This window comes from Helianthus annuus, chromosome 6 (genome assembly GCF_002127325.2).
Source record: "Helianthus annuus cultivar XRQ/B chromosome 6, HanXRQr2.0-SUNRISE, whole genome shotgun sequence".
Taxonomy (NCBI): domain Eukaryota; kingdom Viridiplantae; phylum Streptophyta; class Magnoliopsida; order Asterales; family Asteraceae; genus Helianthus; species Helianthus annuus.
In genome coordinates this window covers 61,782,230-61,854,318 of record NC_035438.2, presented here as the reverse complement: position 1 = coordinate 61,854,318, position 72,089 = coordinate 61,782,230, and the positions used below count along the sequence as shown (strand labels likewise).

Here is a 72,089-nt window from a genome sequence, read left to right as displayed (position 1 = left end):
AGAGGGACTTTGAAAGAAATAATGTTGTCCTTGAAGGGACTGAAAAATAAATATGTCCTTAGAAGGGCTATTAAGGAAACGATCTTCAGCAAAGGAGTTTCTTCTTCATTCAATTCCTGAATGCTTTCTCCTTGGTTGCACGTTTCATCCTAGTCGCGGGTCGAAGCTCAACATTTCGAGGCTCCAGATGTGGAGAATTCTTATTACAGCTTCTTCGCTTGGCGACGTATCCAATATATAAAAATTTTGGAAGCAAAATTTTCCAGATTAGGATTGAGATTATTCCTATGTTAAGTCTAGATTCAGAAGGTCAAGGAATGTGCTAATGTGTCATTGAGATTAAACACAAAAGCTAGTGTTTAATTCCCTCAATGTTGGCTCTGATACCAACCTGTCACACCCCGAATTCCACGTGTCACCGGTGGGCCCGGTAGGGGAGTACCGTGACGTGGTTGGCAACATCATAGTCAAACAACACAATATATAAATGCACAGCGGAAGCAAAAGATAAATATATTACAATCCGAATATAAAGTAATATCAAGTATTACAACGGAAAGTAATGGATCCACAGGCGGATCTTAAAATATAAACATTGTTCAACAGACTTTAGGCTCCTAGAACTTGCAAGATTCCTTATTAACGTCCTGAGCAGCTTCCAGCCTATTACGTACTTATACCTGTCACTTAGACTTTTGAAAATACGTCAGTTTTCACTGGTAAATACACTCAACTGACTCATTTAAAAATGTCGATGAAAATTGGTTTAGGTGTGCCAGGCACGAAAATATGTTGACACTTTGACTAAAATGCACAGAGGCAAAATTAATCTTTTATACTTGGGACAAACTATATTTCATGTTATCAGTTTTACATAACTTGCTCTACATACGGGGCCCGGTTCTATGCCGGTTCATGATTAACCGACACATCACTATTCCCTTATTGGGAATCCCTTATTGGGTGATCGGAGTGTCGCGCTCCGGTCAAAGATAATATTTATAAGCCCAAATTACCCTTAACAATGTGTTAGTTGTAGTAAGGGGTCGATCCACGAAGAGTATGTGGTTTGTGTGTGGATTCGAATGAATTAAAACAATTGTCACGATTATGAAGCTTACTAGAATAATTTTTGAGTTTTCGTTTAATTGAGAAATATGATTTTTAACTAAATGAATTGATGAGAATGATTAACACTCCTAATTAACGATTGCAATAAAAAATGGTTACTAGAACAATAATAATAATAAGGAATCACGCCCGGTTTCGGTAATTATTAACCTAGGATTTCTACAAGTTTTAGTTTCAACTCAATTGCATTCGATTAACGGATTTAGTGTACCGTGACTTAGGTGCTACTAGCTATCGACGTCCCGAAGAACGGACAAAAAGACACTTTGTAATCAACACAAGTAAATCCTAATAACGACAACGTACAATTACATATCACCGTTTTGCAAAGTCATAACTTTTAACATCGTTCGACAATTTACGAATTCGTAACAAATGTAATACTATTGTCAAAAGTTTCAAAAACCAAATACAAATTGTCACTAAGATGAAACAAGAACAAATTGAAACCCTAAAATTAACAACTACCTACACCGGGGTGAAACCGAGATGATTAGCCGCTCATGGTTGATGCAACTTGATCACCGAATGTTTGGAATGCGGATGGAGTCATCTTGAAGCTTGTAGGATGAAGGAATGGTGGAGAATTAGGGTTTATGGAATGATTGATGATGGTGAAGTGGTGAATGGATGAAGAACTAGGGTTATGGAGGTGAATTGGGGATGATGAAGAACGAAGATGGTGATTCGGATGTTGTGATGATTCTTGATGATAGAGATGGAATGGTAGGTGATTGGTAGATGATAGATGATGAGTAATGGCTCCAAGATGTGTTTCTAGCTTCAAAATAGAGTATAACCCCCGTTTCTTGGTCAAAATTGATGTTATAACTCGTCCCCAACTCAAAAATCAAGTTTTTCGCGATATGAGAATGCAGGTGGCGTCGCCGACGGCCATTTAGGGCGTCCCCGACGGCCCTTGGAAGTCTTAGTTTCGCCTGACGGCTTAATTAGCTGTTTACGGAGGTTTCTAGCCGACGGAACAATCCAGAGGGCGTCGCCGACGGCCCTTTTGGGCGTCCCCGACGCTGCCTGGTTTTGTCGGTTTGGTCCAAAAGTGTTTTCTTCATAACTTCTTCGTTATAGCTCCGTTTACTCACCGTTTTCGCCCACGTTCTCGTAATTCAGCCCTCTATCATGCCATCTTCCAATATATTCATTTTAAATCCATCAACATTCCCCAAAATACATCCAATCTTAGTGATTAACCCGGTTTTCTTCATTTCACATCCCCGGTTGATCTGTTTCGCGTCCCGGTGCTCCGTTTAGCTCCCGATTAGCTCCTTAAACTCTTTTAGACCTGTAAAATACAAATCCCATTAAAAGTAGGCTATTCAAGATTAAAAGCTACGTAAAAACATCAACTTAAGCATAAACGATCACCGGTTTTCAACCACGTATCAAATCCCCACACTTGTCGTTTGCTTGCCCTCAAGCAAATCTGTTTTTCACTTTCACGTGGGTCGAACAAATAATACACTCCCCATTCCCGAGACGAAGGTTAAGGTCAATTGTCATACTAAAGTTCAGACTCTTTACAATTTTCAACATATTTAACGGTAAAGTGAATTCACATATAAAAATGGTTATCCAAGATTAATTCGCCCGTGAAACCAACAAATCATGCATATCCCTCACAATGTTCTCTCCACTCGGCTTATAAATTAGCTAATGTTTACAATGTATTAGCACTTCACTAATTAATCGTTCAAAACCGATTAGAACACGTACCCGCATAGGCTTGCAACTCAATCATTCTCCACCATTGATCACGAATACGAAGCACAAGTCAAAAGGTCTTTGTAAGGGTTGTAATGGGGCTAGGCTACGGGTAGGAAATCGGATATTATAAAATGGCTAAGGTGATGAAAATTCGATTTTTATTACAAATGACTACTCTAAACAAAACTAAACTATAAACATCACTATGAGGCAACAACTTTAGCCTTTTATTCAACAACCACTAACTTCGTATTTTTTTTTGTTCTTTTCTCAATGATTTTCAATTCTTTTTCATAATATTTTCTGATTTTGCTCTTTTTTTATGCAAACAATCAAATACAACTATACAAACTCGACTCCTATAATCGAATTTCCATCACACGGGTTTAAAAGAAAAAGGTTTAAGGTTATGGGCTATAAGGTGGTCAAACGAAAGGATTAGGCTCAAAATTGGCTACTAAGGGATAACTTTTGGGTAAGGATATAAAAATGGTGTAAAAGGAAAAGGTTTACCTAATGCCTTAATCATTCTCGTGCTTGTATTTGGTCTATGGTCTCGAACGTATCAAAAGTTGCAAGTTCTACAATACGCGACTACTGGTCCACTCAAACAAAGAAACATGTATATGTAAATCTATAATATAAAAGTGGCTCAAAACCTCACGTATAAGGGTATGGTATGTGATATGCATAAAACGCTAGTTTCTTAAGCGGATTATTCCCAAATAACCACCCGCTAAATACCCGTAATGCTATTAATTTGAACTTGACCATGACAAAAGACCAAATGGGTTGTGACATCCCTCGTTGACTTAGTTACTTGTGCTTTAAGATCGCTTTCGAAACAAGACATTTTTGAAAAATTTTTGAAATTTTCCCCCATCCCCACACTTGAGGTAAACTTTGTCCTCAATGTGTAGTGTTTAAATGAACGGGTCAAAATCGAAAACTTTTACTACTCCCCCATCCCCACACTTGAGGTAAACATTGTCCTCAATGTGTAAGAACTAGAGTTTTAAAATGCACAAGGGATGTGACACGGCTAACTTCCCAAAAATTCCACCCCGAAAAATAATATACAATTACAATCCACTTATTACTAATCTAAAAAATCAAGGTAAAAAGGAAACGCATGCACCTGATTTTTTTTTCGCTAGATGCTCCTGTCTTCTTCTTCTCTTCACAAAAAAGGTCGTCCCTCGAACATGATATACCTACAAATTTTAACCCTTGTGTAGAAACATGCTTCTCACAACCATTGAAATTTGTTAGCTACTTAGTTCTACCATTTTTATGAAAGTGTTACCAAATCATGCGTTAAATTACCTTGATTTTTGTGGAAAAATAATGTACAACAATAACAAATCCTAACTCACTTTCGTAGGAATCACGGTTGCATTTAGCGTATGCAACAAGCCCTTTTAAACCCCCCAATAGCTTGGGAGGACGAGTAGGTCTCGTGAGGGTTATATAGGGAACACACCCACAACGTTCATTTAACTACTAAAATGAAATAACAACGTCATACAACAACAAAAGTACAAAGAAAAACTAAAACTAATTGCGAAAGAAAATATACAACAACAATTGACTTACCACCTCATGGTGGTCGAATGGCGTGCTTACCACCTACGAACTCCTCGAAATCATCCACCGGTGATTCATACCATTTGTTGCCAAACGGTCCAAACTTCCTCACCTCCTCTTCCTTCTTCTTTTCTAGAGGTGACTTCTTCGCCTTCTTTTTCTTGACCGTCTTCTTCTTTGTTTCTCCAAACCTACCAACCATAGCACACACCTTTTTGTTTGGATTCATGTCCTTTTTAGGACACTTATCCTCACCGAGCGGGTTAGTGAAATTTGGAAAAACATTTAAATTTAATTCCCGGGTCCCCAAACTTCATGCTTATCGTTCCCGTTGCACAATTTATTATGGCATTAGCAGTTGCCAAGAACGGTCTACCCAAGATAACTACCGGTTGGGTATCCTCAACACACCCAACATAGTCTACTACCAAAAAGTCAACTGGGTAGTAGCAATCATCCACCTTAACAATCACATCCTCCACCATCCCCCTTGGATGCGTGGGAGTCTGATCGGCCAATACCATGGGAGTATCAAATTTTTTAATGGACCAAAATCGTATTGGTCATACAAACTCTTGGGTAAAATGCTCACACAAGCTCCAAGATCGAGGAGCGCCCTCTCAATTTTGAAGGTTCCAATTTGAATTGGAATAAGAGGATCTCCCGGATCTTGAGCTTTTTGAGGAATGGCACTCGATAGAACGGCACTAACATGTGATATCAAATCAACCGGTCCGGGTAATTTGTTGTGCCGTTTTTCGATGCTTAACTCCTTTAAGCATTCCACATGAGCCGGAACCTTTTTAATGTCATCGAGTAACGGTAAATTAATTTTTGCTTGTTTAAAATTTTCCCACCTCTCATCCTTCGGTGGGTACCGTTCCTCAACTTTTGATGCATTAATCGGTTTAACTTGATTTAAACAATTTTCACAAAAAGAATTTTTATTCATTTTTTCAATTTTAATTTGTGAAATCGTTTCTTGTTCATTTTTACTTTCCAACTCATCTCTTGTATTTCCCACTACACCATCAACGCATTGTGGTGGAATGCTTTCAACACTACTACAAACCTCATCATTTGAAAGAAGACTTACCGCGCTAATGTGCACATTCCTCACATTGCCCGTGCTTGAACTTTGATGCTTAGGGTTCACCGTGGTGTCACTTGGGAGCTTTCCCATGCTCCCCCTCATTTGTGCCATTTCCTCCGCAAGTTTGCCCACTTGTTTTGCTAATGCTTCATGCGATTTGTCCCGAATTTCATTCTCTTTCTTGGACTCTTGCATCATCGAAAACATTGCATCCATCTTTGCATTCAAATCACCACCACCTCCTTGATTATTCGTCAACCTGTGACCATCTTGGTTGTAACCTCTTTGGCGAGTTTGGTGCGAATACCCGCCTTGACTTCCAGATTGGAAATTCGGATTCATTTGGTTAGAGGCATTACCATACCTAAAGTTAGGATGGTTCCTCAACCCGGGGTGGTAAGTGTTAGAGTTCATATCATATTGCCTTCGGTCCCCATACACTTGATTCACCTCCACGGTGGCTTGACAATTCTCGGTCCGGTGACCGATGTCACCACATTCTTCACATACGCTATATTGTACCGCACCCACTTCCTTCTTCTTCATGCGGGCCAATTCCCGCTCCAACATATCAATCCGATCCTTAGAACTTGCATCACGATCGGGCCATGACCTTGAGGTAGGGTGCTTTTTGGCTCGGTCGCCCGATTCCTTTTCCTTTGACCGTTTGCTCATCCGCTCCAAAAACTCCCAATCATCATCTTCATGGTTGCTTAGAAGGGTCCCATTGCTCGTTGATTCAAGTCGGTTCCATGTGTTGTCGTCCAAACCCCGTACAAAGAATTTGACCAATTCCCACTTTTCTATTTGATGATGTGGGCACTTTCGCATCAACTCCCTAAATCTTGTGAAGGCTTCATGCAACGGTTCGCCCGAAAATTGGCGAAAAGACCTAATTTCATCATGAGCATCGTCGGTCTTTGCCATTGAATAATACTCATCCAGAAAAGCTTGTTGCATTTCTCCCCATGTGCGAATGCTATTGGCCGGAAGTGTAAGGAACCATTGCTTCGCTTTGTCTTTCAATGAAAATTGGAACAAGCGAAGTTTGACCTCCTCTAGTGCGAAGTTATACCCCCCAATAGTGTTGCAAATGGAAGAAAACTCCGCCAAATGTGTGTACGGTTCGTCGTTAGACCTTCCATTAAAATGAGGAAGTATGTTGATGTAATGTGGTTTATAATCAAACATCCTCCTCTCACAAACGATTGGTGAATCATTTTCGGTGACCACCGGCCTAAAACGATCATTCACTCCCCGTGGAGGTTGTTGACGACGATAGGGACCGTTAACTTCTTGATCACCCACTCTTCGGTTATCCCTTCTATCATCTCTTCTTTCATTCCTTCTATCATCCCTTCTCTCATCCCTTCCTTGATTCCTACCTTGGTTACCTCTTTGATTGCCACCCCCCACAAAACGAGGGATCCGGTTATGGTGAGCATTGTTGTTATTGTTGCGACCCCCACCATTCCGGTTTCGTTGATAATCATTTCGTGGTTGACGGTTGTTCTCGTAACCATCATTTCTTCCGTCCCCATAACCATAATCGTCATCCCCAACGTAGTTGGCATTTTAATAGCCAAATTCTTCATCTTCATATCTTCTTGCATTATGGCCATTACCCCGATTTATGTATCCCCAGTCTTCATCATCGTCCACTCGATCATCATAGTAACCCCCATCATCCGAGTTTTCTGTATGAATGCTTACATATTCCGGCGATTGATAACCGGGAACACTATAAGGTTCGTCATCGGGGATTGCATTCCTCAAGTCATCAATATTGAAAAATGGGTCTTCATCCGCGGGATTGCCGCGATCACGATTACCTCTACGATCGGAATTGACATACCCATCATCAAGGTTGATGGCTAAAGAAGCTTGTCGATGAAGGTTTTGTTGTTGGGGTGTTCGTTGGTTGTTATTGGGATTTTGGTTTCTGAAAGGTGGTGTGGGTGGTCTAGAGTTGACGTTACCACCCAGTTGCTCTTGAGGTATAGGTTGGGCGTTTTGAGCGGGAATGAAGTTACTTCGGTATTGATATTGGTTCTGGTTTTGGTTGGAGTTTTGGTTTGCCATTGAATCGGTTTCAATGGTTGGTGTGAGTTGTGGTGTTTGGTTGGTTTGATTAGAAGCAAGGGTTGCTTCTAACCGGCTTGTTCGGTTTCTTCTTGCTACTCTTTCGATTTCCGGTTCGTAGACTAAAGGTGAAGTCCTCCTGGAGTTTCGCGTATGCATGCACTACCTGTAACCTGCACAAGTAACACACCCCGCGTAACAAAGAAAAAGACAAGTACAAAAAGAAAGCTAAACAAATTAAACAGTTAATCACAAAAAAATCAAACAATATCCAAACACAAAGCGCACGCACTCCCCGGCAACGGCGCCAAAATTTGATCGGAGTGTCGCGCTCCGGTCAAAGATAATATTTATAAGCCCAAATTACCCTTAACAATGTGTTAGTTGTAGTAAGGGGTCGATCCACGAAGAGTATGTGGTTTGTGTGTGGATTCGAACGAATTAAAACAATTGTCACGATTATGAAGCTTACTAGAATAATTTTTGTGTTTTCGTTTAATTGAGAAATATGATTTTTAATTAAATGAATTGATGAGAATGATTAACACTACTAATTAACGATTGCAATAAAAAATGGTTACTAGAACAATAATAATAAAAAAGGAATCACGCCCGGTTTCGGTAATTATTAACCTAGGATTTCTACAAGTTTTAGTTTCAACTCAATTGCATTCGATTAACGGATTTAGTGTACCATGACTTAGGTGCTACTAGCTATCGACGTCCCGAAAAACGGACAAAAAGACACTTTGTAATCAACACAAGTAAATCCTAACAACGACAACGTACAATTACATATCACCGTTTCGCAAAGTCATAACTTTTAACATCGTTCGACAATTTACGAATTCGTAACAAATGTAATACTATTGTCAAAAGTTTCAAAAACCAAATACAAATTGTCACTAAGATGAAACAAGAACAAATTGAAACCCTAAAATTAACAACTACCTACACCGGGGTTAAACCGAGATGATTAGCCGCTCATGGTTGATGCAACTTGATCACCGAATGTTTGGAATGCGGATGGTGTCATCTTGAAGCTTGTAGGATGAAGGAATGGTGGAGAATTAGGGTTTATGGAATGATTGATGATGGTGAAGTGGTGAATGGATGAAGAACTAGGGTTATGGAGGTGAATTGGGGATGATGAAGAATGAAGATGGTGATTCGGATGTTGTGATGATTCTTGATGATAGAGATGGAATGGTAGGTGATTGGTAGATGATAGATGATGAGTAATGGCTCCAAGATGTGTTTCTAACTTCAAAATAGAGTGTAACCCCCGTTTCTTGGTCAAAATTGATGTTATAACTCGTCCCCAACTCAAAAATCAAGTTTTTCGCGATATGAGAATGCAGGTGGCGTCGCCGACGGCCATTTAGGGCGTCCCCGACGACCCTTGGAAGTCTCAGTTTCGCCCGACGGCTTAATTAGCTGTTTACGGAGGTTTCTGGCCGACGGAACAATCCAGAGGGCGTCGCCAACGGCCCTTTTGGGCGTCCCCGACGCTGCCTGGTTTTGTCGGTTTGGTCCAAAACTGTTTTCTTCATAACTTCTTCGTTATAGCTCCGTTTTACTCACCGTTTTCGCCCACGTTCTCGTAATTCAGCCCTCTATCATGCCATCTTCCAATATATTCATTTTAAATCCATCAACATTCCCCAAAATACATCCAATCTTAGTGATTAACCCGGTTTTCTTCATTTCACATCCCCGGTTGATCCGTTTCGCGTCCCGGTGCTCCGTTTAGCTCCCGATTAGCTCCTTAAACTTCTTTAGACCTGTAAAATACAAATCCCATTAAAAGTAGGCTATTCAAGATTAAAAGCTACGTAAAAACATCAACTTAAGCATAAACGATCACCGGTTTTCAACCACGTATCATTGGGTATAATTAACTATTAAACATATGGCATCTGTCAGGGGTATGCCTACACCCCGTGCTTAGATCGTGGCCATTGCATTTAATGAGTCAAGGATATCCAGGACATGGTCACATTAACCCCCAATGTTTCAGTCAAGCAATACGAATTAACAGGTTTTTTGGATTTCCCGACTCCTTGGTCTTTGAATCCCATACCTGACCATGCGGTATTTATATTACCGTATCCCAAGCCCGTAATAGGGAAAATAAGTTAAGAGTATTTACCTGAGTTGGCTTCTGTCTTAAATTGCAAGAATTATAATAACTCAGTCGTATTCACTTAAGTAAGCGTAGGTACAATTTACCGGAAGGCTCTAGTCTGGAATGATGGTATAAATAACCAATTAGAATGTTAACGAGTCTTTAATTAAGCCCAAGCTTAGACTGGTTAATTATATGGTTCAAACGCACGATTAGGCGAAGACCGGAATAGAATGTGATTTAGACCCAACAAGTTCGGAGACTTGCTTAATATGGGTATTTCATACACATTCTGGATTTTGAGATAAAACCGATAAGGTTTGACCCGTTTCGGCTAATTTATGCAAACTAGTTACATAAACCGAGCCGAACGCGTAATAAGCGTAATGGGTGGACGTAAGAGCCATATACAGGTTTCCTAAGTTAATATGCTTCAAATATGTTGTGACATCAGTAAGATATCATTTATTATGCCCGAAATGAATTTAAACACAAACTATGCCCCGTAGGGGTAGTTTGGTCATTTATAAGGTTATAAAAGGGTTTAAGTATTAACCTGAGTTACAGGTCTGATATAATCAGCAAAAATACTCAATTTACTAAGTTATAACAGTAGAGTAAAGTATATATGTGAAAACTTATCAATTATAACCAATTTATGCACCGTAGGGGCATTTTGGTAATTTCACATAAGTCGTAAAGCTCAAAACGGAGGTCTGAGTTTAACAACCTTGCTTACTGTTAAAATATTATAATTGGCCTCAAATATCAGTAGGTATCAACCCTTGTATGTTTAAAATACTTATAGTACATACTATGCGTTAAAAACGCTTAAAAAGGCGATTAAAGCCATTTACGGGTTTGATACTTAAATCTGATATTTTTATATTTCCAGAAGGCTTAAAATAATTTATTTAACATGTGTGATCAGTGGCAAAAGGTTTGGAGTCGTTTTGATATGTAAAACTCATTTTATGGCCCGTGAGGGCAAAACCGACAAGTACCGGATTAAGCCTACGACTATGAGTTATGCTCATCCTAAAATTAAATAAAATCTTTAAAATTCACAAAATAATATATTACATCAGTGGGTAAGAGATTTGATATTAAAAAGTATGTTTAAGTAGGCTATACGCTAATTACGCCATTTTATTAACATAAAGCATTCATTTTGCGATAATGAGCATAACTCTTATTCTATAATTCAAACTGATGTCAAACTTTGCGTACACGTTTATATATTAGTAATTAAAGTTTCTACTCTTTTACATTTCCAAAAATCACGTTTTAAGGCAATAAGGGCATAATGGTCAACATATGAGCATTTAACGGAAACACGTAAACGAATGGGTCAATCAATGAACCAACCACAGAGGGTTATGCTAACCTGTAGCCTGGTCCTAAGGAAGCTCTAAGGCATTTCCAAATCATACTAAAGCGGGTCAGAACTGAAGTCAAAGCAAAGTCAAAGCTTTGCGACTTTCGGTTCCGAATCGGTTCAAGACAGAAAGTTGTCGAATCAAACAAGCTTAGACAAGTTCTTATGCTTGTTATCAAGTTATATGAATGATAAAATAGGTTACACGCCTTTTACATCGTTAGTTATGCATTTAAACGAAAGATTACATTTCTGTTGACTTTTTCTAATCATCTTTGACTCGACAAATGATCTAGTAAGGATGGGAATCAGTGGATGCCCTTTTAAGGGTTTAAAGCCCACATAATTACCAACTTATAACTACCTTTGATTTGGCTAAACACTGAATCAATAGTGATTTATCTTAGAGTCAACCGTTAATTACGACGGTTTGACTTTTAAGCTAAAACTAAGCTAAAACTTAATTAAAGAAGGATTAGCAAGCTTACCAAGGTCCTATGCACGAAATGTGATCACTTGAGAGGAGGTTTGAGCTCCAGAAATGATCAGATGAGAAGTTGTGAATGAATGATCAAAATGTGCAAACATTGGTGCTTTTTATAGTGTTCTTGATCCATTAAGATCATGACAAATCATGCTATACATGATCATGGATTAGTAACAAGTGTTCCTAAGGCCTAAGAATTAATTTAGGCAGCTCTTGGAAGTGTTAAAGGGCGCACATGACGTTTACATGGGTTGAAAAGCCAACAAAACGAGTTTCTGCATCTGGGCATGGCTTACGGACCCTAAGGGTCCAGCCATACGGTCCGTAAGGACCTGGTCTGCGCATGGGAACTTTCATTAGTTGACAGCTTTGGCCCCTGCACCTCCAAATACCATTTCCGACACATCCAAGGCCCGTTAAACCATTTTTAAGGCTCTAAAATGAGGCCTAAGCATAGGGAACATGAAACATGCTCAAAAATATGCCGGATGTTGGTTCGTTTGGTCGTACGGTTGCGTCGTTCGGTTAATTACGACGAAACACGGACGGACGCGAAAAACGAACTGATCTGCCACTGACCTGAATGTAGTAGGTCTCGATGCTTTCACACTTGCCTTTATTTCTGGGGCTAGACCCCCAATAAAGCGAGCTATTCGCTTTGGTTCTGGTGTGATCAAATAAGGAACCAATCCAGACTTGGTATTGAAACTCGTAAGGTATGCTTGACAATCTAAGTTCTCCATGACTAGTGACAGGAATTCAGTCTCGATTTTCTCAACTTCATGTTGAGGACAGTAATTTTCTTTGATAAGAGCAACGAACTGATCCCAAGTCATGTTGTACAAAGGAATCTTCCCGGTGGCTTGAATCAACGATCTCCACCAAGCTAAGGCCTCACCCTTAAATGATTGCGACACAAACTTGACCACATTCTTCTCAGCGCATCCGCTGATATCAACAACTGTATCCATCTCATCTAACCATGTCATACAATCTACAGCTCCTTCCTCCCCAGTGAAATCCCGGGGTTTACACGAAACAAAGTACTTGTAGGAGCAACCCTTATCACGAGTTCCTTGATTCAGTATGATCTGTTGAGACGGATCACTGTGATGATTAGAAGAGTGACGCTCGTCATCTTCCTTCTTGGGTTCATCCTTCTTGGAAGGAGGCTTCGAATGTGGTATAGATAGGGTCCTACTACGAGTCCCACTATACTCTTCGTACTGCCGCTCTAAGGCCTTCGTAACTGCGGCGTCTACTAACGCTTTTAGTTCAGCACCCGTTAAATTAATTCGGGCGTTATCATTGTTCTCCACTGGGTGGCTATTAATTTCATCTGAGCCAGCCATTTAATTGAACTGTTACATAAAACAAGGACAATAGTTTACTTGGGAGTTTATTATGGAATTGTCTTTTATGGCAATTCATTAACCATGGTAACGGAGACCATATTTGTTTAATTTATTAATCGCATTTATTTAGGATTTATATTACAACTTATCCTAATTATAAAAACAATAATAGTTTTACTAGTGGCACGAAAGGCCTAGTCACAAGGACAAGTTTAATTTATAAGCCATGATTTCAGAGAATCGAGGCATTTAGGTGTGAATCAAAGTTCATACCTTTTTCTTGACAGGGAGTTGTAGGCTACCACTGTCTTTAGTCCCTTAGGGCAATAAGTATGGCCCGTAGGCATATCAATTGACATTACAGAACGATGTTTTAAGGAGAAAATAATAATCATCGCAGTGATGATAGTAGTCATGATAGTATTGATCATATTGACTATGAGGCTTGGGCATAGCCCATCACCTTAGACAGGGAACCATAATGGTTACCACTGTCATTGTCGTATTGACAATATAATAAAGTATAGCCCGTAGGCACTTCATCCCTAAGGATGTTAATAGTATGATCATCGTATTAGATGATATTAGTCATGATCACATTGATCATATAGACTATTAGGCTTGAGCATAGCTCACCACCATAGACAAGGAATCATAAGGATTACAATGTCAATGTCTCAAATGGACAATACATTATAGCTCTTAGGCAAAACATCACTAAAGGATGATTATTTCAATTAAGGGAATTTAGATTAACCCCCTTTTTAAAGTTGGCCTGTGTGACTTTAACGATTCACAGTTGACCAAAATCGTTAACATACTTACAGATGTTAACAGGGATTGGAATCTTTTGGATAGGTTTTACCTTTAAGATTCCTTTAATATTTAACGTAGAACAATCCTAAATTGAAATGTTAACAAGGATCTGAATCTAATTGTGGAACTACCGTCTTGGCCCTGTATTTAAAATGACACATGAGCTAGGTCTTGTCCTTTTTAGATTTTGCCATTTTATAATAATGGTAGATCTTATAAAAGGAATGTTATTATTATTATTATTATTATTATTATTATTATTTTTTATTTCATATTTCCTATCTAGGATGAAAATTCAGTCATTCCACTATAAAACAAAATTTCAGGTTTGCCCTAAGAGGGACTTTGAAAGAAATAATGTTGTCCTTGAAGGGACTGAAAAATAAATATGTCCTTAGAAGGGCTATTAAGGAAACGATCTTCAGCAAAGGAGTTTCTTCTTCATTCAATTCCTGAATGCTTTCTCCTTGGTTGCACGTTTCATCCTAGTCGCAGGTCGAAGCTCAACATTTCGAGGCTCCAGATGTGGAGAATTCTTATTACAGCTTCTTCGCTTGGCGACGTATCCAATATATAAAAATTTTGGAAGCAAAATTTTCCAGATTAGGATTGAGATTATTCCTATGTTAAGTCTAGACTCAGAAGGTCAAGGAATGTGCTAATGTGTCATTGAGATTAAACACAAAAGCTAGTGTTTAATTCCCTCAATGTTGGCTCTGATACCAACCTGTCACACCCCGAATTCCACGTGTCACCGGTGGGCCCGGTAGGGGAGTACCGTGACGTGGTTGGCAACATCATAGTCAAACAACACAATATATAAATGCACAGCGGAAGCAAAAGATAAATATATTACAATCCGAATATAAAGTAATATCAAGTATTACAACGGAAAGTAATGGATCCACAGGCGGATCTTAAAATATAAACATTGTTCAACAGACTTTAGGCGCCTAGAACTTGCAAGATTCCTTATTAACGTCCTGAGCAGCTTCCAGCCTATTACGTACTTATACCTGTCACTTAGATTTTTGAAAATACGTCAGTTTTCACTGGTAAATACACTCAACTGACTCATTTAAAAATGTCGATGAAAATTGGTTTAGGTGTGCAAGGCACGAAAATATGTTGACACTTTGACTAAAATGCACAGAGGCAAAATTAATCTTTTATACTTGGGACAAACTATATTTCATGTTATCAGTTTTACATAACTTGCTCTACATACGGGGCCCGGTTCTATGCCGGTTCATGATTAACCGACACACCACTATTCCCTTATTGGGAATCCCTTATTGGGTATAATTAATTATTAAACATATGGCATCTGTCAGGTGTATGCCTACACCCCGTGCTTAGATCGTGGCCATTGCATTTAATGAGTCAAGGATATCCAGGACACGATCACATTAACCCCCAATGTTTCAGTCAAGCAATACGAATTAAAACAGGTTATTTGGATTTCCCGACTCCTTGGTCTTTGAATCCCATACCTGACCATGCGGTATTTATATTACCGTATCCCAAGCCCGTAATAGGGAAAATAAGTTAAGAGTATTTACCTGAGCTGGCTTCTGTCTTAAATAGCAAGAATTATAATAACTTAGCCGTATTCACTTAAGTAAGCGTAGGTACAATTTACCGGAAGGCTCTAGTCTGGAATGATGGTATAAATAACCAATTAGAATGTTAACGAGTCTTTAATTAAGCCCAAGCTTAGACTGGTTAATTATATGGTTCAAACGCACGATTAGGCGAAGACCGGAATAGAATGTGATTTAGACCCAACAAGTTCGGAGACTTACTTAATATGGGTATTTCATACACATTCTGGATTTTGAGATAAAACGATAAGGTTTGACCCGTTTCGGCTAATTTATGCAAACTAGTTACATAAACCGAGCCGAACGCGTAATAAGCGTAATGGGTGGACGTAAGAGCCATATACAGGTTTCCTAAGTTAATATGCTTCAAATATGTTGTGACATCAGTAATATATCATTTATTATGCCCGAAATGAATTTAAACACAAACTATGCCCCGTAGGGGTAGTTTGGTCATTTATAAGGTTATAAAAGGGTTTAAGTATTAACCTGAGTTACAGGTCTGATATAATCAGCAAAAATACTCAATTTACTAAGTTATAACAGTAGGGTAAAGTATATATGTGAAAACTTAACAATTATAACCAATTTATGCACCGTAGGGGCATTTTGGTAATTTCACATAAGTCATAAAGCTCAAAACGGAGGTCTGAGTTTAACAACCTTTGCTTACTGTTAAAATATTATAATTGGCCTCAAATATCAGTAGGTATCAACCCTTGTATGTTTAAAATACTTATAGTACATACTATGCGTTAAAAACGCTTAAAAAGGCGATTAAAGCCATTTCCGGGTTTGATACTTAAATCTGATATTTTTATATTTCCAGAAGGCTTAAAATAATTTATTTAACATGTGTGATCAGTGGCAAAAGGTTTGGAGTCGTTTTGATATGTAAAACTCATTTTATGGCCCGTGAGGGCAAAACCGACAAGTACCGGATTAAGCCTACGACTATGAGTTATGCTCATCCTAAAATTAATTAAAATCTTTAAAATTCCCAAAATAATATATTACATCAGTGGGTAAGAGATTTGATGTTAAAAAGTATGTTTAAGTAGGCTATACGCTAATTACGCCATTTTATTAACATAAAGCATTCATTTTGCGATAATGAGCATAACTCTTATTCTATAATTCAAACTGATGTCAAACTTTGCGTACAAGTTTATATATCAGTAATTAAAGTTTCTACTCTTTTACATTTCCAAAAAATCACGTTTTAAGGCAATAAGGGCATAATGGTCAACATATGAGCATTTAACGGAAACACGTAAACGAATGGGTCAATCAATGAACCAACCACAGAGGGTTATGCTAACCTGTAGCCTGGTCCTAAGGAAGCTCTAAGGCATTTCCAAATCATACTAAAGCGGGTCAGAACTGAAGTCAAAGCAAAGTCAAAGCTTTGCGACTTTCGGTTCTGAATCGGTTCAAGACAGAAAGTTGTCGAATCAAACAAGCTTAGACAAGTTCTTATGCTTGTTATCAAGTTATATGAATGATAAAATAGGTTACACGCCTTTTACATCGTTAGTTATGCATTTAAACGAAAGATTACATTTCTGTTGACTTTTTCTAATCATCTTTGACTCGACAAATGATCTAGTTAGGATGGGAATCAGTGGATGCCCTTTTAAGGGTTTAAAGCCCACATAATTACCAACTTATAACTACCTTTGATTTGGCTAAACACTGAATCAATAGTGATTTATCTTAGAGTCAACCGTTAATTACGACGGTTTGACTTTTAAGCTAAAACTAAGCTAAAACTTAATTAAAGAAGGATTAGCAAGCTTACCAAGGTCCTATGCACGAAATGTGATCACTTGAGAGGAGGTTAGAGCTCCAGAAATGATCAGATGAGAAGTTGTGAATGAATGATCAAAATGTGCAAACATTGGTGCTTTTTATAGTGTTCTTGATCCATTAAGATCATGACAAATCATGCTATACATGATCATGGATCAGTAACAAGTGTTCCTAAGGCCTAAGAATTAATTTAGGCAGCTCTTGGAAGTGTTAAAGTGCGCACATGACGTTTACATGGGCTGAAAAGCCAACAAAACGAGTTTCTGCATCTGGGCATGGCTTACGGACCGTAAGGGTCCAGCCATACGGTCCGTAAGGACCTGGTCTGCACATGGGAACTTTCATTAGTTGACAGCTTTGGCCCCTGCACCTCCAAATACCATTTCCGACACATCCAAGGCCCGTTAAACCATTTTTAAGGCTCTAAAATGAGGCCTAAGCATAGGGAACATGAAACATGCTCAAAAATATGCCGGATGTTGGTTCGTTTGGTCGTACGGTTGCGTCATTCGGTTAATTACTACGAAACACGGACGGACGCGAAAAACGAACCAAATGACGCGACGAATGGAATTTTATCAAGCCAAACACTAAAATAAAATATTTTAGTGCTTACATAAATTTTTGGGTGTCCGGGGATATTCAGGATGTAAGATATGCGCGTAAACGCAAACTTGTGCGTTTTTTGACACTTTTAGTCCCTGCATGACTTAAAAGTTTATTTTTGCGCACCAAACACCTCTAAGCCTTTATCTAAGCTATATAAAGGATAAATAGGGTATGTTTAACTCATGGTCATATTCCGGAAGGTCCGATAACATACGAATTGGTATACTTTAGCAGTTTGACGCTTTGGGTCCTTCTAATGCGCAAACTTACGTAACTCATCATTTAATAGCATTGAAGCCTCATTTAATTCATATTAGTCATTCTTGAAAGTATTATTAAACATCAGAATGCTTCGGGCTCGATAAAAGGTCGTTCAGAGGTATAATTAAACATATTGACACTTTTAGTCCCTTATACTTGCAAAGTTGCTCGTAACTTCACTTTTGGGCACAAAAGCCTTGGGTGGCCAATGATTGGCAATCCCGAGAGTATAATCAAATATCATGAGGCTCTCGGTTTGTTAAGAGGTCACTCAGAGGTAAGAATTAACATGTTGTTTTAACCCTTGTCTGCGCAAACTTTCAATTAACTACACAAACGGCTACACTTGATTAACAAATGGCTCATTGGTGAATATAAAACCGTAAAAGGTTATTTAGAAACTTATTTTAGGTATGCTAATACTTCCACTTCTTTCATAATTAATGTTTTTTTCGATTTCGCGAAAAATTAGTCCCTTATATTCAAGGTTTGATTTTACTAGGGTTTATTACACGTGTCAATACTTCGTTAAACGTGATTTTTACGAGGTGTTACATTTCTCCTCCCATTCCGAATTCAACCCATCTTCCAAGCCATCACCTTCGTGCTCGAAATTATTAAGATCTTCCTCTGACAGTCTAATCCTAACCTTATTTCTCCTTCTTTTTGATTTTCCCCTTTTGAACAATGTCTTCTTTTTGGGTCTTGTTCTCGAGTCATCAGACAAATCTACAATTAGATCTGGTATCCTGCCTTACCCACCACTGATTGGGCCTTTAAGCAATTGGATCGGGCTTCTGCTAAATTAACTCCTTTTCTTTTCTTTTGGGTTGGAATATTAGGCCCATTAGAATACAACATATTTAATTCATCTGATTTTTTATTACCTGGTGTGGGGACCCACCCATTGATGACTGCTCGTCCCCTAAATTCATCTCCCCTATTCCTTCGATTTGTGGGTCCTTTATTGTGTTTACCTCGTACTCTGCATCATTAATTCCTGTTTGAACGTGCGCCACCTCCGTCTTTTCATTATCCACTGTTTCGTTTTCCAATCCTTGTTTCTCCGGTACCGGAGACTGTTCCACTTCTACCGGTTCTTCTGTTTGTTTATTCTCCGGTTGAATTTTCTCCGACTGACTATTTTCCCCTGAATTAATCGTCGGCCCTGAGTCCGTCTGGTCCGTGATTGGTTTGATCCCGTTATCCAGTTCATTAACAAACTCCGACACCCAGAACTGGAGAACCTCCGTTACCCAAACCTCGTACAGCAAATGTTTCCACCTAATAGTGAATTTATCATTGATCATGGTGCCATCTTTTATGATAACTCTGATCATGTCTTCGTTAAAGCATAGATCTTTTTCATCCACCTTAGATTTCTTAACCACCTTTCCATATTTATCTCCTATGCAATCAAAAACAGCATCTATCCATAACTGTAACGTTACTCCCCTGATTCTTAGCCATGCAATTCTTTCGAAAGGTATATCTTCACCTTTGCATACTTCCAGGCTACTAAACCAAACATTCCAGCTTTCCCCCTTATTCATCATCATCTCCTTCATCGTTGCTTCTGTTTCAAAGATTACTAATATCTTCAGACCTCCGACATATCTTACCTGTGCATCCTTAAGCCCTAATTTTCTCTTCATGTTACTAACATCTCTAAGTGCTTCTATGTTTTTCAGCTCCCCAATGACTGATTTTCCTTTCCACTTAGTGTAAGGTATAGATTCGTTTGCGAATGTAAAACTACTGTCGTCCTCCCTTTAAATTTTCTTACCCATTGCGACTTCCGCCCATGACAACCCTTGTCTCAGGAATGTGTTATTTGTTACTCCTGTACTCGTTCTGTTCTAGACGTAACTATCTGGTTTCTTTACCCACGTCTTATTCTGGTTCCTCCCTGGTTTTTTGAGTATCTTCACAAACCTCGTCACGTTGGCTCTTAACTTCCATCCGAAAAAACTCATTTGGTTCAGAGCCTTTATCATTTTCTCTGTATCCTTGACCTTAACGAACCTAAGAAAGCCGAACCGTTGCCCCCTCTTGTCTAGTTTCCTCGCGATGTATGCGTCAACAATGTGACCGTAGTTCTTGCATTCCGTCCATAACTCACCATCGGAGATATGGGGGTGGATGTTTGAAAAATAGAAAGTTATAGCATTCTCCTTAGGGACTTCACGGTCTTCTCCTTCTTCGTCGATATTATTCCCGTATGTCTCTTCAATCTCACTTTCCTCTCTCTCCTCATGTATGGCAGCCATAACCAGTTCCCCAGTAGTAAACCCAGAATCTATAAGAGGTTAATAGAATTCAAATCAATCTAGCTGAACTATATAAATAGCCGCGATCAATATCAGACCTACTAAGCAATCAAGAATCCGGGGATACACCGGTGTTGGAGTTGGCCGCGGAAAGAAAATAGTCGGAATGATGGAAGAAGCAAGTCCCGGAAGGCGGATGGAAGAATCGAAGGATCGATTTAGAGAGAAAGGTAAGGGCAGATTTGCAAACAGCTCCCACCTTGCACGCTAAACCAAACTTCTCCTCTTCGTCGAGCCACCGACGACGGTTCAATTTTTCTGGCGACTGTTCGTTACCTAGTCAGAGAGAGTGAAGTGGGTTAATTGAGATAACGGAATCCTGTTTGGCAAATGAGTGGCCCCTCCACCCAAACTAACTTGTAAATTATCCGGGTAGGAGACAAAGACATTTAAACAAACGCCGTCATCATCCTAAAACAGACGAAGAAATTAATTAAAATTATTTTATTTAAGTAATATTTTAATCTTTAAGCAGACTGTCTGTTCTGTATATGAACTATATTTTAGTTAATCTTTAAGCAGACTGTCTGTCTGTATATGAACACATATACATTAATACAGCTTCCAGACTGTCTGTATATGTAAAAGTTGAAGAAGATTAAAGACCCACACCACAACCTTTTTTGTTTCATTCCCTTTTCAATCGATCAGGTACTCCTGTCTCCCTGTTGAGTTCTTTCTTTAATGCCATTTAATATTTTCCCTTTTATATACTTGCTCTGTCAAAACAATCTTAAATGCCCTTTTATTTCCTGATATATTCAACCACAATCAAGAAAAGATCTAAACTTTATGCAAATTCACTTCTAGAATAAGGTTCTAATGGATCTGTATATGTGTATGTGATCAAGCTTAAGATTTCTTTACATTTAGGGATGCCAAGATTAGGGTTTGTGATCATATTAATCTTGTTCTTGTTCTTGGCATTGCATAGTTTGCTGTCAAATTTCAAGATTTTTATGTATAGAAAAAGCTCTGCATTTGCCCATAAATTGGTCAAATCTGATATCATACTGCATTCTCAGTTATGGTTTCGTCGAATCCGTGTGCTTTCGGAGAGGTAACGTAACATGATTCTTGTATTCAGTTCTGTATTTCGGTTCAAAGTCAACATGCCCATCTGTAAAAACTTTTGAGTTTGATTAATGTTTGTATCTGTCTATATGCATGCTTCTGTGTACAGGATAGTATAGCTTGCTTATTGTATTTGACTAAGTCAACGCATCGTTTTTCGGTCGAAGTTTGACTAAGTCAACACACCCAATATGCAAAAGCTTACTTTGATTTGACTCTATTGGTCTATCATTAAAACAGAGATCCAGCTAAAATGGATGATGGTTCGGATACGAAAAAGGACCAATCTACATGGGAGCCGTTGCTAGAAGAGTTTACATTTGCCGAAAACACAGCCCCTTTTAATAGTTGTCATGCTTCTACAATAGTTGAGGTATAAGACTTCCCGTTTAGAGCTTCAATCAACCTATCACTTTTTAGTTAAGCATTTTTTTTGCGTATAGTGGCGGGTCAAAATGGTAATTTTTTGGTTGCTTCAGGTTGATAAAGACTGCTTTTTAGTAGCATACTTTGGTGGTTCATACGAGGGGGCTCCCGATGTCAAGATTTGGTTACAGTTGCACAAGGTATGCATGATTAGGTGTATAAAACTATGCATAGAAAGTTGTAGTCATGTTTTGTAGTTTTAAGTTTTAAGTATCGTTTATTTGTGCAGGATGGTCAATGGCACCCGCCGGTTATTGCCGATGAGCAAGAAGGCGTTCCAATGTGGAATCCTGCACTATTTAAGCTTCCCTCCAACGAGTTGCTTCTCTTCTATAAGATCGGGCAGGAAGTTCAAAAGTATATTTTTATTTATCGACTTTTTTTATACTATTTTTTTTTTTAATAAAATAAAATTTTATTGATGAAATTGTTGTGTTAGGTGGAGCGGGTGCATGAAGAGATCGTACGATGGTGGCATAACTTGGGGCGAGCGAGAACAACTTCCGCCCGGCATCCTAGGACCAATAAAGAACAAGGTTGAACATTCAGTTTGCTCTTTAAGGATTCCCAGATGCCAAAATGATGATTCCAAAATGCCATTTTCGTCCCTGAGGTTTGGCAACTTTTGTGACTTTCGTCCAAAGGTTTGTTTTTTCGCATCTGGATCCAAAAAATTTGAAAATTTTGCCATTTTCATCCGACTCGTTAACTCCATCCATTTATTAACGACAAGTCAGGGGTATTTCCGTCATTTAATCTTGTCATTTTGATATAAATAAACAAAACAAATAGCTCAAATGACAAAAATGCCCTTGACTTAACGTAAACAAATGGATGGAGTTAACAAGACGGATGAAAATGGCGAGATTTCAAACCTTTTGGATCCAGATGCGGAAAAACAAACCTTTGAACGAAAGTCGCAAAACTGGCCAAACCTCAGGGACGAAAATGTTATTTTACTCTTATTCTTATGTGTATTCTCCTTTTCTTTGTGTAGCCCATCTTACTTGAAAATGGGAAATTACTATGTGGTTCATCTGTCGAGAGTTGGAACTCGTGGGGCGCATGGGTGGAGGTTATAAACTTATAACATAGAACCCTTTAATCTTGAAAAAATACGAGCCAACTCACTGTGATTTTCTGACCCGTAAACAGATGACTGCAGATTCAGGCAGATCATGGAAAAAATACGGGCCAATTTATATACAAAACGAGTCACTCAGTGTGATCCAACCGGTTCCTTACAAGACCGCAAATGGAAACCTACGAGTTCTGTTAAGATCATTTGATGGCATCGGTCGAGTTTGTATGTCGGAATCCCTCGATGGCGGTGAAACCTGGAGTTTTGTGGTGCCAACTGACCTACCCAACCCAAATTCAGGTTTAGTAACGTAAACTTTTACAAGAATGTCCGGTTTTGAACATGACAACCTTATTTTCTTCAAAGTCACTTGTTCTTAACTGGTTCTCGATCATTGTGCGTTGATAGGAATTGATGGTGTAAAGCTGAAAGATGGCCGGGTGTTGCTTGCGTACAACACGGTCTCGAGGGCCGTGCTGAAAGTTGCAACGTCAGCAGACGATGGAGATTCATGGCAAGAGGTTGTAACGCTGGAGGATACTGAAGGAATGGAGTTCTCGTATCCAGCTGTTATTCAATCAAGTGATGGATGTGTTCATATAACATATACATATAACCGGACACAGATTAAGGTATAATGTTTTTGTTTCTAGTAATTAAAGGTTTCTTGATTATAAGTTTGATGAATTTTCGATAACTTTTTTATTGTTGTTTCCAGCATGTTGTTCTTCAACCAAAACAGTAGCATCGTACAAGATATCAAAGGGTTCGCATGTTGTATTGTAACGGGTAAAAATCCTTGATGTGAAACCTGATGCACCCGACCAGGCTTTTATTCAAATCGACATTTTGTGTTTTCATGCAATGACAGATTGTCAAAGACATTAGTTCTAACCTGAACACACTTAAAATCATGCAACTCAAGAACATGGCCCGTTTAACCCAGTTATCTAAATGAGTTAAACATGTTGGTCGGTTGTGATCAACATGTGAACGCCTTAAATGGGTTGGAGGTTGTATCAAATGGGTTGAACAGGTCGTGAATGGGTTGGTGGGTCGACAGGCTGACAGGCCCAAAAACTAAATGGGTAAAGAAATGACAACACATAACCTAATTGTGTGTCGTGTCAATCATGGCACTTAACGGTATTTTTACTCGCTGGGTGGCATGGGATTCATTCAACGCTGAACCATACTCTTGTTAAGTTTATCGAACAAAATTATAGACGTTGAGCTTTCGATTAGTTTATTGATATATTTATTGTATTACACATGTTTTAAACTTCAAATATAACACATTATAAATAAGGTAAAGGATCAAACAGAAATAAAATTAACGTACGAATTGGGTGAAAAAGCAAAAAAGTAGCGGTGTCATTTTGATAATTATCAGCAACTTCAATATTACCGGGGAAAAAGCAAAAAGTGTATTGTAGAGTAATTTTGAGCATTTGTAGAGTAATTTTGGGAAATGTAGGGTAATTATCAAATTACTCTAGTAGAGTAATTTTGACTTCTGTAGAGTAATTTTGGAAAATGTCTTGTAGAGTAATTTTGTTAGCATTTAGTTATGGGGTTTAGCTTTATGGTTTAGTTTTTAGCTTTTACTTGGGGGGGGGGGGTTAGTGTAATTTTGATAATTACCGTACAGTTTTGATAATTACCCTACACGACCAAAATTACTCTACATGAACATTTACAATGGTTTAGGTTTTTTTAGGTTTTTGGGGGGTGGGGTTGTGTAATTTTGATAATTACCCTACAATTTTGATAATTACCCTACACGACCAAAATTACTCTACATGAACATTTACAAAATTACTCTACAGAAGCTCAAAATTACTCTACTAGAGTAATTTTGAAGTTGCTGATAATTACCAAAATAACACCGCCACTTTTTGCTTTTTCCCCCAATTCGTACGTTTACTTTATTTTTACAAGAACTTAACTCTTATAAATAATTACAACAGTGAAACACAAAACTACATAAACCTGGGGTTCAAATGTACAAAACTATTGTATGTATTTATAAGAAATTATCTTTGCTTGAACTTTTCTTGCTGTATCACAATCCACCAGAATCAGAACTGATGTACCCATAAATCCGCGGAAAAGCGTGAGGTGTGTCGGTTGTTCCACAACAGATGACCCAGCTGCTAGAATCGTCAAAAACACCAACCCTTAAAACTGACGTTATACTCGAAACCTGGATACATAGAAACGAAGTATAAGGTCCTTCAACACTTGCATTCGACTTCTGTAATTAGGGACAACAATTGTTGGAAATTTTAAATATAAACTACAACTATAATGAATCATCTTCCAGTGGCGACTTACTTCCTTAGCTATTAGGTTTGGGGGTTGAGGCTGTTTTCGGTTGTAGGGTCTTCATCCTATGCTTTTGTGGCCTCGAGGGCACAATCTTGGGTGCTACAGCACCACATCTTAAGAGACAGTGACATATGTGGTATGACTTCTGATTATGTTTGTGCTTTGGCTTGTCTTCGTGATACAATTCCAAGCTTTGACTTCAGCGGTTTCACTAATAAGGACACCCCCTAAAACTCAACATGCATTGTCGAGTGCTCTTTTTAGTAAAATTGTCCATGACATCGAAGTACAGTTTGACTTGACTGTTAGACAAAAAGCCGTTTTTGAGTGTCTAGGAGCACCACATACACAAGATTTTCTTCTTGCTATACCTATAGATGGGTTAGGCAAGCATATGTCGCCAGTGGACAACCGTACTATCCTAAGTATCGCCTCATGACGCCTTTATTTCCAGTTGATGAGATATGCCATGTTTGTCATAAGGCGTGTTTAGATTCTTTTGTGGAGCATGCACTTCATTGTAGAAAGCTCCCAAGATTCAAATGCTGACATGATTTGGTTAGGATGTCCTTTTTTGACATATTCAGGCGTGCTGATATTTTTTGTTAAGAAAGGGGCACCCATTAATTTCTTAACTGACCCATTGGAAAGAAGATCTACCCTTCGACTAACCGATATTTTGGTCTTTGGATGGGTAGGAGGAAAACATGCATGTGTGGATCTAATAGGGGTTTCCCCGCTTATGTGGTTAGGGGGTAGTGCTTTCACGGTGGGTGACAACCAGCATGTGTTTATTCCAAATACGAGAAAGCGTGCCTTGACAACCAGCACATGTTTATTCCATTTGCTTTTGATACTTTTGATTTTCTGGCGCCAGAGGCTTTGGACCTACTTAGTCGAGTTCAAAGGGTCATGCATTATGTTATGACCCCGATATCTATGGACTAGTTTTTAAAAGACTTAGTTTGACTATTCAAAAAGGGGTAGCGTCATAACTTGTTACCCGTTTACCATGTATCTCGTAGAAATTCATATTCATATTCATAACAAGTATATTATGTAATGGAATATTTAATTAAATGGGAGTTGGCCCAAGTGGTAAGTTCATACTACGATTTTGGCCCCGACTTTTCAAAACTAACTTTTAGTGTCGACTATTTACACGGACATATACCCGGACTCACACCTAATTAGGGCGCTCATTTTTATCCGTACCCGACCCGATATAAAGCTACACCCGTATCACCCGATCCCGAGAACGTGTATTACCCGAACCCTAGGACCTTTCTCGGTTTGGTTATTGGATGGATACTATAGAGATCAGGTTGACCCAAAAAACCCGATCTAGATTCAAATACACCATCCAGTAATTTCCTAGGGGTTTATCTCTTACCTTATGAGTAATCTGTTACTTAGAACACAAATCCGTTCATTTTTTAAAATCCAGTCTAATATAATGAATCTTGAATCTGACATTATTTGGAATTGCTTATTTGCTATTGCTTATTTGCTTTCTTGATTAACTGGATTCGGTTCAGTGTTTTGAGCTTGTGGGCCTTCATATTTGTTAAATTCAATTAGTGTTCTTCAAATATTGATAAAAAAAATAAAATGCAAAAATAACAAATTACAAACAAGTGGCAAGTAAACGGGCAACAAGCTGTGCCGTAACCCCTTTTGAATTGCATGTTTATATTCAGTTAGTTCAATTTTTTTTTATTTTATATTTTAGCATAGCTAGAAGAAAAAAAAGAACTTGTACGTTTAGCGTGATTTTAATGATTTTGATTTGTTGTGATAGCAGGTGAAGCTTGTTATACATGACAGTGTGGTTTTGTATTAGCTTGTTAAATAACCATGTAACCATTTTTTGGGATGGCTTTGTTGTTCTTTGGGCTATAGCTGTTGGATATATGTATGTCCGACCGTAATTAAAGTCAACGTAACTAACTCGGTACAATCCGAAGAGTTACACATTGGTACACGAATCGTATATGTTCACGAGTAGGTAGATTATTATTTGTGAAATAATAATAGTTTAAATCCAAGGCACTTAATATTAAAGGGCCTTAATGTAAGATTGGGTTTTATAAAAAAATGATTAAGGTGAAAACCCTAGACATGTTGTGAAACAACAAGCCTAATAGCTAAACAATATAGAAGAGATGTAGAGAAAAGGAGATTAATATTTCATTGATAGGTATGACTTACAATGAGATACAATAGTGGTATATATAGGTGTACAAAACTTGGAGAGAAAGCTAATCTATTTTTGGTGTTGATAACCACATTAATAATAAATATATTCATAACACTCCCCCTTGGTTATCAACATAATACGCTTGATGCTACCTCGTTAAAAACCTTGCTAGGAAAACCCAGTGGGACAAAACCATAGCTAAGGGAAAAAGAGTGCAGCGTGTAATGCGCATTAGTCCCCCCCTGATAATTCTAGATCAGGTATGTCGCCTCATTAAAAACCTTACTAAGAAAACCCAATGGGACAAAACTTAGTCAAGGGAAAAAGAGTGCAACTTAAATAAGTCTCCCCCTCATTTTAACATGTATCCTTTAAGTGACGTGTGTCCATCTTTCTTGAAAGTTGATCAAAGCTTTTGTAGTCAATGATTTGTCGCTCGATCCCTTAATGTGCAATCCTTTATGTTGAGCAATGTTGTATAATCTTCTAACAAGACTTTAGGTGCCTCCTTCCAAAAATATCATATGTCTAGGACTGTGTTTAGTTACATTCCTGCATCTACAAGACTAACCAAACTTGTTTTGATAGGTTAGTAAAATATAATCAAATATCGTTTATACCTGAAATATTTCGTTGAACTCATTCCAATGTCTTTTCGCTTGACAAAGGTTATATCATGACAATAACCTCAAGTGAAAGATATTATAACCATACATAGCTAGCAAAACATTTTAGTGCACACATGCATTTACTGATGGTACTTCTAGAAATAGAATCTCTACTTTGGTAAGAGATGATAATAGGCATTTCTTATAACAAATGACTTAACAACCTTTAACATACTTTAAGGTTCAACTATGTCCATACTAAAATATCCCAACATCATCTTCTAGATGTACTTGAGTGATTGATAAAATATAATTACATATACTCGAACTGCAGTTCGAGTAATAATTAGATCGTGCCAAGGTCATTAGAAAAAAAAATTCTCCCTCTAAAAGCTCGACAGTTTCTCTCGATGATGCCTAAACATCATCACTGTAAACTGCGTTTATAGTGAACTTTTAAAAGTAGAATGTTGATAAAACATGGCTAATTTAATCAAACTTATATCCCTCTTTATGCGAATATCTCGAGTTGTACAACACTCGACTCGACTATTTTAGTCCACACATATTTTGTCAACTTCATATAGTATGTTCTTAAGGTTTTGACATCAATGCTTCTAGCATTATCAATCCATACGGGAATTTGTACCATCTTATTCAAATATGCACGTGCTTTCACTCTTTAGAAGTTTTGCGACATAAAATTTGCCCATTTAACACATAAATATCTATATCATATGCAAAAATGTCATGAACACTTGCTTTTATCTCCGAAATCCATATTGTACCATGCGTGTACACTATTTATTGAGATATCACAATCACCGGGTACAAGTTTTCTATGTATGTTTCTTGGTGCACAAGTATTACATCGTTAAGATGTTTCAATTAACATTTTAAGCACTCAATAGCTTTAGAAACTCATCAGGAGTTCCAGTTATATCCAACATGTAAAATAATCATAACCTTTTCAAATCCGAATATGTTTAAATGATCACATTGTTCTCGAGAACTTACTTTACATGACTTACATAATTTAATCCTTCAGGACTTTCATGTGACCTTTCAATATCAAGTGATACATAACATTCATACGACGCATATCAATTCTCTCTCTATATTACCAGACAGATAAAACATTGGAAAGTCATTGCATCCACCACTAGAGAATGTGTCTCTTTATAACCAATCATGGGTTTTTGCGAAATCCTTATGCCACCAATTTTTCCTTATCTCATTTAATTTGATTTTCACATGATTCGCATAAAAGACCCATTTGTATTCAACATACTTTACAAATTCAGTTGTATGGAGTATTGGTCCTAAAACTATCAATTTCATTAGAGAATTCAACTCTGCCTTATTCGCGTCTTTTCGCTTTTGGCCAATCATTTCTCATAGGCAGATCTTAAATTTTGATCCTTATCATTTTATCATTCAAGCGCTATTTTATATACCAAAGTATAACGACGTCGATTTTAATTAAATTCCATATATATTTAGACATGATACAAATTAGCGAGATCTCTTTAATTTCAGGTACCTGAGGTTCTTCTGGAACCATCATGTCTAATGTCTCTTCAAGAGACCCTTTTAATATAACCTCGACTTGACCATCTTAATTAGTTGCTCCAACTTTCGAGGAATTTTATTATTGGAATTGACTAGTCTACCACGATTCAGACGTGCAATAGACTCATTACAAACATGTGGTTGTTCTTCTGGAACACTCATCTTAATTGGAGCATTAGCAGTTGGTATATGTGACATAGTCACCTTCTTAAGGTCAGTGAATGCGCCTGGTAATGGATTCGCTAATTGAGTTATCCTTTGAACTTCTGGTTCATACTTTTAGTTTTGAGGATCAATGATAATTCATACTAACTCATTTATTTTCCAACTGCTTTTTATCTCCCCCTGATGTTGGGAATGTTAATCCATTGAGATGGATATCAATTAATTGAGCCGTAAATAAATATCTCATGAAAGGCTCTATTCGTTATCACATATTCCCAACCACCTTTTAAGGTCCCATCGTTGTGCGTCGTGATGGATCAGTTTCAATATATACCGCACAACCAAAATCTTAGAAGAGACATCTTTGGTTCCTGACCAAAAACCAACAATAATGGGGAGAAACTATTACATGTTGGCTTGATGTGAATTAATGTTATTGCATGTAAAATTACATGTACTTATATATAAACATAAACGTGCTCTCATGATTATTGGCTCTGCTATCAATCATATACGTTCAACAATCGTCTTAACAAAACACTTCGTATATGAACATAAGCTACATTAAGTGCAATACTTATTCCAATGATCATTAATAACTTGGGAAATAAATATATGCAATCTGGAATATTGCGCTGGCTATCCCATTAGCTAAGCCATAAGTCACACAAACTTCATGTTGTTGATTCGATAACCATTTAGACGATGCATCGATTTAAAAACACTAAATGGTATCATGTGTGGATACATATATCCTTTATTCATTCCAGACTATTTAGGGATTCAAACCTACTTTAGTTTTAAGTTCCCTTGAGAGAAAACATAACATTTTTAATTGCCAAGAAGAATCTTCTGTTTCTTCAATAAATTTCACATCATCAATACACGGTGTGGTCTAACCGTTCATGCCAACTAATCAAATAATTCATAAACTTCTGATTCATGATCATACATGTATTACTTGCACATATGTAATACAAAACGTAAGATATGAGAGAATATATTATAACTTCAAAGTTTAAACCACCATGTTATAATCACTCTCTTTATTTGCCACTTGTGGTGTTCAATCTTATTATTTACATAATCATCGTTGAATTTCTGATGGTCGATCTCATTTATCATTAAAATTTTATCAATTATGTCAACGATCACAATGATCAATAAATATTCCTTTCATGGATCAGAGTAAAACTAAACAAGTTTCATGGTTTTTCATTATTTTCTCAGCCATACAAATATAAAATCATATCAAGCCTTTGTACCGTTTTAACGATATTGCTACTTTAGAAGCATGTCTTAGGCGTGCCAAATGGAAAACTTATATCAAGTTTTCTTTATAATTAAACTTATTCTCACATATCATTACTAAGCCGTATTTCAATGTCCAGGTCATGTAAGATTTATTAGTCTAACATCTTACAACCTTTAATAACTTGAATGAACATCAGGGAGACGCCTCAGGTGTCATGTCTAAATGTATCTATACACTTTCATAAAATCGATAGTAAACCACAACTTTGATTTAACTATTCTATTAAATAGTATATATATGATAAACATAACATATAGAATAGAAGGTTTGTATATAAAGTATAATAATACATGACATTATAAGACGTCACCATATAAAACAAGTTATATTAAGGCTTTGTGAAATAAGATTTTTTTAAACACTTATAAATAAAAAAAATGAGTTTATGGCATAACCAATCACAAATATATCTTACATAAAATATATGTCACTAATATAAGCATTACATAAAAATTATTTGTCAATAATACAAACATATATAAAACATATCAGGTATGAAATAACACCTATTACTAAAACCAAATAATTTGCAATGATATCGTGCTCAATTATTAACATCTTGATAGTTCAGTTAACATCGTTATATTATGTAATTCAGTAAACACATATTAACATAAGTGTTGGGTTCGTGAAAAATAAGGCATATTAATGAATCTCATATCGATTTGAAACATGTCATTGATTGATGTACAGTCATTAATTGATGTACAAATACAATAGATATATTAAAACCATCTTTTCATGTAGTAGTTAATTAATTTAATAAAATGGCATCTTAGAACCAATCTTCATTCAACAGCTTGTTAATCTAATGTCAAAATATTCACATATTAGTGATGGCATAACTTTTGCATTAAATGGATTATATTATAATATTCGAATAGTTCCTGCAAGTATATTATTAACATTGACCAAATATGTATCTTATATAAAAAAATTGTGCCTATTGACTATGGTTTATAAATTCCATAACTAATAGTTTTCAAAATAAAACCATGATATGAAATGTATATATACCAAAATCTTGATTTAAATAATTAACATAACATATCTTGATTAAACATAAAATATATCTCATAAGATATTCTAAATGTATATGTGCCATATTCCATATTCTCAATATATAGTCTGGTAAGTAAACAAAAAAAAATGATTATTCAAAGTATATGTCATTAATAACATTTATTCAACAACAGATTATTCTGTAACTAATCATCATTAATTTAATAATCAACGTAGACATTAGCAATTCATACGAAGATGAGACTAAAACTAACAATACTAAAAATATACAAGAGATGCATACACGCGTTAAATGGTTCGATATCTTTATGCTAATGTATTAAACATTATATAATTAATTAATTATAAGCTGAGATTATAATTAATTATATGGTGAGATTTAAATCAGGTTGTAAACACAAACGCAGAGAAGAAAACAAAATATACATATAGATCTATTGAATATTCCAGCTAACATCAATTAATACTTGATTTTTTTTTTTTTGAGAAACAGAATATACAAAAATCAACTCTATACCTTTATCAGACAAAGTAATTTTAAAATTTGTATTTGAAGGATTTATGAAAAACATTGTTTTATACTTTAGCATGCAAATATTATCAATTGTATACTAATTGTATACTGATACTTACGTGCCAAGAAAAGGAACATTCAAAGATAAAGTAGATTGTGCTTACCAAGATCCAGAATTCACGATTTATGAGCTAATTTTACCCACACAACCACCATTCAGAATTCAGACAAGGCAAGTGGGAGAAAGCAGATCCACGAGGCACATGCGAACAAGTAGGCGGCGGTCATAATTAGGGTTATTGAAGGGAGCATTTTCGTGCTGATAACGTGTTGTGAAACAACAAGCCTAATAGCTAAACAATATAGAAGAGATGTAGAGAAAAGGAGATTAATATTTCATTGATAGGTATGACTTACAATGAGATACAATAGTGGTATATATAGGTGTACAAAACTTGGAGAGAAAGCTAATCTATTTTTGGTGTTGATAACCACATTAATAATAAATATATTCATAACAAGACACACTTTTATAAAATAAGTAATCATCTACTACCCATGATTAATTTTATATTGCTTTGCTAGATATCACGTATATAAATGACGTGATACTATTTTGGTGTTATAAATATTTTAAATTTAAATAATATATATGCATACGTAATTATGCTAAATTCTTAAAAAGTATCTACCAAATTAATATCATACATTGGTAGTGGTATTCGTTTTTATGCTTTTTTGGACGCAGTGGCGGAGTTTGACCAAAAGTTTCGAGGGGGCGTAAAGTGATGGGACCCAAATTTTTTTCCTATCGTTATGTTTTGGGTCGGGTCGGGTTGGCTATTCGATTCAAGTCGGATCAAATAATAATAGTTCCAAATAAAACAAAGTGTATAATTACCAAACTACCCATCATTTATATACAAAGTTTATAAATATTTAGGATACACAATTTAGGAAAAATAATCGGAGGGCGATCCTCTATAATTTTAAAATTTTCGGACGAAAAATCGGAACTTATACACTTCTAACCGAAACATTGGGGTGGGCGGGTGCACCCCCGGGCACCCATAATACTTCGCCACTGTCTGGACATTTTTACCGGTGTCATGACGAATCGAACCTATTTCCACCGAATAACATTAGTACATGTATTGTTAAAACCGTTGTGGGTTGCTACTATTCATAACCGATATGTGTTCTTTTTTATCTCTTTCAGTTACTATATTTTTATCTCTTTCAGTTGCTATGCTATACTGAATGTCGGTATCGTACTGGTGTCATCATGAACTGAACCGATACTGGTCAAAAAACCGCCGCTAAGTATAGGGAAACCCACTAGTTTATTATGACAAAAGAGATATACAACCAGTGGCGGACCCAGGATTTTTTTCATGGGGGTGCGAAACATTTTTAAAAATTTTAGGCCCTAGGTATATAAGTAAAAATATCGGTTCGGGTCGGGTCGGTTCGGGTCGGGTAAGGTCATGTAAAACAAAAGAAATTGCGCTATAACGTCCCTACTCATGGTTCCTATCACAAACAAATTGATACATAAGTTAATCGCTCCATAACATAATGTTTCAATTTTAATTTTCAACCCTAGAAATCGTGTGTAATCACCCTAAAAATCATCTAAACAACATAATCACCCTAAAAATCATCTAAACAACCATAAACAACGTAAAAACACATGAAATTTCAAACCTATTTAAGAATTTTGTGACCCTTTGGTGTCGGATGGCGGTGATTCGCGGATGCTGATGACGTGCTGTTGTGGTTGCTATTGTGTTCGATGATCGTTGGTAGGAGACGACCCAAGAGAGGGAGGGCAGGAGGAATTCTAAGGGACTATTGAGCTTATTTTAATTATTATAGTTTAATGAAATAGTAGGTTAAGGTATTGGGTATTTGGGTTAAGTTGGCCAGTATAAGTTTATATAATTTAGGTAGTTTTTTTAATTAGAGTTTACTAAAAAAATTTAAAATATAAATCGAAAACATTTTTTACCTAAGGTGTGTGGACGAAAAATTCCAAGGGGTGCGGATGAAAAAATTCAAGGGGTGTTGACGAAAAAATTCAAGGTGTGCAGACGGGATTTTCAACGGAAAATAGCACTAAAATTTTTTTTTCTCAGGGGTGCACCCGCCCACCTTAGGATACATGTAAGTCCGCCCCTGTATACAACCCACCAGTGGGGAGGGAGCTGAAAATTACATAATCTCGCAAGACAGAAACAAAAAGAAAAATAGAAGATGGTACTGCTACAAAAATGATGTTTCAATCAATATTAGAAAAGAGTAAACTTTTCTATCAAAATTTCCAGCCAAGTTTTGTTCGGATATCTACAAATTCTCATTCTCATTCTCAACATATAAAAAAAACAACTTCATTACGTCATCAAGTAATACTGGTCTCAAGTGGTTGGCCCTTTTGGGCGGCCACTTTCATTTTTGTTTTGTTTTTTTTTTCTTTTTCATATAATAGTTAGCTATAGTTGATGCCAAATTACAATTTTATCACAAGTGTAAAATTACGATTTCGCATTCAATTCAAAATAAAATTTTGCTTTTGCCCCTTGCTTAAATTTATGATTTTGCCCTCAACTAAAAAATACAATTTTGCGCCCAGTTCAAAATAAAATTATGCTTTTGCCCTCAGTTAGAGTCCTGCCAAGTTACGATTTGGTTCCCAGTTTAAAATTAGGATTTTGCCCCCAGCTAAAAATTACGATTTCGCCCGCAGCTAAAATATTACGATTTTGCCCCATTTCAAAATAAAAAAATGGTTTTGCCCTCAGTTAAAAATATTATTTTACCTCCATTTTAAAATTACGATTTTACCTCCGCTAAAAATTGCAATCTTGCCATCGGTTTTTTTTCCTTTGGTAAAACCATGGTAGTGTTTTATTTTTCTTTGTTGACTTAATTTTGTACGCTTGTCATCGTTTTAGTTAATTTTTTTTATCATAACTATGGTACTGTTTTCTTTAATTGGTTAACTTGATGTGTCTTTTTTTTTATATCGTGTTATAGGTAGCATGTACAACTAACCGACATAAAGGCGTACATGTTATTAACCTAAGAAATACTCGGTTTAGCGCCCCGCAACGCGGGCGGCGCATAACTCTAGCTGCCTAACACTGGCTCATTAGTCCTGAAAACATACAGTTTTGCCCTGAGCCAAAAACTACGGTCTTATCATCGTTTTTTTTTTCGTAGCAAAATTATAATAGTCTTTTTTTAATTGATTGAGAATTATTCGGCCATTGCCCCGCAACACGAGCGGGGCATCTACTAGTTATATTATATATATACACACTACATCTGAAGCTACAAAGTCGGTGTTTGTCTTTTCCCACACTCTCAGGTTAAACGTACTGGGGCGTTTTAGCCCTTGATCGCGCCATAATGGCGCCGCTAACACCGCCCCCTTGGGCGCTATGTTCGAAAAAATTTGTGCAGCGCGATAATAATCGCGGCGTGAAGAGGAAATGGTTTGAATATTATGACCGTTACAAACGGTCAATTTCAATAAAAAAAAATCAATTTCTTTTTCAACTTTCCTTTAAAATCATTCTCATCCCTTTATTTTTTTACCACACACATTCAAACATTCTCATCTCTCCCAAATTTTTTTACAATTCTTGATATTTTATACAATGAATCCATTTAACCGGGGCTTCATTCCTCCCCGATCTAGTGGCAATCCTACTCGCCCCGTGGCACCGGTTCCCACTAGACCCAACCCTTTCGGCTCCGGTTTTCTCGATTACAATCAACAAAGTCCCGGGTTCATGAATCTTTTGAACCAACCGCTATCATGGGACCCTAATCTCTACGGGTGGAACCCAAGTCAAAACACGGATGGGATGGGGTCGTCTCAAGCGTTTGGGTCGGCTCAAGCTTTCGGCTCCCCACTACACGAACCCGATGTTGTTCCGGAGACGCAACCCGAGGTACCGGATACGCAACCGGAGACGCAAAAAGGAAAAGGAAAAGCAAAACGGGCACATAAAAAGAAAGTGGAAACCAACACCCGAGTGAAAAAAATGTGATAACGTGGGAGCCCGAAGAGGAGTATGCGTTAACCCGCGCTTTCATCGATGTTTCGGAGGACCCGGTCATAGGTATGTTTATTTTTTTAAATTTTTTTTCTGTTTTTTTTATTTTCGGTTTTTTATTTTCTGTTTTTTCTTTTCGGTTTTTTATTTATTTTGTGTTTTTTTTATTTTCAATTTTTTGTTTTTTATTTTCTGTTTTATATTTTCTTTTCTGTTTTTTTATTATTTTCTGTTTTTTTATTATTTTCAGTTTTATATTTTCTTTTCTGTTTTTTTTTTATTTTCTGTTTTTTTATTATTTTCTGTTTTTTAATTATTTTCTGTTTTTTATTATTTTCAGTTTTTATTTTTTAAATTTTGAACTAACATTTTATATTGTTTTGTGTGTAGCAAACAATCAAAGTAAAACCGTATTTTGGAACCGAATACGAGAACTCTTTTTCGAGCTCATGGGTAGAGGAGAGGAATACCGCCTACCGGACTCTATATCGGGGAAGTGGACCGATATAAACAAGAAGTGCACAAACTTTCAAACCGTGTACCAACGCTTGTATTCCGGATGGAAAAGTGGAAGTAGCGATGAAGACATTACGCAAGAGGCATTGGTCGAGTATACGAACGCTAATGGCCATTTCCCGTACATGAAGTGTTGGCAAATCCTTCACCATAGCCCCAAATGGGCCGTCGTATCTACTCCAAGTGGTCGTTCGGGAAATACACGGCCATCAAAGAGGTCCAAAACAAACGAGTCGGGTGAACCCGAAACGCCAACCTCCGACGCTCGAAACATCGGCTTGAACGAGGAAATTCCGGATGACGAGCCGGTGGAGGAGCTACCAAGACCGCCCGGAAGAAAAAGCCGGGCGAAAAAACCCGAGTCGTCGTCGATGTCTATGGGAACGGATATGAGTCACGCATTTTCGTAGATAAACAAGCGGCTTCAAGACATACACGAACTCGGTAACAAACGTTTGGAGGAGAACGAAAAAGTTACGGAGATTATGCGGGATCGACAATGGGCTCACGACTTTGACTTCTACTCCAAACCGCATGACCACTTAACGGGAAAAGCTTTGAAAATGGCGTTGGCACAAAAGGAGCGGATTGAAAAAAAATATAATCTTTGATTGTGTAATTTTTTTTTATGCTAGTTTAATGTTTTTTTTTCTAGTTTAATGTTTTTTTTTATTTAATTAAATGAATTTTATTTTTAAAAAAGTTACAAATGAATTAAAAAAATAAAAATTAAAAAATGAGTAATGATTACACAGGGGCTTTATGACTACGGCCTCAAATTGCATAACGCCCCATAAAGCCCTGGGGTAACGTGGCATGCCACATGTCACATAACGCCCCTAAAAGGGCTTTATGACTACACATGCCCTCAGCCAGTATTCTCCTTTTTCCCCTCTCAGCCTTAGTTATCCCCTTTTCCTACACGTGTATAACCTATGTTTTCCCCTTACTTAACATGTGTGCTATCCTCTTGAAGCTTTCTTTCAGAACTACTGAAGATTTTGAAGAACTACTGAAGATTTAGAAAAGTATCAGATGTAACCCTACAATTTAACCTCCAGAATTTCAAATCGGCTGCCAGTGCTTTATCAGATTTGTCGTTCAGGTCAGTACTGCTGCTTGCCTTCCTTTTAATTTATAGGCTAGGGTTTCTTATTTGTGTATTGCGTTGGGCAAATGTAATTGTGTCACTACTGCTGAAGAAAAACTACAAAATGAGATTAAATGTTGGGGTTAGTATGATTTTTGAATTGCATCCTTTGGAGATCGGAACTTGGTCTTCTGGATATTAGCAAATTATTTGTGATATATCTTCATTTTGCTTTGTATTTAATTTTATATACCACGAAAAATTGTTCTTAGTTTATGATGGATTGATTATTGTTTTATGATTCTTCGACAATGACTAGCAAACTTGATTATGAAATTCTTTTTTGGTCTAAACTCATGTCACCAGTTTCTGTCAATTGTGATGCTTGCTAAGCATTAATGTAGAGACTTATCTCAGAATATAAATTCATGGCAGTGAAGAAATCCGATGCGGTTCCGAAAGCGGGCATAGCACCCGTTGTTTTGAACCGCTACCGGTACTTCGGTACCGAAACTCCCGGAAACTGGGTACCGGTACCAGTACCGGTACCGAATATACCCGTTATGATTCGGAATCGGTACGGTACTGCTATTTTTGTGTACCAACCGGTAAAAACCGGTCCCGATTATCTTCCTGTCATGCGACAGGAATTTAATGAACACTTTAGGCACCATTGTTAGCTTACTTTAAGAGTTTTAGTTGCTTACAGTGTGAATATGATATTATAATATGTCATGTTTGGCAGCTAGAATTCAGGGCAACAGTGGTAACGTAATGGACCTGTACCAAAAATTCCGAATCCACACCCAAAATATACCAGGTTTGGTCAAGTCGGTACCTATACCGCTTCGTTACTGGTACCTGGTACCATAATTTTTTTACCCTAGGTTTTGATTAAACAAATGACCACTTTCGATTGTCCAGGGTCATACGTCAACTTGCAACTTTCTTCTACCGGTACCGAATATACCTGTTACGCTTCGGAATCGGTGCGGTACTGGTATTTTCGTGTAGAAACCGGTAAATACCGGTTTCTTCGAGCGATTTGCCGTTAGGTTCGGGGGCCAAAAAACCTAAATAATAATCCTAATGCATTGCCTACACCCAAAATGAACCGGTAGGATAATCGGCGTCGGTCTTTTACTTAAAACAATAAATCAATACTTATCCTTTTTTATGTATATCTGGATCTCTTTTTCTTCTCTCATGTGAAGCGATTGAACCTTCAACTTCTCAGTTCACTCAAAAAACTCATAACAAAAACATTCTTTTTATATGTTTTTGCATAATAAACAACAAAAAGTTGTGTTTTTTTAACCTTTTCACTTCTAGCATCTTGAACTATAACTGCATCAGTGTTAATAACAAATACAACATCTGATGTTCTGACTTCAGTGTCAAAGAACTGAATGTCTTGACCTAATGCTGATTGTAGATATTTGATTCGCATTTTTGTTGATTGTCTTTCTCCAGCCCACATCCAACATGATATTTCTGGAAATTAATACATAATCATGCAAATTTTTAAAAAATTATAATATTATTAGAATGAAAATGTTAATAAAAGTTGAAAACTTAGTGTGAAGTTATGAATACCTGCCCATGAAGATGCCCATATCGCAGCTCCTACTATCAGAAAGTAAAATGCATACTGCAAATCCAAACAAGAAAAATCAAGAATTTATATAAAAAAAAGATCAAGATTTTGGAAAAAATGACGCTTCCCGGTTATAGAAAACCCAAAACCGGGTACATGGGGTTTGGATTTCCTGGCCAATACCCGGACCTGAATCCGACCCGGATATTGGCAATACCCAAAAATTCACAACTCGGGTTATTCATGGCGAGGACGAACATGAATACGGTCATGAAAGAGAATCTCATGAGTTGGATTGCGAAACGCCACACTCAATCGATGAAAAAGACCGTGAACCATTAACCGGGAACGGTACTGAATATCACGATAAGGGTTTGGGCTTTCGCTACTTGGAGACTTCACCAATGGCACTCATTGTCTTCGCGGGCGGGATCCACCCGATACCACTTAAGATGTCTTCTTGGAAGAGCTTGTTTGAGTAGAAAGCGATATCGAGTAAGAGCCAAGTGGAAGTGGTTCCGAGCAACTGGAGGCCGTGGCGACTACGTAAATACTAATATTATAGGTCAAACTACCACACGTTGGGATAATCTTCAACACCTTACTAAATCGGCTGGCACAAGATTCTTGATTCCACGGTCGCCGAATCAGCCGCCCGATCTGCAAGATCCCAGATATCTTACAGCCGCACATGACTAGATCTATGTTTTATCTGCTTCTTCCATTCATCAACATACACAGATTAGATCTGTCAATCTGGGACGTGTTTTCCTACCATTTATTTACCTGAGAACAAACTAAGGACATGTGGTATTCAACTTACTGATTTATACGTGTAGAGATTAAGAGATTGAACTTACTGATTTATAAATGTTTTAATGGTACATGTGGTTTTCAAATTACTGATTTATAAATGTTTTCCTACCATTTTAGCTGAGAATAGATCAAGGACATGTTTTCCTTGATTAGATGTGGAGATTAAGGACATGTAGTATTGAACTTACTGATTTATATATGTGTGTGTGTTTTAGCTCACTTAATCTTATATTTGAATAATTTAGAATAATATACTGGCTTACTTTTTTCTCAAATTAAGCTTGAACTTTTTCGACAAAGATTGCATCATTGGAAAAGAAGGTGGGATTTGATTCAGATAAAGATTACATGATAAGGTGTAACTAATAATTTAAAAGGGATAATAGTTACGATAATCAATATATAATATTTAATATAATTTTTTTTTAAATAGGAATACACGTCTGCTTTTAATTTTGCTTAGAAGTAGATTTCGTGATTGTGTACGGTTTCCATTATAAGATAAAAAAAAACTTCACTTTAAATCCTCACATGCTAAGTTGAAAACATAAACGTAATGTTAAATTCTATACTAGGTATTCATTAAATGCAAAGGCAAAGTCCATTTACAAAGGGCTGAAATTCCACGATTTGTATGCGAGGACGATGGCCATGTTCCTAACCCATCCATCATGTAAGTCTCTTTGAACCCTTATATACAAAAGCACATAATGTATGCCCCATGTCTGTATGACTTGAAAATATGACTCTGAAAAAACAATTCACCTCCAATCATTAGGTACTGCGTTAACACAACTATAAAGGATGAAAGTGAGGGGGCAAAGGTTGTTTTCTTCAACGAAGCAATGGAACAAATGCTGCAAAAATCTTGCTACGACATGGTAGTAAAGGATGGACACACAGATCCGGAAATCATAGCCGCGGATATCTATAAAATCAGGGGAAAAACCGCAGTTTAAGACATCTCAATGAAGCAAGACTTCTCAATCAAACAAGACAGCTCAATGGCCGTAAACAAAGCCTCATTAACACCATCCATTATCCCACCAACCCCAGATCCTAAAACATCCACCAAAAGAAGAACACCGGGGCTTCGCCAGGTATATAAATTACACTCATGTAAATATTATATGTAAAAAGCAAAACATATAAAACAACCTATAAAGATCCTTTCACTATTACACAGACAATAAAACAACAGAGAAGCCAGCAAAAAGGTAAAAGGATAATGGGGAAGGTACCATTTTTGCCACGCCATCCTTGCCAATTTTCCTGCTGAAATACTAGCTCCTTCACAAATGCTTTCTCTTTTGTGACACACACATGGCTATAGCGCAATATTTTGACATCAACAACAAGATTGGAAAGGCCATCACATCAACATATGAATTAACGGAGCACATGTTGACTTCAGCAACAACTCAGACAAACTTTGAAAGCAACAAGCAACAACTCAGACAAACTTTGAAAGCAACAAGCAAGGACTACAACTTTAAATATCTTATAAATTTTATCTAAGTTGTAGTAAAGTTGTAGTAGGGATCCTAATGTAACCTACTACCTCTACATGTCTATAACACATGTTGGAATATTCATGCAACCAGTTATCACCTAATGTACCTGCGTCGCAACGCGCGCGGGCACAATCCCTAGTAACTCTTAAAAATTAAAGTCGGTGGTACACTTACTACCTAAGTCCCTCCATTTTAAAAACATTTAATTTTCACCCTTGTAATATTACTTTATATTTACTCCCTTCAACTTTTAAAACTACAATTTTAAACCCTAAACCATTGCTTAATTTTACGACTTTTAAAATTTGCGTTTTATTCTTATTCTATACAATCTTTAAGGACAAAGTCGTTGGGTTTCCCACTGGCTTTGCCTCCTTGTCCTCTATTTTCATCATATTGCAATTTTAGCCCCTTGACTTTGTAACCTTTAAAGTTTCATAAAATGACAACTTTAGTCCCTAAACCTTCTACTTTGAATTTTTAAAACCACAACCTCATCTTTCAAACTTTGTCAGCACCAACCCTCTACTTTGGTTTTCCACCATCACCCCCTTAGCTCTTACATAGTTACGTACCGACCCTCTTCTTTTACATTTCCACCAACCCCTCATCTTTTACACATTTCCGCCACCACCCCTGTACTTTTACACTTTGTCTTTTATAGACTTTGCTTTTTTACCCCTTTTACTATTACTCCATTTTTACACCCGCCCAACTTTAAAAAATTGCAATTGTAACCCCTAGATTACAACTCCTACTTTTGCAAATGCCAATGCATTGTGTTTTACGAAATGTCTAGGCATTGTGTTTTACACTTTGTGTCTACCTTTGTGTTTTACACTTTTTTGTAATTGTCTTTTACGCACTGCATTTTACGTATTGTGTTTTGTCTTACTATATGTTTCCACCTGTCAAAAGACAAAGTTAGTGGAAATCCCACCGGCTTTGCCTCCCCATCCTCCGTACTTTCACGATGTTGCAAATTTAGCCTCTTGACTTTGGTACCTTTAAAGTGTCATAAAATGGCAAATTTAGTCCCTAAACTACTACTCAATTTTACAAATAATTTGCTTTTAACACCCCAACTTTGTGGTAGTTTTCTTTTCAGCTCCAACTTTTTTATAGTTTCCTTCTTACCCCAAAACTTTATCAAATTTTATCTTTACCCTTTCTTAGCCCTTAAGTTTAGGAAATGCAATTTTTAACCACTTAACTTTTTATGAACTTTTTAAATGCCACTTTGACCCCTCGAGAGTTTTTGGTTTGATACGTTATGATTGTATGATATAAATTCGATTTACGTTATGCTTTAATCCAATCGCAATGCAACTATAGGATACATTGACTTCAATCGGATATGTCAAAACGTGCGTCTTCATATGGTTAACACATCACATAACGCTTTGACTAATCCGTTCGATATTTGTGAAGTACCCGCGCCGCAACGCGCGCGGGTCTTATTACTAGTTTCTGAATAAATACCTACTTGGCAGTTGGCACGTAGCTCTAACTTAGCGACTAAATACCAACAAACTAATTTTTTGTTGGAACAGAGTCGAAGTTTCCTACAAATATCCCGCGAAAGGTTGAACATATCATTTTCGGAACATGTTCGGCAAAAGTTCCCAACATATCATTTTCGGTTTTCTCCAGAACTGGCGGTTTGGTGGCTCGGGTATGCATCCAACTCTGACTGTTATGGAGGAGGGGATGCATATTTGCTCGATTGAGGGCAATCCAGGATGCTTATCCGGTGATTTAGTTGGCCGTTCAAAAAAAATATACCATTTTCTGACAAAATCACTTTGGTCGGAAATGTGTTGTAAAAGGTCATTTGCTACCAATTTCTGATCAAATTTAGCGTTGGAAACCGCTTAGTTTTCTAGTGTATATGTATTTGAGAAAAATATATATAACATTTAAAAATATTAAAGACGTGTAACTAACAAGATAACATTTTTGTGTTTGATATAGCCTTACTTATGATTCTAATTTGAGAATGTAACCGACCCTAGTTAAGGTTAATCGGTAAGAAACTCATACAACCTTTAATAACCAACCAAACCATGGGCATAGCTAGGGGTGTTCAAAACCGGATATCCAAAAATTCGGATATCCGAATTTCGGATATCCGAAATTTTCGGATACCAGATTTCACTATCCGAATCCGGATATCCGAAAATTCGGATATCCGAATTCGGATATGCCGCATAGCTTACTTATGGCCCGGGGAAGCCCGAGCCCCACAGATTTTTCGCTTGTATTATTATACTAGGTTAGTAACCCGTGTATTACATGGGTTGATCTATAAAAATGATAAAATTCATAAAATTGTAACATAAACGTTTAATACTTGGTATTTTTTTTAAATATGTGGCAAGGATCATAAAATAAAAATGTAGTAGAAATAGAAGAGTGGGTTACACGTTTGGAAAACATGTAATAAAACCTAATGATTATACCAATAACTAATACAATTCAAAGCTATTTGTATCAATAACAAATATAAATTCATAATTACCAAAAGTCATACAAATAACAAACACAAATTGAAAATTACCAAACGTTTTGTGGGGTAATTTTGATAATTACCCTGCGGACAAATAATTACGAAAATGTCACCGCATTTTTTTGCTTTTGCATGTCTTTCGTACGTTTTATACGATAAGGCTGTTTGTACGTTAACTTAACTCATTATAATGCAGCTACAAAATTTGTAATTAATTAACGTTTTTTGATTTAGTCATTTTTCTTACCACACAAATCACTAATCATCGAACACCCCGTTTCTTCAAAATTAACGTCTTAAACATAAATCAATATAGAATATCTAATATAGTGCATCATATATTGCAGAACACCCATAATAGTTAGTTTTGTTATATAATTAGTTAGTTATATTTATTTTTTTATATAAAATCAATATAATATAAGATACCTAATATGTAGCATATATTTCGGAACAACCATATTAGTTAGTTAGTTATATAATTAGTTAGTTATATTAATTTTTAATATAAAGTTCTAAATTGTAGAAGACTTTCCCTCCAAAACTTTGGAATGTCAAGGGTGCCACATGGCAACCCAAGTTCTTTATTTATTAGATAGGATAGATTTTCCAAAATTTTTCAAAATAATTTATTTTGTAGTGTAAAATATTGGATTTTGAGAGTCGGGCCCCACTAAGTTTTCGTTCAAACTCTGCTACTGAACCAAACATAAACAAACAGACTTATTGAACATATTATTGAATGTTCACGACATGACTGGATGAAAATAACATCGGTTCATGTTCATTTAATTAATCAATTAATCGAAAGAAGATCAATCATTGTTCATGTTCGTTTATTTATTAAACGAAAGAACGTAAACTCCGCCAACAATTTGGTGTGCGTTAGGTTCATTTACAGCCCTGCTCGTATATAGCCTTAGGGGGGTCGGGGCGCCCCGTGATCGGCCCGATCACACGTGATGAACAACAAAACACCACCGCGGCCTATATTTATCACGCGTTGATTGTATAACGCGTCAAACCAATCACGGGTTTTCAAATTGAAAAGTTGAACGTTGGTGGGTCATGACCGTTGGAATGTTACCGTTTTTTACCAAATATATATACATACACAACATACAAATTTTATTTACCAAACCTTCTGTCAATCCTAAAATTCTTTCTTTCAAAACATTATTTCAAACACAAAAAATACAAAGATGGAAGGTTCAAGCAAGAGAGGTTCAGGTTCAAGCAAAAGTGGTTCGGGTTCGAAGAAAAATCCCGTACGACCGAAGGTTCGAGCGAATCTTGGCGAGCCAGCGCGCTTTCGGTTGCAAGACGAACCCGACCAAATCCCACATTTTCAACCCCAACCTTTTCCACCCTTTCAAACCCCCAACAATTTCCATCATTTCAAACACAACCGTATCAAAACCAACCGTTCGTTCCATCATGTCAACCTCACCTATTTCAACCCCAACCGTTAGGTTTTTTTTATTTGCAATTTTTAGTTTTTTTTTTAGTTTGTAATTTAGGTTTTATTTAAATGAAATTTATAATTTATAATTTATAATTTTAGTATTTTATTGTTAATTTATAATTTAAAAACAAAAAAAAAAGTTGTGAGTGATGGAATTCCATCTCAAGTGATGGACATTTCCACTAAAATCCATCACTAGTGACGGAATAATATTTAATGATATTGCGGAACTTAATTGAAAGTTATGAGTGAGTGATGAGTGATGAGTGATAGGCGTCCGTGTTCCCCTTACATTAAATTCTAATTTCAGAATGCAACCAACCCAAGTAAGACTATATAAGATAACAAATAAACTAGGGTACGTAGTATCATCGAAACCCCTTTCATTTTTCCAAGATGAGAGTGATAAGCAGCTTCCTAACATGTGGTAGAAGGCAGCTTCACACAATTGTCTCTAGAGAAATCATCAAACCTTCTTCTCCAACTCCTTCTAATCTTAAAACTTACAATCTTTCTTCGACTGATCAATTTGCACCAGATGCATATATACCAATGGTTATCTTCTACCCAAACTCAAACAATAATTTTCATGTTAACATGAAGAACTCATTATCCCAAACGTTAACACATTACTACCCTTTTGCTGGTAGGCTAGCCACAACCACACCATCCTTTGTAGATTGCAACGATGAAGGAGTTGAGTTCCTTGAAGCACAGAATGACAAAGAACTCTCAGATTTCCTCCATAATATGCAACATGAAGATCTAGACCAACTCTCTCCCAATGGCCTAGTATGGAAAAAGTTGAGAAGTTATAGTTTTGAAAATGATACAGCAAGCCCATTAGCAGTCCAGGTTAACCAATTTGCATGTGGAGGATTAGCGGTTGCGGCGTCATTATCCCACAAGCTAGCAGATGGAAGCAGCTTGTGCAACTTTTTTAATGATTGGGCCATAATGACACGATTGCCATCAACGGATGGATCACCTATTGACCCCCAATTTATGCCTTCTAAGAAAACAAAGCTAAACTTCCAAGGACTCTCACTTGATAAATCACGAGATAGTTCTGTCACAAAGAGTTTCGTGTTCGCTGGCTCAAAGTTAAATGAGCTTAAGCTCAAGGTTATAACGATGACCGCAGAATCTGAACAACCAATCATGAACCCTACGCGGATTGAAGTTTTAAATTGGCTACTCTACAAATGTGCACTGAAAGCAGCTACACATAATAACTTAGGATCTTTCAAGCCAACTGGATTTATCCTTGTAACCAATATAAGAAACAAAATGATTGAGCCCTTGCCCAAAACCACCATAGGGAATTTTTTCAAGCTACCATCTTTTCCAACTAAAGATCTAAGCGAAATTACACTTAGTACTTTTGTTGGCCAACTCAAAAACCTGAAGGTGGAAGTTCAAGGTTTAAACGCGGCTGAAATACCTCCACACATGTCTCTACAGGCCATTCTCGAAGAGCAGCAAAGAGAACTTGATGACTATTATGGGTGTACAAGTTTTTGTAGATATCCATTCTATGAAGTTGATTTTGGATGGGGAAAGCCCATAAAAGCAGCTATTCCTGGAACATTAAAGAACAATAGCTTTTTTGCCATGGATGCTCCGGATGGGGATGGCATTGAAGTTTTTGTGAGTCTAGGAAAAGAAGACATGGAGATTTTCGAAAGAGATCCTGAGTTGCTTTCCTTTTGCTAATTTATCTATGCAAATTTGTTCCGTTTCTAGTTGACATGAATTTATTTCAAAATATTAATATGAATTTATTTTATAATAATCTTCTCCCGAATTTTATTAAAATTTCTTACATATAAAATATAAATTGATTTTCCCATTTTGTGTGTGCGATTTTCTTTCTTTTCTTTAGTTTTTTAGCTTTCCTTTTGTTGTATCCATTAACAACTTACTGTACCATTTTGATATCTGGTATCGGTAATGGCTATGGCAAACCTCTACCATTGCTTGTCTTTGTCATTTACACACCATCCAAACACAACCATACCCGTTCATCATCCGTAAGAGTGTGGTTCTTTCTTCATACATGTCATGGTTATCTTCTACTATTAGTGAGTTGTTGGTGTCATCCGTTATATATGGATGAATTGTTTGGTTTATTACATTGTTAAGCATGCTAGTGATTTAGGTTGTGAGCCATGATTGAGATGTTTAAATGTTATGATTAGAGTTCATGGGAAATCGATTAGAATACACTTATTTGATCGATGATTGCATGATCTAAAACTGTTAGTTTTGTTAATTGATAAAGTTCATAAATGGAAACCACGTAACTGATTGCAAGATTTTAGGAATAATGTAACTGATCACATCAGCGTCTTAATCGCACAAGTTTCCCTCTCAATCGCACAAGATCAGGTCACACCAGACCTGATCTGACCGCACAAGGTGGATCGCACAAGCCGGGTACAAGCACATAAAGCACAGAGTACTGATTAGTTATGCATGATTGCACAAGACTTGTGGATTGCACAAGATAGTGCCGATCGCACAAGGCTTGGGCCACACACAAACCACTTGGACTTTTACACAGTTGGGCCTTAAAGCCCAAAACCCAATCGCATAAGTTATCCGGATCGCATAAGTTCACCCTGGACCGCACAAGACCACTGTTGTCACTTTTGGGCTTCTAAATGTTTGGGCCACACAAGTCTTTGGAATGAATTACTATTTTGGGCCAGGTTTGGATCAGATCGTACAACCCATTATGGATCGCACAAGCTGATCGCACAATAGGTTGGGCCAGTTGTCTTTGGACTTTATTATTGGATCGCACCAGATGATTGGTGTCACGACCCCCGACCCCATCCTGGACGGAATCGAGTGCCGTGGTACCGGTGGTATATTTTTGAAAAACATTGCAGCGGAAATTTCAGCAGGACCGTGAGTTAGGAAAAATATCAGAGTTTAAAAACACCGGATTTTATTTATTAAGTAGATGGGATAAAACCGATGTTTTACAATGGTAGCTTTAATATAAATAAATTTGATTTTATAAAACAAGATTTCTTAATTTAGTTTAATTGATAAAATAAGCCACTTCTTGAAGTCCTTCAGTGCTGGATCCAATTCTTACTCCAATCTACTGTAATTACCTGAAACGCGTTTTAAAAAGGTTTTGTCAGCGGGAAATACTGAGTGAATCATTCAGTTTACTGAAAACGACACATTGGTTATAATTCACAGTATTAAGGGTGATTACAATGTTTCTGCTATCAACCAACTACCCACAATATTTGTCACTCGACTACCCATTGGCTATCTCGTTGTCCAAATGGTGTCTGTGACTGTGGTTAGATCACCCCTTGGCTAACACGTTGTCCAATGGTGACGGGAAATAAGTAATGTATACAAAACCCCACATACCGGCTGTAATTTGGTGATTACATAGACTTAATCCCTGTAATTATAACTTTGAAAATACTTGGAGTTTTGTAAAACAGTTGATAAAAAGAGAATGACTCACTTTATAAGCATGCAGGATTGAGTTAACAAGCTTCTTGATTCTACTTCTTCCGATAATTAAGCATGCACTTTATTATTCTGGATCTTCTGATGATTTAATGGTTTGTTTGATTGTAAGTGTGTAGTTGGGAGTATTCTTGGTAGTTAAACACATAGTTTAACAGAATGGAATACGTATTTGTGTAAAACCCAAATCAAACCTTAACGGTAGTCACGAGATTCGAACCTTAATGAATTTCACAAAGTATAGTCTTATTCAGACAGTACTTTGGTATCCATTTAATGAACTCACAAAGTATAGTACTTTGGATTCCGTTTAACGAAATTCACAAAGCACAACACTTCGGCATTCGTTAGATGGTTCCTGAATCGATCGGACAGGACATCGCTTTGGTGATTATTGGTTAGAACACCAACGTATAGAGAGAAGAATAGAAGAAATGAACAAAGGAAAATGAATCCTAAGCTTCCTATTTATAGGTAGATTTATTCCTTAGCTAGGAAGTTTCCTTAACCATTAAGTTTCCTTAACTATTAAGTTTCCTTAACTATTAAGTTTCCTTAACTATTAAGTTTGCTTATCCATTTAACTGAATAACTTACTTAGCTTAATTAATCTTGCTTAGCTTAATTAATCTTGCTTAGCTTAATTAATTAATCATACTTAACTTAATTAATAGATTAATTAATCTACTCAGCTAACTTAGCTGCTAAGTTTATTTAACTATTAAGTTTACTTAGCTATTAAGTACTCTAGCAACTCCTTGCTTACGAGTTCTAATTTCTAGATACAATGGAACTCGTATTAGTGTATTAACTCAATTCAACTTTAACGATAATCACGAGATAAAACCCTCACAACGAATGACAAAGTGTAATCACTTAAACATCCATCGGATTCACAACGAATGACAGAGTATTCCCCGAGTTCGGGTGGTACTTAAACATCCTGTCGGAATCACGACTAATGACAAAGGATAGCACTTAAACATCCCGTCGGATAGTTTCAGTCGATCGGAGATTGAATTGTAGCAGCGATTAGAGTTATTACCCTAATAACGAGCAGAGTTTCGGGGTTTTAGGGCATTGATAGAAAGAAACGGAGATACAAAGAGTAGGACGACGTTTTAGACCGTCGAACTGAGCAAATAGTTCAGGCCCCAAGCCCTTGCATTTATACCCAAAATTTGAGCCGCCCGCGAGTCGCGGAGGGATCCTCTCCCCCTGTCGCGTATCGCGGGGCGTGCCCCTATGGCCTAGGGTAGCCTCGTCACTAGCATAGCCTGGGTGAGTCGACGTACGAACGAATTTCTATTTTGACAACGTATTTCGAAGATAAATATCAATTAGGGTTTAACCCCCTTTGAGTTTTAGGGGCCCTGATCCTGATTTTGAATGTTCTGAAAATTTTAGGGTTTATGCAGAATTACTTGGGTGTCTCAATTAGGGTTTCCTTTTTATACAATTAACATAATAAGTATTAATTTTAGTAAGAGTCGTTACATCCTCCCCACCTTAATAAAATCTCGTCCTCGAGATTTGGACTATGATATTTTCTTGGGGTTATGTTACTTCTTTTAATTAATAGAAACAATGTATCGTGGGATGGAATCAAAAGATATTTGAGGGGTATGAATTTTGAAAATAAAAATGATTTATAGAAACAATTGGATTCAATATCCGAAATGAACTTACTTTGATCAATTGAGGGAGATTCCGAATTGATAAATATCTAGTATGGAAAATGATTTGTTAATGATTATCCGAAAATCAATATCGTTTACTTAAATGGTACTGGACAATATAATTTAGTGTATCGTAATCTGAGTACATAATTGTACCAAGAATATGACAAATCAAACGAATGACGTATGAATAGGGTTTATTATTAGCACATGCTACAATTGTATATGGATACTGCAAGGTATTGTTATGATTGAAAGAACTTAATAATAAATTTACCGTTTTCGAAATTAACTGAGAGTTTCAAGGAAGCGAATCTAGCTATTTCAAAAGATGAGACATTCCGATGAAATGATATGGTTTCCAAGGTGATTATGTTCAAGCCAGAAGATATATGATAAATAGATATTTAATGTGAAGAACTTTTTAGAATTAATAAAATTCTTTGTCAGAAGAAAACTTACCTTGATTGGTACCTAAGGAAGACTTAAGATTGACAGGTTCAAAATGAAATGAAAACAATGAAAATGATTTGTCAAATATTGAATTATGATATGAGAAAATCAATGTGCTGAGATGGGTGATTTGTAAGAATACACGAAAAGACAATAAAGTTAGTGTATTTTTGTCTTAATACATAATTGTATTCAGATGATTTTAATCAAAATGTTTGATTAAAGATAGGTGATATTTTGATTTATTAAATACCTTTTCCTTTTATGTTATTATAAAGTAGAATAATAAATAAATATAGATAGGTTTAAAATATCAAAACCCATGGTAATTTTGACAAAATAATGATATATGTTTTATAAATAGGTTTACCCAATATCCTAGAACTCACGATTATCATTTTTAAAATTAAGTATGTTTAACTATAAGATTTTATAATAGGGTATTTTAAATCATAAAAGTAAAATAATAAATGTTTATTTTAATATCAAGCATACTTAAATATTGGCTTGCGTAAATAACATTTGATATTTTAATATATGTATATATTATAAAAGAATATTTCTATAAGTATTTAATAGTTGTGAAATATTAATCAAGATGAACATTTATTTATAATATGTCTTGTTCATGAATACTTAGACAATTATTTAGATAATTTTATTCGTCCCTTTAATTGTTTTATGAAAATATGTCTTCTCTTTACAGTACAAAGTATATATATATTTCTATATATAATATAAAAATATTTTTATATATAATTGAAATTTACTAAATAAGTATGATGACTTAATTTATATACATTAAATAGTTATTATCATGGTTGGATATTGGTTAGTGCTGCCTTGTTTAAGCATGGGTGATCAGTCCATGCCTAACTAAGGCTAGGCTATCCAATATGTGTTCCTGACAATAACCCTAATACCTAAAATAATATTAATACTACTTATTATTAATATATTAAAAAATAAATAACAATAACTAGTCATAAACTTAAACGAGAGTATTCCTTAAATATAACTTCTTCACCTCAAATAGTTTAACAAGATTTTTTTTTAAATATAGGAATACTATATTAATAAGGTAATTACTTATGTAAGTTTCCATATATAATCAGTATAATGTTTTTTCGATCGAAGATGATAAAGCAATAATTATCATGAAAGGCTCGATTAATGTTGTAAGAACTATTAAGAGATATACTGAAATATGAAATAAATTTGTATATCATTATCTTAGCACATGATTGTGTTAAGATCGCTTGTATAGAATAAATCAACAAAGTGGATTAAATATAAATAAATAAATAAATAAATCTGAGATTAGCGCAAGCTTCAGATTTTGTGAAAACGTCACCACAAGGTGATTGTGATCAAAGAAATGATTTAATGAAGTTGAATACCAAACAAGCATGTTATGGTTCAAGAGAATCAAAGTGCTTGTTGGAATTGTGATGGCCTAAAATATCATATGGGACTTTGAATTGAATACGTATTGCGAGCAAGTTTACTTGGTTTGAATAAAACGAGTTTTAATAAGGAAGTTCGGACATGATTATAACAGAAACCATGTATACCCTTCAAAAGAAAATCAAGTTTTCCAAGAAATTCATTGATTCGATATTAAAGAGTCATCGCTTTGTGAAAACGCGGGTTACAATGCAAAGATCAAGTATAGTGAAATGGTATTGGAACTTTTGATAAAACAACAAATTGGAATGATGCCCTCCTATGGTTTTCATAACTCAAGTGAACCACATGTGCAACAAACAGTGCATGTGTAACGTGTGGATTTACCAAGAAATGAAATGGATCAATATTTGCTGCTATGAAAGAAATCCTTATGGTATGATGACCATTAAAAGAAGTGGAAACAAGGAAGTCAACTCTTTATAGGCAGAAGTCAGAATTGCAACGAAAGAAATATAAGAACTTCTTATCTGGAATTTCGTGTGATAACTATTGTTAAATGACATTACCAGAGAATGCCGAATCTGGTATATTTGTCATAAAGGAAATAGGGGAATTGCAAAATTATATGACTTCTTTTGCAGTACCAATAATTATGACTCTGATTAGACTGCGCACTGATGATTGTGAAATCTTGTTTCAACGTCCCTCAGCGAAATTTAGATCGTTTGTAAGATCATGTGGCAAAGTGCCACTTTTTGGATTAGTAGTACTTCTACTAACGGAATTAGTATTGGTGTCATCGTGCCCAATTTATATTTTTCAAAGCTCTTGCCTTGGAAGTCGTGTGTGATGAACTTTGACGTTTGTGGACATATAATTTAAGTTTCATGTGCTTTCTTGTGCATTAGCACAACTTTATAGGCTTCTTATTTGCGTTCAATATTTATGGCGTTAATAATTTATGGTAACGCATTTATATTTTTGATGGTGTCCCAACTTAATGGGTTTCCAGTATTATTTTGTCGCACGAGTTATGAGGTAGATGATCAAACGAAATAATGTTTGATATCGGAATTAAAGATATATGCAAGAGATTCTTGATAAAGAAATCTAGATTTATTATTGACACATATACTTGTGCTTTATTCTTAATTGACTTTTGGAATTTCTTATAGATATACATATCTATATAATTATATATTTCACCTGCGGAAATATACATACCTTTCATAAGGTTAATGTATTTAACAGATTCTTATTTCCAAAAAAAAAAAAAAACAAGTCAGATATCAGGTCATGATATTATTTAGGGAAATATTGTCACTGATTTGACATATCATTTACCCCGTCTTATCCAGTTCGCGCCGGAGAGGTAACCTTAGTATATCCGGACAAGCTGGAGAGTCTGCTACACCATACCCAGTCTTGCCGGAGAAAATTTTCTATTTCCCATAAATAGTATCTTTTCAAGATTTTAAAAGTGCCTCTTTCATTAGGGCTTTTATCCAGAATCAAGGAAATTTGTATTTTCATAACATATTTTATTCTAGACCAGGTAATATCGATAAACAAGAATAAATAGCAATTAAGTGCTATTGCCTGCTAATCGTCATTCTTATGGTATACCAATATTTATCACATGATATTTATATAAGTAATTTATCTTGAAGCTGATTTTAAGGCAAAATTCTTAAGTTCAAGTCTAAATATCATTCTGAGTGCTATCAGATAATATTAAGTTCCTAACTTTCCGTTTAAACTTAGGTATTATCACAACATCTAATTGCTTAAATAAGTGGCTTAGCTTATACTAAGGCATCTTTTCTTATGTTCAAGTCTAAATGCTATCAGCTGTGCTACCAGTTAATAGCAATCTCCTAACTGTTTTATTTAAGCTTAAGTATTATTATCACAACACTTATAGGCTTAAAGCAGTGGCTCTGATACCACCTTTACGGTCACGACCCCCGACCCCATCCTGGACGGAATCGAGAGCCGTGAGCAGCCCCGTGGTACCGGTGGTTTATTTTTGAAAAACATTGCAGCGGAAATTTCATCAGGACCGTGAGTTAGGAAAAATATCAGAGTTTAAAAACACCGGATTTTATTTATTAAGTAATGGGATAAAACCCATGTTTTACAATGGTAGCTTTAATATAAATAAATTTGATTTTATAAAACAAGATTTCTTAATTTAGTTTAATTGATAAAATAAGCCACTTCTTGAAGTCCTTCAGTGCTGGATCCAATTCTTACTCCAATCTACTGTAATTACCTGAAACGCGTTTTAAAAAGGTTTTGTCAGCGGGAAATACTGAGTGAATCATTCAGTTTACTGAAAACGACACATTGGTTATAATTCACAGTATTAAGGGTGATTACAATGTTTCTGCTATCAACCAACTACCCACAATATTTGTCACTCGACTACCCATTGGCTATCTCGTTGTCCAAATGGTGTCTGTGACTGTGGCCAGATCACCCCTTGGCTAACACATTGTCCAATGGTGACAGGAAATAAGTAATGTATGCAAAACCCCACATACCGGCTGTAATTTGGTGATTACATAGACTTAATCCCTGTAATTATAACTTTGAAAATACTTGGAGTTTTGTAAAACAGTTGATAAAAAGAGAATGACTCACTTTATAAGCATGCAGGATTGAGTTAACAAGCTTCTTGATTCTACTTCTTCCGATAATTAAGCATGCACTTTATTATTCTGGATCTTCTGATGATTTAATGGTTTGTTTGATTGTAAGTGTGTAGTTGGGAGTATTCTTGGTAGTTAAACACATAGTTTAACAGAATGGAATACGTATTTGTGTAAAACCCAAATCAAACCTTAACGGTAGTCACGAGATTCGAACCTTAATGAATTTCACAAAGTATAGTCTTATTCAGACAGTACTTTGGTATCCATTTAATGAACTCACAAAGTATAGTACTTTGGATTCCGTTTAACGAAATTCACAAAGCACAACACTTCGGCATTCGTTAGATGGTTCCTGAATCGATCGGACAGGACATCGCTTTGGTGATTATTGGTTAGAACACCAATCTATAGAGAGAAAAATAGAAGAAATGAACAAAGGAAAATGAATCCTAAGCTTCCTATTTATAGGTAGATTTATTCCTTAGCTAGGAAGTTTCCTTAACCATTAAGTTTCCTTAACCATTAAGTTTCCTTAACTATTAAGTTTCCTTAACTATTAAGTTTCCTTAACTATTAAGTTTCCTTAACTATTAAGTTTGCTTATCCATTTAACTGAATAACTTACTTAGCTTAATTAATCTTGCTTAGCTTAATTAATCTTGCTTAGTTTAATTAATCTTGATTAATTAATCATACTTAACTTAATTAATAGATTAATTAATCTACTCAGCTAACTTAGCTGCTAAGTTTATTTAACTATTAAGTTTACTTAGCTATTAAGTACTCTAGCAGCTCCTTGCTTACGAGTTCCAATTTCTAGATACAATGGAACTCATATTAGTGTATTAACTCAATTCAACTTTAACGATAATCACGAGATAAAACCCTCACAACGAATGACAAAGTGTAATCACTTAAACATCCATCGGATTCACAACGAATGACAGAGTATTCCCCGAGTTCGGGTGGTACTTAAACATCCTGTCGGAATCATTACTAATGACAAAGGATAGCACTTAAACATCCCGTCGGATAGTTTCAGTCGATCGGAGATTGAATCGTAGCAGCGATTAGAGTTATTACCCTAATAACGAGCAGAGTTTCGGGGTTTTAGGGCGTTGATAGAAAGAAACGGAGATACAAAGAGTAGGACGATGTTTTAGACCGTCGAACTGAGCAAATAGTTCTGGCCCCAAGCCCTTGCATTTATACCCAAAATTTGAGCCGCCCGCGAGTCGCGGAGGGATCCTCTCCCCCTGTCGCGTATCGAGGGGCGTGCCCCTATGGCCTAGAGTAGCCTCGTCACTAGCATAGCCTGGGTGAGTCGACGTATGAACGAATTTCTATTTTGACAACGTATTTCGAAGATAAATATCAATTAGGGTTTAACCCCCTTTGAGTTTTAGGGGCCCTGATCCTGATTTTGAATGTTCTGAAAATTTTAGGGTTTATGCAGAATTACTTGGGTGTCTCAATTAGGGCTTCCTTTTTATACAATTAACATAATAAGTATTAATTTTAGTGAGAGTCGTTACATCCTCCCCACCTTAATAAAATCTCGTCCTCGAGATTTGGACTATGATATTTTCTTGGGGTTATGTTACTTCTTTTAATTAATAGAAACAATGTATCGTGGGATGGAATCAAAAGATATTTGAGGGGTATGAATTTTGAAAATAAAAACGATTTATAGAAACAATTGGATTCAATATACGAAATGAACTTACTTTGATCAATTGAGGGAGATTCCGAATTGATAAATATCTAGTATGGAAAATGATTTGTTAATGATTATCCGAAAATCAATATCGTTTACTTAAATGGTACTGGACAATATAATTTAGTGTATCGTAATCTGAGTACATAATTGTACCAAGAATATGACAAATCAAATGAATGACTTATGAATAGGGTTTATTATTAGTACATGCTATAATTGTATATGGATAGTGCAATGTATTGTTATGATTGAAAAAACTTAATAATAAATTTACCGTTTTCGAAATTAACTGAGAGTTTCAAGGAAGCGAATCTAGCTATTTCAAAGGATGAGACATTCCGATGAAATGATATGGTTTCCACGGTATTGTTGTGGACATGGCAGTGTGTGCCATGCCAAATACCTTACTTTATTTAGTACTTAATACTTATATTGGGTTTTACAATTATGCTTTCGCTAGACACTTAACTATGTTTTGGTTTTGGACACCTTTCATATTGTTTGGTTGAATTATATTTACTACTTACATTGTTCAATATGATTGGTGGCTTGATCCTGGTCAGTCACGCCTCCAAGCGGTGATACTCCGCGTGTGGATTTTGGGGGTGTGACAGATTGGTATCAGAGCCATTGGTTATAGTGAAGTTGGTTTTAATAAGGAGAAAAAGTTTTTTGTTAAAACCAGACTATAACCTGTACAGTGCTCAACGATCCACAACGACGCTTCGCTCCACATGCAAGACTCAACACTATAGGTGATACTATTCATGTTTACATTGCCTACTTGCTAGATTACATAGAACATTGCTCATGGTATGCTTAGATAAACGTAGCCAATATTGCTTGGGAACACTTGTGTGCTTACTCTCTTCTGTCATCGCATTTTTTTCGCGAACCTCTCTCACTTATGCTGCCTTGATATGAAGATTATGGCTGGACGCGTTAACCTAACTCAAGCCCAGTTGACGGCTCTGATCAACGAACAAGTTGCTGCGGCACTTACAGCCGCTCAGGCAGGAAGTCAGAACGCTCAGCCACCCGTAGGCACGTTCAAAACCTTCATGGATTGCTGACCTAGTACCTTCAGTGGTACTGAGGGAGTTGTAGGCCTCCTCCATTGGTTCGAGAGGCTCGAAACTGACTTCAAGATGCGTGAATGCCCTGAGCCTCATAGGGTAAAGTTTGCTGCTGGAACACTCGAAGGTGCCGCGTTAACCTGGTGGGAAGCACAGGTTCAAATGTTAGGGCTGGCAGCTGCTAATGCCACCCCCTGGAACGACTTCAAGGATCTAATTAAGGAAGAGTTTTGCAGTCGGGATGACATCCAAAACTAGAGGTGGGGTTTCTCAACTTACAGATGACGGGGTCTGAAATTGAGGCTTATACGAAGAGATCGAATGAATTAGCCACATTGTGTCCTACTATGGTAGACCCTCCCACCAAACGTATCGAGCTGTACCTCAAGGGTCTGGTGCCAGAAATTCAGAGTCATGTGACCGCGGCTAATCTTGGCACTATCCAGCAAGTCACTTGGCTTGCTCATCGTCTCACAGACCAGGCGGTAGAGCAAAACAAACTACCGAAACGTGTTAATGCTGCTACAACTTGTGCTCCTAGTGACAACAAATGCAAGTGGGATGGAAACCTGAGCAAGGGTTCCACTTCGGTTCAGTCTCAGTCCCAGCAACGAAAGACAGATGACTACCAGAGCCCCAGTCAGCAGTCTTCTCGTAGTCACGGGCAGGGTGGATATCGAGGAAATCACCCAAGGTGCAACAGATGCAATAGGCACCATAGTGGACAGTGCAACAAGGGTCGTTGTCAGCGGTGTCTCAAGATGGGCCATGAAGCCAAGGATTGCCGAAACTCACGTCCTGCAAACCAGGAACAACAACAGCAGCCCCAAGCTCCACAGAATCAGCAGCAACAACAGAGTTTTAGAGGATGTTTTCAGTGTGGTGCTAAAGATCACTACAAGAGGCACTGCCCACAGTTGAACCGGAACCAGAATCAGAACCACGACCATGGAAACAGGAATGACAATGGGGATAGCAACGAGGGAGACAATGAAAACAATGACGCCCGGGGCCGCGTGTTCGTGATTAGTCAGGGTGATGCAAGGAATGATTCTGACGTGGTGATGGGTAAGTTCTTTCTCGACGACTCTTATGTTACTATGTTATTCGATTCGGGTGCAGATATCAGTTAGGTGTCTTTAAAGGTTAGTCAAGTGCTTAAATGTGCACCAACACTTTTGAACACCAAACATGTTGTAGAATTAGCTAACGGTAAGAGTTTAGAGGCCACACAAAGTTCAGGGTTGTAATCTTATCCTCGCTGGTCAGATTTTCTCTATCGATCTCATTCCGATAGTTCTGGGTAGTTTCGACATCGTCGTTGGTATGGATTGGTTATCTCAACAGAAAGCAGAGATCCAATGCAAGGAGAAGATTGTTCGTATTCCCCGTTCTGGTAAAGAATCTCTTGAAGTTCAAGACGACAAGAGTGGTGCCGTGGTTGGCATCATCCCCTTCCTGAAGGCCCAGAAGTGTTTACGAAAGGGCCACACTACTATTTTGGTACTCGTTACTGACGCATCGACGAAGGAGAAGAGATTAGAGGATATCCCAGTTGTACGCAATCTTCCTCAACTGTTTCCTGAAGATTTACCTGGGTTACCGCCTCATCGCCAGGTCGATTTCCGAATCGGGCTAGCTCCTGGAGCAGCGCCCATAGCTCGAGCACCTCATAGCTTAGCTCCATCAGAACTGGAAGAACTGTCCAAGCAACTACAAGAACTCTTGGAAAAGGGTTTCATTCGTTCTAGCTCTTCGCCCTGGAGAGCTCCAGTGTTATTTGTGAAAAAGAAAGACGGTACCTTTAGGATGTATATTGACTACCGTGAGCTCAACAAGGTGACTGCGAAGAATCGCTATCCTCTTCCACGTATTGATGACCTGTTCGACCAATTGCAAGGGTCGAGCTATTATTCGAAGATAGATCTGAGGTCAGGCTACCATCAACTGAGAGTCCGGGATGAGGACGTCTCCAAAACAGCATTCAGAACTCGCTACGGCCACTACGAGTTTCTAGTTATACCTTTGGATTGACAAACGCACCTACAGTCTTCATGGATCTTATGAGCAGGGTGTGTAAACCTTACTTGGACAAGTTTGTGATTGTCTTCATCAACGATATCCTGATCTACTCTAAGAGTCAGGAGGAACACGAGCAGGATTTACGACTCATTTTGAAACTCCTTCGAACAGAACAGTTATACGCCAAGTTTTTGAAATGCGACTTCTGGCTTTGTGAAGTCCATTTCCTAGGCCACGTGGTAAACAAGGATGGGATTCATGTTGATCCATCCAAGGTGGATTCGATTAAAAACTGGCCTGCACCGTGTACACCAACGGAAATACGCCAATTCTTGGGTTTGGCGGGTTACTACAGGAGATTTATCAAAGACTTCACAAAGATTGCGAAACCTCTTACCTCACTAACGCAGAAGGGCGTTACTTATCGATGGGGAAATGCACAGGAAACAGCTTTTCAGCACTTATAGGATAGACTCTGCAGCGCACCGATGCTTTCATTGCCAGAGGGCACGGACGATTTCGTAGTCTATTGCGACGCATCCATTCAGGGCCTTGGATGTGTGTTAATGCAACGTGACAAGGTCATTGCTTATGCGTCACGTCAACTTAAGGTCCACGAACGGAACTATACTACGCACGATTTAGAGCTGGGAGCTGTTGTTTTCGCGTTTAAGATATGGAGACATTACCTGTACGGTACCAAGTGCACCATCTACACCGATCATAGGAGTCTCGAGCATATCTTCAAGCAGAAGGAATTGAACACGCATCAACGTCGATGGGTCGAGTTATCGAATGATTACGAATGTGCCATCAAGTACCATCCGGGCAAAGCCAATGTTGTGGCCGACGCCCTGAGTCGAAAGGATACTGCACCTAGACGCGTGCGAGCACTACAACTTACCATTAAATCTAGTCTTCCTGCATAGATACGAGATGCTCAGGTAGAAGCATTGAAACCAGAAAACATCAGGGCTGAAGCCCTACGCGGCTCAAGGCAACGGTTAGAACAAAGGGAAGACGGTGCCTACTATGTAACAGGACGCATTTGGGACCCACATTATGGAAACTTACGCGAGCTGGTAATGGAGGAAGCACATAAGTCTCGCTACTCAGTATATCCTGGTTCAGATAAGATGTACCACGATCTCAGAACTACGTATTGGTGGCTTAGCATGAAGGCCCACATAGCAACTTACGTTGGCAAGTGTTTGACTTGTGCAAGAGTCAAGATGGAATATCAGAAACCATCAGGCCTACTTCAGCAATCAAGGATACCACAATGGAAATGGGAGGAAATTTCCATGGATTTCGTTACTGGCCTGCCTAGATCCCAGCATGGAAACGATACTATTTGGGTGATCGTGGATCGACTCACAAAGTCTGCACACTTCTTGGCTATCAAAGAAACAGACAAGTTCTCTACTTTGGCAGACATTTACTTGAAAGAAGTGGTTTCGAGGCACGGAGTGCCAACCTCCATTATTTCTGATCGTGATGCACGATTCACTTCAGAACTGTGGCAAGCAATGCACAAATCTTTTGGCTCACGATTAGACATGAGCACAGCTCATCACCCTCAGACGGTTGGGCAATCTGAGCGCACTATCCAGACTCTAGAAGACATGCTTCGGGCATGTGTTATCGACTTTGGCAACAGCTGGGAAAAGCATCTGCCACTAGCAGAGTTTTCGTATAATAACAGCTACTACACCAGCATTCAAGCCGCTCCATTTGAGGCATTGTACAGGCATAAATGCCGATCACCTCTTTGTTGGGTAGAGGTGGGTGATAGTCAGATCACTGGTCCAGAACTTGTGGTAGACGTAACGGAAAGAATTGCTCAGATACGGCAACGCATGGCGGCAGCTCGTGACCGTCAGAAAAGCTACGCTGATAAGCGCAGAAAACCACTCGAGTTCCAGGTTGGGGACCGAGTGCTACCCAAAGTATCACCTTGGAAAGGTGTAGTTCATTTTGGCAAACGAGGCAAGCTCAATCCGCGGTATGTCGGACCGTTCGAAATCATAGAAAGAATAGGAAAAGTGGCCTACAAACTGAACCTGCCAATAGAACTCGGTGGAGTTCACAATGTTTTTCACGTGTCAAATCTGAAGAAGTGTCTGTCAGATGAGACCCTCATAGTTCCGTTGAAGGAGCTCACTATCGACGAATAGTTGCGATTCGTCGAGGAACCAGTTGAAATCACGGACCATGATGTTAAGGTCCTCAAGCACACCAGAATATCCCTTGTACGAGTTCGTTGGAACTCCCGTCGTGGTCCAGAGTTCACCTGGGAACGAGAAGATCAAATGAAACTCAAGTATCCCCAGTTGTTCGAAAACAATGCAACTACTACTGAGGCTGGAGCTACTACGGAATTTTGGGACGAAATTCCAAATCAACGGGGGGATGATGTGACACCCCAGGAAAACCAGTAAACTACTCAACACAACTAGCTTCCTCAGTAATCTGCATGCCAAATTTCGGGACGAAATTTCTTTCAAGTTGGGGATAATGTGACAACTCGTATTTTAAACCTCTCTTTGTGTGCTTCGATGTAACTTGATTGAACAATATATGATTATGTGAACTTTGTGATTTATTAAATGTTATGTTATACAGTTGTGTGTAATGAATTTATGTAAAGAATCGAGCCCAAAACGCACAACACTTGGCCGCTCGCACAAGCCCATTCGGGCCACACTCCTTTGCATCCGAACCAATAGGGCAGCCCAAGAAAGGGTTTGGCCCACCCCTATCTTCACGAAAACATATCCCATCTTAGGGATTAGTTCCTCATAATTCACAACACACCAAAACCCTAATACCTTTCCTTCTCTCCCTCTCAAACTCGACGGCAACACCTACATCTCTCTCTAAGCTGTCTATCCGGATCAATCCTTGTTCTTTCTCCAACCGGTTAGTGTTTTAACTATTGCTTTCATGATTGTATGATGTTGTACTCTACATGCTCTACATGATGAGGTAGGAATGATATATGATTGATGATGTAAACGGTTAATGTTGGTATTCACATAATCGGCTCACATGTATGGTATGTACGGATCATATAGGGTTGTTAATCCTTTGATGTTGTTAATGATTGCATGATTAATCGGCTGTAGTGTCACACCCCAACCAATGGCGGAAACATCGGGATGAGACGATGTGTGAAGATTGCTCGAGACATCATAACGCTAATAATTGCGACAAGTATTTAAATAATCCGATTTCATTTCATAAGATAAATTGTCAACATTACAAGAAATTCAAATACAACAAGTGTAACAAAATAACATGACAACATAACAAAATTGATACAACATATTAAACCCTAACGTCTATGTGTGTAACTAGGCATCAACGCTACTTCTTTTCTTAGCATCATCCTCATCAACCTGTAACATGTTTAAAATAATTCAATGCAAAAGCAAAGGCAAGTATACAAGTTTGATACATACATAGCAAAAGATAAGTTTTAAACAATTCCTCATAGCAAGCATGTGATTCAAGATAAACATTTAAACATGGCATGTGTCTAACATATCAAACCAAGGAAACGCAATATGCTCATGACATTACCGATGATAAAGGGCGGGTCGTTAATCCTATAGCGCTACATATGTCACGGTTAGGCTCGTACGAAGTTAATGATAAGTTCAACACATAAGTTTCACCCAAGTTTAAAGTATCAAGCCATCACGTATACAAGCATGTTATAGGAATGTTCATGTGTTTAAGCAAAATGTTCGTGTGCAAGTTTGTTGATAGGTAAACATGTTACACCCCAAAAGTGGTAAAAGTAAAAAGGGGAAATACGAGTATACTCACAAAGTTTGCATATGTTTTCCAATTATCCAATTGTTGACGAGTAGAGATTTAGAGTCCGAATGTATAAGGGTTAAAGTTCAAGTATGTTTAGAGTCGAGATTCGGTGTTTAAAACAACATAAAAATAAGATATGAGAATAACATGGAAAATAATCATTTAGTACATATGATGCTTGTTCTTGACACTAGGAAACTCGAAGGAGTTTAGATGTTTTCATGGAACAAGGTTCCATTAGAATCGTGACAAGTTATCATAGTCTAGGATGATGTAATCTAGTACCCCGACATATGAACACTAGTTCATCATCAAAGATTCGATTATTAGAATAATATGTTTAGGGTATATAATATATGTCCAATAGTTCAAATATGAGGTAGAAGATTAAAATCTTCATTTTGGTACCTCTAAATGTCATAGAAATCATGTAGGAGGTAAGAAGATCAAGTCTTCCATTTAGGCACCTCTATGTGTTCACCACTACACTTGATATAAAAACAACCAAGGAGGGTCATGAACATACAATAAAGAATAAGAAATATACACACTAACTAAGAGAAATCATCAAATCATGTGAGGATTGTATGTTTGGACAACCCAAGTTGTTCCATAATCACTCATGTATCAAAGACAAAGTTTGACATGACTTGTGGGTTAAAAACCCTAAACAAAACACCAAGTTTATGAGGTTTAATCCTCTGATTTTTAAGTGTCTCAACCTAGTTTTTAAGCCTAACCAACCACTAAAGTGTTGTAAGCATTAGGACATAGGTTTGAGATGAGATAGACTCAAGTTTGGTAAGAAATAACAAGGATTTCATGAAAACAAAAACAATCAGTGGACTTTGGAGCCTTTTTGCTGGAGTTCCAGGGACTTATTTACTGTGAAAAACCCATGGAAACGTAGATAAGGTCAATACAAAGTAGTAGGAAAAAGAATCGAGTGAATCTGATAAGAATTGAGTGAGTTATGCTCATTTTCGTGAAGGGGTGTCAATCCGCTCGAACCCTTGCTTTCAGCTACGGTTTGGAGGATGTTTTGAGAGTTTTTAGTGTTGCAAAAGTGGTAGGGAGGCTGGTTATAAGTGGTATTTATAGGGGGAAGGATTAGGGTTTCAATGGGTTGGGCTTTGTAAGTGTTTAGAAGGGGTTACACCTTGAAACTAGCCCACAAAACCCAACTATATGGGGCTGAATTTTGCTGAATTGGGGCTGCTATATTTCTTTATTTTTTTTATTTTTTTAAAACATTATAATGAGTAATTTTGTTAATTAAGTTGTGTAATAATATGCAACAATGTTTCCCCTAACTTGTAACAAGGTAAAATATGAAATAAAACATGATTTAACTAGGTAAAAAGTGTAATGTACAAGTATGTAACATGTTTGTAAGTGACAAGTATATGTCACATATTAGATGATTAACCGTTGTATAAATAAGCATATTATTAGGGGTTTTTAGGTATCAAAAATTTAAGGACAAGCATGGAAATGCATCGTGAATAAGTGTCGTATAAGTATGAATTACAAATAAGGATTCGATGTACAATGAATTCGAACGTATGAACATGTATGAATATGTAGATGGTGAATTTAAAGAAATACGAATTTTATTTATGATCCAAGTCTCGGGTTTTACAACGAAAAGACGACTACAATAATACAAGATTTCCAAAAATAGCATTACAAGGCGAGCTTTCTAATTATGGAAAGTATAAAAAGCAGGGCGTTACAGTCTCCCCTCCTTTAGGAAATTTCGTCCCGAAATTTGTTCAAGAGGAAGACCTTGGAGAAAAAGTATTTTGGCTAAAAGAATCGAGACTTGGGAGTTTTGAAACGTTTAGAAAAGTACGAAATTTTGAAGAACGATAGGATAGGAATTTGTTTGACTAAAATGAGTTGAGGCGTTTAAGCATAGGTAAAACGTGTATGCGTGCGCATAGGCAAAGGAGTTTAAATAAGTTTGAATGTCCCAGAATGGAGAGGTATCTTTAAAATATGATATCCAAGAAGTATAACTTTCGTATAATGCGTTTAGTATTTCGATGAAAAGTGTGGTAGTTTGCATGGGGAGTCTAAAGGATAGTATAAAAATCACATTTTCGTAAAAATTGTTTATTGAAAGTAACGAAAAGATTTGTTAAAGGTATACTAAGTACATTTACATAAGAGTAAAGAATAGGAAGACGGTTTTAAAGGTAATGAGATAAGTTAGGATTTGAATGTTTAAACAAGCTTGATTGCGAACGGGTTTCATATGAAAGAAAGGATTATGGAGAATAATAGGAGTATGGGGTGAACAATTGACACTAAATGAATGCAAGTATATGAATGATATAAGTATTAGATAGACGAAAGTAGCGTGTTAAAGATGAAGTCTCGTCATGGATAATCGGATATAATGCGTTTGTGAGTTATTTAAAGTTTGTATTAGGTCAAAGGGTCTGCAAAACACTGAATTTCTCATGGCACGTTTTACGACGGTTTGGTAGCATGGTGAAACACTTATATATAGGAAGTACCAGCGGCGTATCCACCATGTTTTGACCATGTCACGTCTGTCTCGTATTCGGTGTCAGGTTACGTTCCGTGTCTTACCATACACTGTAGTACACTCTATGGTTCTCATACGCCTATCACTATAATCCCGTGTGCACCCGCGATTATTTTGATCGTCGCATGATCTGCATAGCTTGTACTAGTTGTGTATGAATCAGGGTATACATAAAAAGAATAAGAATGTGTACGTATAAGAATATAGTATGTAAGCAATTCCATGCTTAAGTATGTATGGGACCCACGCAAGCGAATCCCTCGGATTACGCTCGCGTATAGGTACGAATGTATGAATCATGAGTATAAGCAAAATTATGAGCATAAGTATAAGTTTAAGTATGAATATACACGTAAGTATGGATATCAAACGTACGAGTAGTATGAGTATACGTGTAAGCATGAAACGTATAAATATAATTATAAGCATAAAACGCATGAGTACAAGTATGAATACGATTATAAGTATAAGCATAAAATTTGTTGTTATGAATATGAGTGAGAGTGTGAGTACAAATACTAATGATTACGTATATAGTATTAATTGAAACATAACAAAGTTACGTATGTAAGAGTGCTCAAAAGGTTGTGCATGTAAATACGAACGATATAAGTGAAATTGTCGCGATGAAGCGACAAAAAACGTGTATGATGATATGCATGTATAGTTGTTTAAACGAAACGTTGAGTTTATTGAATCAAATTTAGAATGAGCTTGGTTTAAAAGGTAGAATATAGTTTGCATATGTAAGAGGATATAAAGTACTTATTGGTCATGCATATCGTATTTTGTAATGAATGGAAATGCTACCTTTGTTTTAAAAGAGTTTACGAAATCCGAAGATGGTCGGTCCCCATGAAGTCTTCTTGCCCACGTGTTTTGGAAAATAGGTGTAGGAAAAGGTCTTCGAAAAAGTAAGTTCGTTTCATCAAAACAAGAAATTTTGGAGTTTTGTTGAATACGTTGATCCTTGGAAAAGGGATTTATCAAAGGTCTTAGTGTTCATTTTAAAGGGTCTTGACAAATGGTTCGTTGATGTTGGAAATATTCTTTGGTAAAACGATCTCATAATATCTATAAGATCCTATAAGTAATTGAGAAAGGTTGGTTTGGTTTCAATTAAGAATGGAAGTCTCTAGTATGATGATATAATGTGAGCAAGTTTTAGTGATTAAGTCGAATATGAAGTTCATGGGCAAGAGTTTCATTGAGCCGATTAAATTGATAGGTAGCATTTCGTAAGGTTTTGAAGTTCGAGCAATAAAACGTTTTAAGACATGATTATGAATTTCGCGTATATGAGTTGAGTGAAAATAGATTGTAGAATAAGAAGTACGTTTGTTAAAACAATGCATTTTGAAATCGGTATGAGTGGGTATTTTGAATAATGATAAACAATTTGGGTATAAAATATGATCGAGTTTGCATAATAAGATATTTTGAAGAGACGTTTTGGTAACGATCACCTAGGTAAGGGAATCACCCCTAACTCATTGGTGATGTCGTTTTTTTTAAGAAAAAGGGGAGTGGAGTTAGTCGTCAAGGTAAGGAAATCACTCCAATCTTAATGATATGTCTCCACTCGTCGTTACAAGGAATATGAAATTATATTATATGAAATTATATTATATGAAATCATGCATATATATAAATGTATGGAAAAGGTTCAATATGTTGTGTGCATGAAAAGAGAATATCGAAAGTATACTCGAGTTTGAAAGATTGCATCGTATAAAATAAATATTAGAAACACATGTTGATCAAAATTTGGATGGTTCCAAAACGGAACTTTGACTAACCAAAGTGGTCGAAAAGTCTTTCGAATTTGAGGAGCATGCTTTGGCCTAATAGGTAAAATACTCTCGCCGACAAGTCGGTTAACGGTATTTACCCTTCCGGTTACTACATGTCCCAAATCAATTGAAATTTCGAGACTTGGCGGGATTTATGAAAAACAAAATATCAAGGAGTGGAACTAGTCGACAAGGTGCGGGTTTCACCCCTAACTTGACAATTTTGTATCCTAAGTGTGGTTGGTACTCGTCGGGTCAAAATTTAATTTCGACATGTTGACGAGGGTCCACTAGAATTTGAAATTTGAGATTTACCATTAAGATGTGGATTTCACTCCTAGCTTAATGGCGATATTTCGTGTAAAAAGAAGAATAGGTAGATTGTGAGTCGTTCACCAAATTGTGGGTTTCACGCCTATTTTGGTGAATTCGTCTCGAGTGTTTACGGATTTAGAATAGTTGAGTAAAATGCATGAGGGAAAGAGTATGTTAAAGGAATAAACAACAAATATAAACGCACAATGAAGCATATTAAGAATAGCACATAATGAGTGGGATAATAAAACATGTATTAGCACATAATAAAGCAAGTATAGCATGTCAAGTGTTAACACATAAGCGCCATATATGCTTAAAAGATCAAAAGAGAATGAATAAGAGCAAATAAGGTAGCATGCAAGTAGTTTCAAGTAAAACATAAGAATAAGGCTCTAAAACTATAGACTAGGCTAAAGCATTCCTACTTTTCCTAATTCCCTATAGTTATGGCTCTGATACCAATCTGTCACACCCCAACCAATGGCGGAAACATCAGGATGAGACGAAGTGTGAAGATTGCTCGAGACATCATAACGCTAATAATTGCGACAAGTATTTAAATAATCCGATTTCATTTCATAAGATAAATTGTCAACATTACAAGAAATTCAAATACAACAAGTGTAACAAAATAACATGACAACATAACAAAATTGATACAACATATTAAACCCTAACGTCTATGTGTGTATCTAGGCATCAACGCTACTTCTTTTCTTAGCATCATCCTCATCAACCTGTAACATGTTTAAAATAATTCAATGCAAAAGCAAAGGCGAGTATACAAGTTTGATACATACATAGCAAAAGATAAGTTTTAAACAATTCCTCATAGCAAGCATGTGATTCAAGATAAACATTTAAACATGGCATGTGTCTAACATATCAAACCAAGGAAACGCAATATGCTCATGACATTACCGATGATAAAGGGCGGGTCGTTAATCCTATAGCGCTACATATGTCACGGTTTGGCTCGTACGAAGTTAATGATAAGTTCAACACATAAGTTTCACCCAAGTTTAAAGTATCAAGCCATCACGTATACAAGCATGTTATAGGAATGTTCATGTGTTTAAGCAAAATGTTCATGTGTAAGTTTGTTGATAGGTAAACATGTTACACCCCAAAAGTGGTAAAAGTTAAAAGGGGAAATACGAGTATACTCACAAAGTTTGCATATGTTTTCCGATTATCCAATTGTTGACGAGTAGAGATTTAGAGTCCGAATGTATAAGGGTTAAAGTTCAAGTATGTTTTGAGTCGAGATTCGGTGTTTAAAACAACATAAAAATAAGATATGAGAATAACATGGAAAATAATCATTTAGTACATATGATGCTTGTTCTTGACACTAGGAAACTCGAAGGAGTTTAGATGTTTTCATGGAACAAGGTTCCATTAGAATCGTGACAAGTTATCATAGTCTAGGATGATGTAATCTAGTACCCCGACATATGAACACTAGTTCATTATCAAAGATTCGATTATTCGAATAATATGTTTAGGGTATATAATATATGTCCAATAGTTTAAGCATGAGGTAGAAGATTAAAATCTTCATTTTGGTACCTCTAAATGTCATAGAAATCATGTAGGAGGTAGGAAGATCAAGTCTTCCATTTAGGCACCTCTATGTGTTCACCACTAAACTTGATATAAAAACAACCAAGGAGGGTCATGAACATACAATAAAGAATAAGAAATATACACACTAACTAAGAGAAATCATCAAATCATGTGAGGATTGTATGTTTGGACAACCCAAGTTGTTCCATAATCACTCATGTATCAAAGACAAAGTTTGACATGACTTGTGGGTTAAAAACCCTAAACAAAACACCAAGTTTATGAGGTTTAATCCTCTGATTTTTAAGTGTCTCAACCTTTTTTTTAAGCCTAACCAACCACTAAAGTGTTGTAAGCATTAGGACATAGGTTTGAGATGAGATAGACTCAAGTTTGGTAAGAAATAACAAGGATTTCATGAAAACAAAAACAATCAGTGGACTTTGGAGCCTTTTTGCTGGAGTTCCAGGGACTTATTGACTGTGAAAAACCCATGGAAACGTAGATAAGGTCAATACAAAGTAGTAGGAAAAAGAATCGAGTGAATCGGATAAGAATTGAGTGAGTTATGCTCATTTTCGTGAAGGTGTGTCAATCTGCTCGAACCCTTGCTTTCAGCTACGGTTTGGAGGATGTTTTGAGAGTTTTTAGTGTTGAAAAAGTGGTAGGGAGGGTGGTTATAAGTGGTATTTATAGGGGGAAGGATTAGGGTTTCAACGGGTTGGGCTTTGTAAGTGTTTAGAAAGGGTTACACCTTGAAACTAGCCCACAAAACCCAACTATATGGGGCTGAATTTTGCTGAATTGGGGCTGCCATATTTCTTTATTTTTTTTATTTTTTTTAAAACATTATAATGAGTAATTTTGTTAATTAAGTTGTGTAATAATATGCAACAATGTTTCCCCTAACTTGTAACAAGGTAAAATATGAAATAAAACATGATTTAACTAGGTAAAAAGTGTAATGTACAAGTATGTAACATGTTTGTAAGTGACAAGTATATGTCACATATTAGATGGTTAACCGTTGTATAAATAAGCATATTATTAGGGGTTTTTAGGTATCAAAAATTTAAGGACAAGCATGGACATGCATCGTGAATAAGTATCGTATAAGTATGAATTACAAATAAGGATTCGATGTACAATGAATTCGAACGTATGAACATGTATGAATATGTAGATGGTGAATTTAAAGAAATACGAATTTTATTTATGATCCAAGTCT

General features: G+C 36.8%; 5 protein-coding genes and 1 long non-coding RNA gene across 7 annotated transcripts; 4 read left to right on the top strand and 2 right to left on the bottom strand.

Moving 5' to 3' along the window:
• Positions 1–4,453: 4,453 nt before the first annotated feature.
• On the bottom strand, positions 4,454–6,724 carry LOC110944773. Its single transcript, XM_022186423.1, has 3 exons — positions 5,437–6,724; positions 4,962–5,352; positions 4,454–4,631 (listed from the first exon to the last, which is right to left on the bottom strand). The coding sequence occupies exons 1-3, from the start codon at positions 6,722–6,724 to the stop codon at positions 4,454–4,456; spliced, it is 1,857 nt and encodes a 618-aa protein (XP_022042115.1).
• A 14,166-nt stretch (positions 6,725–20,890) lies between these two features.
• Positions 20,891–23,900, top strand: LOC110865500. 2 transcript variants are annotated; one of them, XM_022114758.2, is made up of 9 exons: positions 20,891–21,046; positions 21,710–21,842; positions 21,949–22,035; positions 22,125–22,252; positions 22,335–22,431; positions 22,893–22,970; positions 23,051–23,276; positions 23,385–23,608; positions 23,695–23,900. In XM_022114758.2, exons 2-9 carry the CDS (start codon positions 21,723–21,725, stop codon positions 23,719–23,721), a joined length of 987 nt encoding a protein of 328 aa, XP_021970450.1. In that variant the 5' UTR covers positions 20,891–21,046; positions 21,710–21,722; the 3' UTR covers positions 23,722–23,900. The 2 variants fall into 2 exon arrangements, with proteins under 2 accessions (XP_021970450.1, XP_021970449.1); XM_022114757.2 differs by lacking the exon at positions 20,891–21,046 and adding an exon at positions 21,123–21,455.
• Positions 23,901–36,427: 12,527 nt separating this feature from the next.
• Positions 36,428–37,941, top strand: LOC110865501. Its single transcript, XM_022114759.2, has 2 exons — positions 36,428–36,834; positions 37,159–37,941. Exon 2 carries the CDS (start codon positions 37,218–37,220, stop codon positions 37,692–37,694), a length of 477 nt encoding a protein of 158 aa, XP_021970451.1. The 5' UTR covers positions 36,428–36,834; positions 37,159–37,217; the 3' UTR covers positions 37,695–37,941.
• Positions 37,942–38,195: 254 nt separating this feature from the next.
• Positions 38,196–42,387, top strand: LOC110865502. The gene is made up of 4 exons (XR_002550725.2): positions 38,196–38,389; positions 41,363–41,460; positions 41,566–41,887; positions 41,974–42,387. It is a non-coding gene; the product is annotated as an uncharacterized LOC110865502 (long non-coding RNA).
• On the bottom strand, positions 39,574–42,158 carry LOC110865503 (ABC transporter B family member 1-like). The gene is made up of 3 exons (XM_035974782.1): positions 42,029–42,158; positions 39,971–40,025; positions 39,574–39,868 (listed from the first exon to the last, which is right to left on the bottom strand). The coding sequence occupies exons 1-3, from the start codon at positions 42,029–42,031 to the stop codon at positions 39,600–39,602; spliced, it is 327 nt and encodes a 108-aa protein (XP_035830675.1). The 5' UTR covers positions 42,032–42,158; the 3' UTR covers positions 39,574–39,599.
• A 4,244-nt stretch (positions 42,388–46,631) lies between the features above and the next one.
• On the top strand, positions 46,632–48,065 carry LOC110865504 (acylsugar acyltransferase 3). The gene has a single exon (XM_022114760.2). It carries the CDS (start codon positions 46,672–46,674, stop codon positions 47,989–47,991), a length of 1,320 nt encoding a protein of 439 aa, XP_021970452.1. The 5' UTR covers positions 46,632–46,671; the 3' UTR covers positions 47,992–48,065.
• The last annotated feature ends 24,024 nt before the right edge of the window (positions 48,066–72,089 follow it).

Excerpts from the sequence above, each read along its gene's own strand:
- LOC110944773 (XM_022186423.1), bottom strand. The coding sequence starts at position 6,724 with ATGTTTGATTATAAACCACATTACATCAACATACTTCCTCATTTTAAT. Across the intron at positions 5,353-5,436 it reads TACAAGAGATGAGTTGGAAA|TTAAACCGATTAATGCATCA; the intron begins GTAAAAATGAAC and ends GTTTAAATCAAG. Across the intron at positions 4,632-4,961 it reads AAAAATTTGATACTCCCATG|GTTTGGAGAAACAAAGAAGA; the intron begins GTATTGGCCGAT and ends TATGGTTGGTAG.
- LOC110865500 (XM_022114757.2), top strand. The coding sequence starts at position 21,271 with ATGCCAAGATTAGGGTTTGTGATCATATTAATCTTGTTCTTGTTCTTG. Across the intron at positions 22,253-22,334 it reads ATCGGGCAGGAAGTTCAAAA|GTGGAGCGGGTGCATGAAGA; the intron begins GTATATTTTTAT and ends TTGTTGTGTTAG. Across the intron at positions 23,609-23,694 it reads ATAACCGGACACAGATTAAG|CATGTTGTTCTTCAACCAAA; the intron begins GTATAATGTTTT and ends TGTTGTTTCCAG.
- LOC110865501 (XM_022114759.2), top strand. The coding sequence starts at position 37,218 with ATGGGTAGAGGAGAGGAATACCGCCTACCGGACTCTATATCGGGGAAG.
- LOC110865503 (XM_035974782.1), bottom strand. Across the intron at positions 39,869-39,970 it reads ATGGGCATCTTCATGGGCAG|AAATATCATGTTGGATGTGG; the intron begins GTATTCATAACT and ends ATTAATTTCCAG.
- LOC110865504 (XM_022114760.2), top strand. The coding sequence starts at position 46,672 with ATGAGAGTGATAAGCAGCTTCCTAACATGTGGTAGAAGGCAGCTTCAC.